The sequence below is a fragment of the Nicrophorus vespilloides genome, unplaced genomic scaffold (genome assembly GCF_001412225.1).
Source record: "Nicrophorus vespilloides isolate i.1.1-1 unplaced genomic scaffold, Nicve_v1.0, whole genome shotgun sequence".
Classification (NCBI taxonomy): domain Eukaryota; kingdom Metazoa; phylum Arthropoda; class Insecta; order Coleoptera; family Silphidae; genus Nicrophorus; species Nicrophorus vespilloides.
Window position 1 is genome coordinate 180,871 of NW_017095604.1, and position 61,195 is coordinate 242,065.

General features: G+C 26.4%; 7 protein-coding genes across 7 annotated transcripts in view; all 7 read right to left on the reverse strand.

Annotated features, from left to right (window-relative positions):
- Positions 1 to 7,305, reverse strand: part of LOC108558283 (putative aminopeptidase W07G4.4) — a 15,955-nt gene extending 8,650 nt beyond the window's left edge. The window contains exons 1-2 of the mRNA XM_017915153.1: positions 6,968 to 7,305; positions 6,520 to 6,904 (exon numbers count right to left, since the gene is read on the reverse strand). Coding sequence (XP_017770642.1) covers positions 6,520 to 6,904; positions 6,968 to 6,984 — 402 coding nt within the window. The 5' untranslated portion in view covers positions 6,985 to 7,305. The remainder of the gene's footprint in view (positions 1 to 6,519; positions 6,905 to 6,967) is intronic.
- A 4,517-nt stretch (positions 7,306 to 11,822) lies between these two features.
- On the reverse strand, positions 11,823 to 12,835 carry LOC108558277. Its single transcript, XM_017915139.1, has 4 exons — positions 12,650 to 12,835; positions 12,446 to 12,593; positions 12,201 to 12,389; positions 11,823 to 12,122 (listed from the first exon to the last, which is right to left on the reverse strand). Exons 1-4 carry the CDS (start codon positions 12,833 to 12,835, stop codon positions 11,875 to 11,877), a joined length of 771 nt encoding a protein of 256 aa, XP_017770628.1. The 3' UTR covers positions 11,823 to 11,874.
- A 4,689-nt stretch (positions 12,836 to 17,524) lies between these two features.
- LOC108558217 lies at positions 17,525 to 18,119 on the reverse strand. The gene is made up of 2 exons (XM_017915056.1): positions 17,885 to 18,119; positions 17,525 to 17,817 (listed from the first exon to the last, which is right to left on the reverse strand). The coding sequence occupies exons 1-2, from the start codon at positions 18,117 to 18,119 to the stop codon at positions 17,525 to 17,527; spliced, it is 528 nt and encodes a 175-aa protein (XP_017770545.1).
- Positions 18,120 to 20,831: 2,712 nt separating this feature from the next.
- On the reverse strand, positions 20,832 to 21,420 carry LOC108558226. Its single transcript, XM_017915067.1, has 2 exons — positions 21,195 to 21,420; positions 20,832 to 21,136 (listed from the first exon to the last, which is right to left on the reverse strand). The coding sequence occupies exons 1-2, from the start codon at positions 21,418 to 21,420 to the stop codon at positions 20,832 to 20,834; spliced, it is 531 nt and encodes a 176-aa protein (XP_017770556.1).
- A 3,055-nt stretch (positions 21,421 to 24,475) lies between these two features.
- On the reverse strand, positions 24,476 to 25,285 carry LOC108558233. The gene is made up of 2 exons (XM_017915080.1): positions 25,106 to 25,285; positions 24,476 to 25,038 (listed from the first exon to the last, which is right to left on the reverse strand). Exons 1-2 carry the CDS (start codon positions 25,283 to 25,285, stop codon positions 24,523 to 24,525), a joined length of 696 nt encoding a protein of 231 aa, XP_017770569.1. The 3' UTR covers positions 24,476 to 24,522.
- Positions 25,286 to 29,742: 4,457 nt separating this feature from the next.
- On the reverse strand, positions 29,743 to 30,672 carry LOC108558243. Its single transcript, XM_017915091.1, has 4 exons — positions 30,439 to 30,672; positions 30,211 to 30,376; positions 29,971 to 30,155; positions 29,743 to 29,913 (listed from the first exon to the last, which is right to left on the reverse strand). The coding sequence occupies exons 1-4, from the start codon at positions 30,670 to 30,672 to the stop codon at positions 29,743 to 29,745; spliced, it is 756 nt and encodes a 251-aa protein (XP_017770580.1).
- Positions 30,673 to 37,570: 6,898 nt separating this feature from the next.
- LOC108558269 lies at positions 37,571 to 60,056 on the reverse strand. The gene is made up of 6 exons (XM_017915128.1): positions 59,403 to 60,056; positions 51,739 to 52,108; positions 51,410 to 51,602; positions 45,971 to 46,240; positions 44,929 to 45,194; positions 37,571 to 37,774 (listed from the first exon to the last, which is right to left on the reverse strand). The coding sequence occupies exons 1-6, from the start codon at positions 59,896 to 59,898 to the stop codon at positions 37,633 to 37,635; spliced, it is 1,737 nt and encodes a 578-aa protein (XP_017770617.1). The 5' UTR covers positions 59,899 to 60,056; the 3' UTR covers positions 37,571 to 37,632.
- Positions 60,057 to 61,195: the final 1,139 nt, after the last annotated feature.

Genomic DNA, 61,195 nt, shown 5'->3' on the forward strand with positions numbered 1-61,195 from the left:
ATTCAAAAAAGAAAATCTATAAATAATTATATTCCTAGTTTTAACTTATTTTTCAGAAAATTCACTGACAGAAATTAAGAAATATAAAGATGTACAAATTCTTGATTTTATGAACATTTTTGTTGTCTAATTTGTATAAAAATTGATATATCTATGAAAAATTATATATTTTTTGAAATTAAACTATTTTCATAGAAATTCCACAGAATTATACTAAGAAATGTACAGAAGACTACTAAATAGTTTTCAATTTACAAATTCCCGATTTTATCAATAATTTCTATATCTAGTTTGTACAAAAAATGCTAAATCTATGAAGTAATTTCTCTTTGAAATTAAACTATTTTCATAGAAATTCCACAGAATTATAGGAAGAAATATAGAGAATACTACTAAATAGTTTTCAATATATAAATTCCTGATTTTATTAATAATTTCTTTATCTAATTTGTACAAAAATCGCTAAATCTATGAAGAATTACATTAATTTGAAATTAAAGTATTTTTATAGAAAATTCACTCAGTAAAGTTTGAAAACTTTCAATGTACAAACATTTTCTTCATCTTTAATTTGTGTATGTGTAACTTTTAAACAATTAAACTAGTTTTCAAGAAAATCCACAGAAATATACATTAAAACTTCAAAAAAAAAAGTAAAAATTAGTGTATACATTTCTCAAAATTTACATCAAATATTGTTTTTAATGAGATAATAAATTAATGATGAAACTGGAATATGAATTAATTCAGGAAAAATACGTTAATTTCCCAAAAGTATGTCAACTTCAGAACAATATTCTCAGCGTTATGCTTATTGAACGTCTTTGGAAAGTAACTTTCTTTGTACGCAAATAATTACAGTGTGTATTCATTCTCATGTAAAACGTAACTAAATCCTTTCACAAGCTTTCAAAGGAAGTAATACTGACAAATCCAGTAAGAAATTATGAAAAAAAAGTATTAAAATTTGAATATTTGAATTAAATTACTAAAACTTTACAATATAGATAAAAAACGTATTGTTTTACGTAACAACAACAAAAACACTTGAAATAACAATGATTATCGTACGTGATTTTGATTTCTATAGATTGTATTGAAATCTTCTGGTTTTTAGATAAATTTGTGAAAAAAATGCGAGATTTTTGATAGTTGGAGAATTAGATAAGATACAGTAATGATTCGGATTCGAATGTCGAAACGTTACGCAACGTAAAATCATAATTACGTAACGCATAAATAAAATGCAACGGTATTAAAATAAAATAAAATTTTAATTTTATTACTTGAAGCGTGAAAAATGAACGAAACCGAAGATTTGAATAAAAATGCAGTTAACACGTGCGACATTGAGGATCTTCAGATATTCGGAATCACGCGGATTTGAAGACAACAACAAAAAAAGAAGAAACGAACGAAATAGAAATGAAACAAACACAAAAGAATAGAAGAAATCTATGCGAACGAGACTGCGTTTTATTTTTGGCATCAAGGCTGCATTGATCATGGAATAATAATAAAGTGAGCGAAGCAATGCGATCCTAATAAAAAGCGAATGAATAGCAGCATTTGAATGCACTTCCGTCTCGAGAAGCAATTAATTTGAAGGAAAATTGTGTTCGCAAGGAGAGTAGTGACGCGCAGGTTTCAATGTCTTTTCATGTTGAGAAGAATGGATTTGATGCGGTGAAAAATGTAATAGTCTGGTCGTTGGTTCTTATCAAAACGGTGATAAGGTTTTTATCGGCATGCGACGAATGTAGTTGGCGTTGTGGCGTGATTGTTATGCGCTGATGGAAATTGTGAATTACGAATGAAATTAAACCGTTTCAAACAAACCATTGTCTTTTAAAGTTCATTCAGTTTCCATGGAAATCCAAGGAGATTACATTTCATTTTGTTAAATCGACTATTATAATCAGTATTAGCTTTAGTTTTTAAGTAAAGAATGCATTTCCAAGGTCATTTATCAACATTATTATTTCTATCTAAATTTAGTAACAAATATTTGGATTTACGAATAACAGAAACTACAAATATAAAATCAAGTTGTTTCAAACAAACAATTATCTTCTAATTGAGTTTCCATGGAAATTCAAGGAGATTAAATATCCGTTGTTAAATCTAATTTATCGACAATTATTAATCAGCATTAGCTTTAGTTTTTAAGTAAAGAATGCATTTCCAAGGTTATTAATGAACATTATTGTTCCTATCTAAATTTAGTAACAAATATTAACTATAACTATTTTCATTGAAAATTTACTGAAATATACTAATAAATATACTAAAAAGTTTTCAATTTACAAATTCTTGACTTAACGAATAATTTCTTTGTTAAATGATGGAAAATGTGAATTACGAATAACAGAAACAAAAAAACATAAAATCAAGTCGTTTCAAAGAAATCTAAGGAGATTACATTTTCTTTGTTAGATTTACTTTGTTGGCAATTATAGACAGTATTAGCTTTAGTTTTTAAGTAAAGAATGCATTTCCAAGATCATTAATGAACATTATTGTTTCTATCTAAATTTAGTAACAAATATTTGGTTTATATCTACAATTTAATAGAAAAATACAAGAAAATTTCAGTAATTTTCAGTAATTAATCTTCTATTAAATTTGCTGCAGTTTTAACACATTTCTTTTTTGATTAATTTCTTTAAGAAAATTGATAAATCTATAGAGAATTATATTCCTTTAAGTTTTAACTAATTTTTCAGAAAATCCACACAGAAAAATTAAGAAATATAAAGAATTCTACTAAGATATTTTCAATGTTCGAAAAACCGTGAAATCGATGAAGAATTATATATTTTTTTTAATTAAACTATTTTCATTGAAAATTTACTGAAATATACTAATAAATATACAGAATAGTACTAAATAGTTTTCAATTTACGAATTCTTGACTTAACGAATAATTTATTTGTTAAATGATGTAAAATGTGAATTACGAATAACAGAGACAAAAAATATAAAATCAAGTCGTTCCAAAAAACAATTGTCATTGAGTTTCCATGGAAATCTAAAGAGATTACATTTCCTTTGTTAGATTTACTTTGTTGGCAATTATAGACAGTATTAGCTTTAGTTTTTAAGTAAAGAATGCATTTCCAAGGTCATTAATCAACATTATTGTTTCTATCTAAATTCAGTAACAAATATTTGATTTATATCTACAATTTAATAGAGAAATACAAGAAAATTTCAGTAATTTTCATTAATTAATCTTCTATTAAATTTAGTGCAGTTTTACACATTTCTTTTTTGATTAATTTCTTTAAAAAAATGATAAATCTATAAAGAATTATAAAATATAAAATTAAGAAATATAAAGAATTCTACTAAGATATTTTCAATGTTCGAAAAATTTCCAAGGTAATTTATTAACATTATAGAAATTTAATATAGAAATGCAAGAAAATTTCAGTAGTTTTAATTAATTACTTAATTTTAATTAAATTGACCTTAAATCTAATTAATACATAATTTAATTAATCTTTAATTTAAAATTATAGCATGAAATTTTAGTGAAATATGCATGTTCAAGGTTAAAATATAATTATTATAAATAGAATAATTACTCATAAATTTCAGTGTAAGAAAATTTTGCAATATGCACGGCCAAGGTCATTGAAACAGAATTCCGTTAAACTAAAAATAAGTTTGTAAACAACTTATAAATATACAATAAAAATGATAATCATCATTCAGAAACAACTTTCTTTGTGAAATGGTCGTAAAATGAGACTCCTTACGTCATTCCATGATGCATGATGCAATAAAACATTAAAAAATAAAATTGTTGCCATTTTTTATCAAATTTTAACTATTTTCTTTAGAATTCATCAATATTCGATTCTAGAAAATCAATACATTTCTTCCCAAATATTATCCTTGCTTAACTATTTTTTTGTTTAAGATCTAATACCCGATTTCCATTAATACACGTGATAATCGTTATAATCAGAATTAAGTACGTGATTGATAAAACTAATGATAAAATCAAGCAATAATCTTTGATAAATAAAACAATCTTTTACAAAAAAAAAACTAGAAATTTTGATAGGAAATCAATTACTTATTTGCGTATTACAAAAATTAAATTGTTATTTGTGTGATTATGAAATTTCATATTACATTTTCAATGATGCAATATTTATTAGATAACGTTAATCCTCGAAACTGTAAATAATTGTTAATCATGTTGCAATTCATTCCACGAACGACAACATTGTAAATTATTCAATACTTTATTAGCACTTATCTCGCACAAACAAGCTTAAATCAATGATTAACGCTCGAATTCACAAACAAACAAAAACAGTTTGCATTCGTTCCCACAAAAAAAATAGAAATAATTTTGCAAAACTTTGTAAAACATTAAATATATAAATGTTATGAAAAGTTAATTAAATTAATTATGTAATCATTTTATATTGTTGTACGTGATTCTCGTTTCTGTTTTCAAGTATTTATAGGAATGTGTATACTTTTTTTTTAACTAAATTACGTTATCATGTTTGAACGAAACCCATGATGTTGCATAAGAAATAGGACACTTGATGATAATAATAGATTTACACGTAAGCAGAATGGAATTTTCTATGAAAACGAATAGATATGACAAAAGTTTATCAGTTTGTTATTCACATAAATTATACATAAAGTAAAATGCAAATATTTTACTTAATTAAATTAATAATTAATTAATTTTTAATATAAATTTGTAAATTATATAAATTACATTTAATAGTATGTTTTTTTTACAAAGAAAACATGAAAATTTGTTTTTAATTTTGTATTTATCATCAATCTTAAAATAGATTTTAATATGTTTAAGTATTTGTATCAATATTGAATTTATTTAATCCGTATTTTGAATGAAATGAACTTTTAAAGTCCAGAGCCATACATTTTTATATGTTTATTTAAATCTATTTATATCATTTTCTTGTTTAATTTACAATTAATTTGTCATGTTGATGATGATGCAATATTGTGTAAACTTTTTTTTATATAATTTGTTTAATTTTTTAATTAATGAACTGTAAATAATTAGCAGATAATAATATTTTTAATTATTTTTTTTTGGTATGCTTAATTATTAAGTTATCAAGTGAAAAAAAAAGTTGATTATTGTTAAATTTGTAAATTTTAACAAATTGTTTCTAATTTTTGAAATATTTATGATTGAAAATCAATTATCATGATTTTCGTTTCATTTATAGTAAATAAATTATCAAGTGATGTATTTGTACGTTCATCATTTATTTCATAATGACGTTAAAATGACAGCTGTTTTATATATTAAACTTTACTTTAAAAAAAAATCTGGTAAATGTATACATTCACTAAATTAAATATCTGTAAGTGAAATATTTCTGTATGAAACTGTAGTTATTTTTTTGAAAGGAAACAAATTGAAGTTATAGAAATGATTAAATTTAATAAGTGATGTAATAACCAATAACAGTGGACATCATTTGTTTCTGGTAATAAATGACGTTTTAATGACAGTAGTTTTGATAAACAGCTGTTTGAAATAACAAAGTTTAATATTTAAATTTACTGGTAAAGGTGTACATTATCTATCATTTTTATTCTGCTTTTTGTTAGTCAATTTTAAAAGTATACAAATTGAAGTTATAGAAATGATTAAATTTAATAAGTGATGTAGTAACCAAATAAGTGATGTAATAACCAATTTGTTTTTGGTAATAAATAACGTTTTAATGACAGTAGTTTTGACAAACAGCTGTTTGAAATAACAAAGTTTAATATTTAAATTTACTGGTAAATGTGTACATTATCTATCATTTTTATTCTGCTGTTTGTTAGTCAATGTTAAAAGTATACAAATTGAAGTTATAAAAATAATTAAATTTAGTAAGTGATGTAGTAACCAATAAAAGTGGACATCATTTGTTTTTGGTAATAAATGACGTTTTAATGACAATAGTTTTGATAAACAGCTGTTTGAAATAACGAAGTTTAATATTTAAATTTAGTGGTAAATGTGTACATTTTCTATCATTTTTATTCTGCCTTTTGTTAGTCAATGTTAAAAGCATACAAATTGAAGTTATAGAAATGATTAATTTTAATAAGTGATGTAATAACCAATAAAAATGGACATCATTTGTTTTCGTAATAAATGACGTTTTTACTGCCATTAGTTTTGACAATCAGCTGTTTCATATAAAGAATTTAATTTTTTAAATTTACTGGTAAATGTATACATTTTCAATCATTTTTATGGTCCTTCTTGTTAGTCAATGTTAAAAGTATACAAATTGAAGTTAAATACTTGTTAAAGTGATGTGGTAGCAAGTGTATTTTGGGAATGACAACAGTTGAGAATCAGCTGTTTGGTATATCGATCCTTCCGCGAAAGTCACGTGACCGTAGGGCAGGTAATAAAAAAAAGACAAAATTGTGCGTCGGAATGCTTTGAAGCCCTTTTGCGAAGGGAGAAGACCGCTCGATAATTGAGAAAGTGAAAGGACTCACCACGTGCAGGGCTTCGAGCGCCCCCAAGAGCGTGACCAATTCAGCATCCTCGTAGTCCGGATGCCCTTGGAGATGGATCAAAGGTTTCTTGACTCCAGCCTTCAAAGCCCTCTTGACACCCTTGTAAGCAGCATCGCGGAAGCTACGAACATCATCGTAGTCCGGATCCAAAGGTCCGGCAGAGGACAGAACGATCCTTCCAGCAGGAAGATCGGAGCTAAGAATGGCCACCTCCGAAGCTAAACTGGGATCGCGTTTCAAGGCTCCAGCTAAAGCGGACTGCAACTTGGAGTGGTGCTCCTTCTGCTGCGGCCAATGAATATGAACTATAGCATCGTACCCAGTCGCAGCCAAATCCTTCTCCTGCTTGATCTCAAAACTGAAACTGTTGACAGGAAAATTTTATGAAACAAACTCAAATAAAGTATGAAAATACTTTTAATCTTACCTCTTGCAATCGCCCATGGTGATGGCGATCCGGTATCCTCCGCTCTACTGAATTATATATCACCACGATCCGTTCAGCGACGAGCAGTAGTGCTCTCCTATCTCCGCGGTTCTGGTGGGAGTTTTGTTTACTGTTTTGTTTAAAGGTCGCCGTTGACAACGAAAACAAAACGCGTTGAGGATGTTGCGATGCATCAAAACATATGGATTTTTTAATGTTGTTTTTGTTTCGCTCAGCTGTTCGCTCCGTCAAAACAACGATCGCATTCAAATTTATGCGGATCGGAGAAGGAAGGACGACTCTGCACACACTGAATAGATGTGAAAGAACGAACGCGCAGAGAGCCGCTTCGCTCTTCGTTCGGAATTTCCATTCGGGACAGATGTCAGCACCTGCCAGACGTTGCCGTTTCCTGTACACTCATCGCACACTTCGCAAACGGAATATTAATAGAATTCATAAAACGATTTGCGCTACAAACATTCAAATAAACTAGGTCTCAATTAAACTGTTTCATCAATTTCAATCATTATACAATATTTGTCATAAGGTGTCTACACACTGTCCATAATCTAGTAATTTTGTATTCTGTAATTTGCTATACTTGACTTATAAAATAATTTTGTACATTTATTCTATATCATTATCATCTTTTACAAATATTAGTCAAAAAAAGGTGCGTACGCACTGTAATGAATCTTTTACTCAACTTATTTATGTTAGTACATTGTTTAAATATTGTTTTTAATAAAAAAAAGTTTGTATATTTGATAAAAATCGTATTCCAACGTTAATATTTATCATAAAGGTGCCTACTCACTGTTACTCCACTGATGCAATTTGGAATACGTAACAAGTTTGATATTGTTGCTAATAATCGTGTTTTGTATATTTGTTGTAAATCTTAATCAAATAATAATACTTGTTATAAAGGTGTCTACTCACTGTACTGTATTTGTTACCCCAATAATGTAAGTTAGTACACGTAACAAGTTTGATATTGTTGTTAATAATCGTTTTTTGCATATTTGATGTAAATCTTAATCCAATAATAATACTTGTTATAAAGGTGCCTACTGACAGTGCTGTATCTGTTACTCCACTGATGGGATTTGGAATATGTAACAAGTTTGATATTGTTGCTAATAATCATTTTTTGTATATTTGTTGTAAATCTTAATCCAATGATAATACTTGTTATAAAGGTGCCTACTCACTGTACTGTATTTGTTACCCCACTAATGTAAGTTGGTACACGTAACAATTTTCATATTGTTGATAATAATCGTTTTTGCATATTTGATGTAAATCTTAATGAAATGATAACATTTGTTATAAAGGTGCCTACTCACTGTGCTGTATCTGTTACTCCACTGATGGGATTTGGAATATGTAACAAGTTTGATATTGTTGCTAATAATCATTTTTTGTATATTTGTTGTAAATCTTAATCCAATGATAATACTTATTATAAAGGTACCTACTCACTGTACTGTATTTGTTACCCCACTAATGTAAGTTAGTACACGTAACAAGTTTGATATTATTGCTAATAATCATGTTTTGTATATTTGTTGTAAATCTTAATCAAATACTTGTTATAAATGTGCCTACTCACAGTACTGTATTTGTTACCTCACTAATGTAAGTTAGTACACGTAACAAATTTGACATTGTTGCTAATAATCGTATTTTGTATATTTGTTGTAAATCTTAATCCAATGATAATACTTATTATAAAGGTACCTACTCACTGTACTGTATTTGTTACCCCACTAATGTAAGTTAGTACACGTAACAAGTTTGACATTATTGCTAATAATCGTTTTTTGTATATTTGTTGTAAATCTTAATCAACTGATTATACTTGTTACAAAGCTGCCTACTCACTGTACTGTATTTGTTACCCCACTAATGTAAGTTAGTACACGTAACAAGTTTGATATTGTTGCTAATAATCGTTTTTTGTATATTTGTTGTAAATATTAATCCAATGATAATAGTTATAAAGGTGCCTACTCACTGTACTGTATTTGTTAGCCGACTAATGTAAGTTAGTACACGTAACAATCTTAATCAAATGACAACATTTGTTATAAAGGTGCCTACTCACTGTATTGCATCTGCTACTTCAGCCATTTATGTTAGTATTATTAAAATAAATATATTACTGTGTCTGCTAATTCAGACATGTAAATCATTATGTAACGACAATACTTGTTATAAAGGTGTATACGCACTATTCTGCATCTGCTACTCCAGCCATTTAGTAAAATAAAGTTAGTATTTTCCCTGTGTTTAATAATTCACTCATGTAAAAACATATTGTTATAAAGCTGTCTACGCACTTTGCCAAATTTATTCCTTCAGTTGTTTCAGTATACATAACAATTTTCATATTGTTTATAATGAGAAAAGTACGTCAAATATACACAATATGGTTTTTCATATATTTGCCGTAACTGTCACATAACTTGACAGTGTGTACCCACCTTTATGTTATTTACTTTATAAATATTTACATTTTTAAGTTGCTTAAAACCACGTCAAAATTAATCGACTCAATTACTTGTCCAAGTTGTCACATCTTGACTATATTTAAAATATTACTAAATTCTTTAAAAATTAATAATTTACACACTTTTACAGCAAACTTTTACTAGAATTCGAATATCCGCAAAACATGTTAAATTATTATAAATTTGTTATTTATAAACTTTAAAAATTAATGTTATTTAAAGATAAAATGAGGAATTTACAAAACAAGTTCGAAGAAAAACGATTAAAATTACGTAAACAATAAATGAAAATGTAAATATTTGTTACCACAAGTATCAAAGATCGTCTCGTCTAAATAATATTTGATAACACGTTTTTTTTCTTTGTTAATTTTAACGAACAAATAATATTGTTTATTTAAAATGGTTCAATTATATGTGGAAAAATAAGTCTTGTTATGTAGACACGAGATTGATAAACGAGGTGACGTTGAACTTGGACGGATGTAGGAAGATCTAAGTAGTTAGTAAACCTACGATTATGTAATGAATTTGTAAAATTAGCGGCAATAAAGGATGTAGTTTATCTTTTCTTTTAATTTACGTTCTGAAGAAAACCAAACGTTTTACTGTAATTATTAGCAGTTAAAACTAGTTGAAATGATTACTAAGCTCTCAACGCACTAACTAGTTTTACACCAGTTCTAATCAGTTCATAAGGGTGCATTTTTTTATTATTCCATATAAAAAATTAAAGTACAAAATCCATCAATTTATTTCTTTTAAGTAATGCAAATATTTTATTAATAATATAAAAAATTAATATTTATTGATAAAAAAAGGTTTTTCTTCAGATTTATCCTAACTGTTTGAGTGATGCAACCAGAATGATAGGAAATCGTCTAGTATTTCGTCTACCGAACATTAGATGGCACCAAAAAATCATTACGTAAAAATCAATAAGACAAAATTTCAATTTAAGGCCATATCTCAGTTAATAATTGAAATTACGTAATAATAATTGTATCAAAATTTTCACAATAAAACACTTCTTCTGATGTTATCATGAAATATTTTCAAATATTTATAGGTAGTATAAAAAAATATAAAATGATTTGTGAAAAATTTAAAAAAACATTGGAAAAATTTAAAAATCTTTATATCTTGATCACTAAATATCATTAAGTAATAGGAGTTATATCAAAAGATGCACAATAAAAGACACATTTTTATGTAAACATAAAATATGTTAAAAGCTATATACTTTTGAGATAATTTGGAAAATCTATTTTTTTTTTTTTAAAAAATCGTGTTTTCAACAATTCTTTAAGAATCATTTAATGAAATAATGATTATTATTACAATATATTTTTTCATAATAATAATACATGGGAATATACAATAATTTAAAAATAATTGAGAAAAAATCATTCAAAAATTGATTATAAATTATTAAAAAAATCTTCATATTTAAGTATTTGCAAAATTATGAAACTTTTGTCACAATTGTTTAAATTTTTTGCGTATTTGAGATCAATTTAGCAATTCTGCAACTAAACTATACTTACTATTTAAAATATTAACAGAAACACAAATATTAAAATTTTTTGTTCATTTTTATTCAATACATTAATATAACTTTTTGCGTTTGATAATTTATTGAAAAATATTGAAATACTTGTAAAATTATGAAACTTTTATCACAATTCATTCTATTCTGTAACTAAACCATAGTTATAATTTAAAATGTTAATAAAAACGCAAATATTTCAATATTTTTTAAGTTTTTGTGTTAATTTTTGAATTGAATAAAAATTTATTTAAATATTGTACTTTTTTTGTTATAATTTAATGAAAATTATTTATAATTAGATTACTTATAACAATATTTGAATAAATGTACAGTAAATTAACAATATTTATAAATTTTTATTAAATTATTATCTTCATTTTTAAGTGTTCAATTTTATTGAGACAGTCAACTGGTTAAACTTTAATAACTTTCTTATTACATGATCGAAATCTATGTATTTAGAATCAAACGAAAGCTGAAACATCTTTCTTTAGATGAAAAGTAAAATTTCTTAAGACACGCTCAATTTCAATGACTTTTGATGTTGAATTAATGGTATTATTAGATGCACAAAGTCATTTGTATTAAAAGAAAAAAGCAAGTGTTAATTAATAAGTCGATATAAATTGTTGAATTTAATGTCATGAGTAAATAGAATGGAATAATGTAGTAGGCAGTGTTTTTTTGGTAAGAAAACAATAGTTTATATTATATTTTCGATAGAAAAAAAAGCATTTATTTAAATAATTTAACAAGTGAAAATAAATAATGTCTTGTGATTGGGTCGAAGTCGAAGGTCGCTTTTGGTTTGGTAGCTTAAACAATTAAGATGCGGTTCAAGGGTGAACAGTGGACGAAGACGCCGATGTTCCTGGATAGTACGAGGAGTAGGCCAAGCTTTGAGAGCTCTCTCCGGAAGAGGATGAGGAAGAACCACCGTTCCAGACGCGAGAGTATGGTCCACCTGACGCTGGTTCCCATCCTGGTTCGTAGGAGCTCATCGGAGCTGAGGTCGATGGTGGTCCGTACATGCTCATCGGTGGTTCGACTGGAGTCATGGACATCGGAATTGGCATTGGCATACCTTCGAGAAAGAAAATGTAAAAAATGTGAATCGAAATCGAGTCCATTGCGTGCGCGGAATCCTTCCGTTTTCACTTACCTGACTTGCCGAACAATTGGTAAGCGACGAATCCGAGAACGATGGCGATCGCCAACTTGCTGAGGACGAGAGCCTTCATGGCTTTAAGACCGATCAATCCGACGAAGATTGGCATGAGGGCCTTCATCTTGAGCTTGAAGAGGAGAAGGATGGGCAACAACAGTTTCTTCTTCAATCCAAGACCACGTTCTGTCAAGAAATTGTTAATTTTAGATTGTTTTTTGGTGGTGATGATTTGGTTTTACCTTCGTTGGGGCCGGTGGTGATGTCCAGACCAGAGTTGGGGTTGTACACCAATTCGGAACCGTCGAAGAAGGTTTGAGGAAGCTGTACTCTGAATTCGTGCGTCTTGAGGACGCGCGCTGCCCTCTTGAAGATGGCCTGATCCACATCCTAAGAGATGATCATCAAATTAGTTGCTGCAATCTTTGTTAATGGTCAAGATTTACCTTGATGCTGCGAGCGTCGGATTGCAAGTTCAGGATGTTATCCAAGTACTCGAGGACGTTCTGCTTGACGCATCCCATCTCCACGCAGTTGGAGAAGACAGAAGATACCAGTTGATCCCCGGACCTGGGGCCGTACTGTTGAGCGGCGGCGAAGCCGACGAGGAGGAGTACTGCAAATCGCCACATATTGATGTTGTTGTGGTTGTTGTTGTTGCTTTGATTGATATTGATGATTGACTGACGATTGTTGTGGGTGGGTGCGGTTTTATAGTCTGATCGAAATGGTGGTGGGTATAGTGTAGTGTCTGTGATGGGCTTATTAATTAACGCCCAAATAGTCGTTTGGATATGGTTCTGGGTCCGCTACGATGTCCGGTTCTTTGTTTTACGAATGCGCGACGCATTGATGGTGAAACCATTTTCGATTTTAAGGAATGACACCGTTCTCCGACGACGTTTTCTTTTTTTTCTTCTTTCTTTTCCTTGCGGACGACGACGTCTTCGTCGTCTTCAACGTTTTTCCTAGTTGGCCCAGTAAGCCACATCGATCGTTTGACTTATTCATTTGTTCGCTTCTGCACTGTCTCCGAACGATTCACTTGTCTTTCCAGTCACAACTTCGCACGCTTCGCAATTAAAATCTTAGCACTTTTCCATAGTATTTTTCATTCCGTTTCGCAAACACCATTCTTCATCAACTTGTCATTTCAATCAGTGAAGAACAATGCTTTTTAAAGTTGATTTCAACTTAGTTCTAACCTTCAAATCGGTCAATCCAAGAAAAAAATTAAGATTTTGAAATAATAAATACTTTTCACAGATGCTTCAAAATAATTTTCTTAAAATAGTTTAAATCTTTTTAAAGTTGCTTCAATAAATCAATTTAAATCTTCAAATCTGCTCATTTTCTTTGAAAAAAATGCAAAAATTTACATATAAATCTTATTTCTAATTACTTACGTAATTATAAAGTTTTTAAATGCTTTTTAAAGATGTTTCATTCAAATAACTTCTGCTAATTTAGTTTAAATCTTATTAAAGTTGCTTCAATAACTTAATTTAAATCTTGAAATCTGCTCATTTTCTTTAAAAAAAATGCAAAAATTTACATATAAATCTTATTTCTAATTACTTACGTAATTATAAAGTTTTTAAATGCTTTTTAAAGATGTTTCATTCAAGTAACTTCTGCTAATTTAGTTAAATCTTTTTAAAGTTGCTTCAATTACTTCATTTAAATCTTGAAATCTGCTCATTTTCTTTGAAAAAAAAAAGCAAAAATTTACATATAAATCTTATTTCTAATTACTTACGTAATTATAAAGTTTTTAAATGCTTTTTAAAGATGTTTCATTCAAGNGAAATCTGCTCATTTTCTTTGAAAAAAATGCAAAAATTTACAAATAAATATTATTTCTAATTATTTACGTAATTATAAAGTTTTTTAAATGTTTTTTGAAGATGTTTCATTCAAGTAACTTCTGCTAATTTAGTATAAATATTTCAATTCGTTAATTTTATTAAAAAAAGCTCTAAAATATAATGAATACTTTCTAATAATAAAAATAATTGTTTTATACATATTTCTCAATTAATTTTCACAGTTGCTTACAAAAACTTGACTTTAACTTAATGAAAATGTTAAATTTCTCAATTTTGTTCAATTCTTGTAAGAAAAACTAATATAGAACAAACTGAAAAGTATTGCAAACAAATTATTAATGTGTATTTCTTAACAGTTGTTAAAAGTTTCTTCAAACTAATAGATTTTAACTAAATTTAAATCTTGACTTTTCACACATACTTTGTCAATGTTCTTTAATACAAATTTATATTACAATTAACTATTAACAAATTGAAAATAATTTAAAAAAAAAAATACATGATTGTTGTTTTATACTTGTTTCTTTAATGTTGTTGAAATTTTCTTGAACCATAAATTGTATTTATTCTAATTATATAAACATAGATGTTATAGATGTTTTTCTTAAATTTCTTCAAGATAATTAACTTTAATTTAGTTATTTTCTTCCAAAAAAACTATAAAAATATACATATATAATAATTCAATTATTGTAACTATAACTAAGTAAAAAGTGCAGGAAAAACACACAAAAATCTTCTTTATACCTATTTTGCTCATATTTTCAAAAATGTTTAGATTTTCAATGAAAACCAAAATACGTGAATATAGAAGAAATATTTTAAATTTAATTAAATCACGATGAGAAGGAATATTTTGATACAGATTTTCAAAAGAAAAAACTAGTTCAATTAGCAAAAAAAAAATTAAAAGTAATATAGAATTATTATAATAAAATATTTATACTAAATAATATATATAATTACTAAAGACTTTCATGCTTTTTCTACGAAAAATTCTCATCAAATCAAATTTTATTTAATATAACTATTCACATACATTTTATTTCGTAAAATATTAATAGTAAAATTTTCATTTTACTTTCATTAAAATATTAAGTATTCAAATTTTTGTAGAGTAAACGTATATAGACAATATCTTAATCAATATATTGTTAATTAAATAACTTACATATTTAAGTAAGATAATAATGGATTTAATTAAATTTTAGAATATTTTTGTTGTTGTTATCAGAATGAAACTTTACTGATACATCAAACATTATATAATTAAAGTTTATAGTCTATACTATATAATTATCAATTGGAATTGGAATAATTATAAAAGAAAACAAAATTGTAGCAAAATTGAATAGTAACGTTTCTTTTATGACAATCTTATTTAATTGAAAGAAATGAGATTACATCTTGTTTAATTAGACTATTACATTATTTTATTATCCAAAGTTAATGAAAGTTATCAAATATAACATTTATTTACACAAAAAGTATTGATTTTTTAAACTATTTATTAAAATTAATATAAATGTGTATGCAAAGGAATTTGTGTGTGTCCAATTAATTATTCTTGTGTATAGATGGATGGATTCGTTAGTGGAACGTTTGGTGTTTGGTATTGCCTTTAATTTTATGTTTATTGTTACACACGCACGAAGACAGTCAATGTAGAACTCGATGCCTTAATATGTACAATGCGGTCCGAGGCGATATACCGTACCGCTTCCGGTTCAAACAAAAATGTCACAAATATTTTCATATCCAATTTAATTATTACATTCTACGATCATCCATAAATCCGTGCGCTCATTATACAACTGTACATTTTTCTAACATTACGTTTCATATCAAAAACGTACATAGAAAAATTGTTCATTGCGTATGCCCTAGAAATTCCAATACAATTTTTATAATCTAATTCCATTATTCAATTTTTCTAGTATCATTGATTTTTTCAGTTAAATTTACTCATGAAATCATCATTACATCCATGTAATACATCATCCATTTCTTACAATTATCAAAATTTTTAAATTTATTTATGTAAAATTTAGTATCTTTCTTCAAATAATTTACTTTTACAAATCATCAAATGGTTTTTTTATAAATTTAACTCATTAATTTAAATAATTGTCTTAAATGTATCAAATTATACAAGTTTATTACTTAATTTGACGATTTTCAGATAAACGGCGGATATATCCGCCCTATGCTTTTTACAAAAGATATACGCCACAACATGATAATACATAACAGATTCGCAACAAAACAGTTGAAAAAGTGACTTATATATGTTTGTCCACGAGGGATTAAATATTTGAATTCAGTAATTCAAATAAATAAGAACTTAATCTTTTTAACAATTTGTTTAAATTTATTCATTCAAAGTTGTATTTATTGATGCATTTTTTTTTCATACAAGATACAATATTTAATTTGAAGACTTTACGGTCGAGCGGCGGATATATCCGCCATTTCCATTACACACATGAACAGTTTCTAATTAAACATTACAATTTAATCACTTTATTAATACATTTTTAAACTATTTCAGTAAATGTGCGAAGTTTCAATAGAATAAATATCAAATCTGTTATCTAAATAATGTTTTTTTCTTGTAAATTCAAATCGTCAAATGTTTTTTTTAAATAAATTTAACTCATAAATCTAAATTATTGTCTTAAATGTATCAAATTATACAAGTTTATTACTTAATTTGATGATTTTCAGATGAACGGCGGATATATCCGCCCTATGCATTTTACAAAAGATAAACGCCACAACATGATAATACGCAACAAAGCAGTTGAAAAATCAAATTAAAAATCTTCGTTCACGAGGGATTAAATATTTTCAACATTATTACTCAATTCAGTAATTCAAATAAATAAAAACTTAGATAATCTTTTTAACAAAGTTGTATTTATTGATGTATTTTTGTTTCATACAAGTTTTCAATTTGAAGATTTTACGGTTGAGCGGCGGATATATCCTCCCTTTCCTTTACATACATGTATTATTATCATTTTACTAATACATTTGTTAACTAAATAATGTTTATTTAATAATGTAATGAAAAAAATGTCAAAAATATTTATTTTCAATAATTTCTCTTGACAAAAACTTTTGTAAATTCTAACTTATTTGAAGTTATTTTGAAGCGAATTTCATCAAGAATTCTTTCAATGTCCAATTTTGTGAAATATTTAAAGAAAGTTTTAGACAAGAAATATATAAAAAAAAGCCATTTTTTAAAGCAAGTTGTAAATTTATGTAATATAATTATATTTTTTATTAACTTTTACAAGAAGAATTGTATGAAACTAGTTCGTTCTTAAAAATATTGATTTGTTAATTTGTATGAGGTTTTTCAGTGAATGGGTTCAAATTTTTCATATAATAAAACATTTATTCATCAATAAATAATAAAAATTAACAACAGGTTTCGCATAATAAATAACAAAAGTTGAGATGAGTTGAGGTAGTTGTTTGAGCTTAGTTGATGTAAGCAGAGTATGCCATTTGCTGGGCGGCAGATTCCTCAGAGATCGACCTCTTCCACGGGGCGGAATGGGAGACTACTGGAGCATGCTCATGAGGAACCTTCTGGCAGAGCTTGTAAACAGCCAGACCGATGGAGATGACGAAGGTAACGAAAGAGAGTTGAAGAGCGTTGAAAGTCTTCAAACTGAGAAGACCGAGAGCCATTGGGATCAAGGTGACAGCCTTCAGCATAACGAAGAGGAAGATCGGGGCGAAGATCTTCTTCAACTTGCTGGATTTGCGAGCTACAAATTAACAAAATTTTTGATTATTTAATTATCAAACTTTGTTTATTAAATACTGAATTGTTACCTTCTCCAGCAGCAGATAATTGCACTTTAAGATCGAGCTCATCTTCCTCCAAATTCCTGGCGTCTAAGGTGACCTTGGAGTCTACGAACGGGATGTCGATGGATACTTCTTGGTGTTGGATGTACTTGGCGATGGTTTCCTCGAAGCTGAGGTCGGTGGATGAAGAGGAGGCTGGTGAAGCTGAAGCGTAGGCGACGGCCAGAGCCACGACGATGAACAATTTGGTTAAAGCCATTGTTTGTTGTCTTTGGTTCGATTGATTGTCGATGACTGATGCCGTTTGTCGGCTGGGCCCGCCTTTTTATGGCACCCAAAATCGAAAGTTCATTTGATAGGTGGTAACGAACAAACCAAAAACAATTTCGGGCGACGAAAATTTTTTCGGTATTCCGAATCGGATTGTTTTTTTTTTTTTTAAATTCGAAGCGCCGCTTTGCGTTGGAATAGGAAGGAAATATATTTTATTCTGCGTACGAACACACACTACTTTTGATTTCGTGCAGTCTGGGCTATTTGGGACAAGTGTAAATATTTCAATTCGGATTCGAACAATGCGGTTTTACTTTACGTTATTAGAACAAACACATTTTTTTGTACCTAAAAATATTTAATTGATTGTATTCAATTTTTTTCCTTTGCATCGAATAATTTACGTACTTTCAAAGAAGAAATCAATTAGGATTTTCATTCACTTTCTCTAAATATAAAATTGAATTGTATAAAGTTTTCACAAAGTTAAGATAAAAATTTATATAAAATCGAAAGTTTTTGTACCTGAACTATAGTTATTTTATTGATAATGAACATTTTTATAAAGAATTCATCGTGATTAAGTTTTGTGTCAAATTTTGTGAAACATTTATGAAAATTAATGTAAAAATTGAGAGTTTTCATATAATTTCATTAAAGTTTTCTTAAAAAATTTGTTAATTTTAAAGCAGTTACTTTTCTATAGTATTGTGTTGTGATTTTTTCATATCAAAGTTGGGAACAATATTTATAAAATTAATATTGTCTATGCTTTTCTATCATTAATTTTAAATTGAATTGTATACATTTTTGTAAATTCTAAAGTTTTTTTTTACATGAAAGGTCGTTATTTTAATGAAGATAAATATGTAAAAACTTCGCATAGTCCGGCTTCAATCAGTCCGGATTTAATAGAACAGAAAATTATATTTTGATACAAAAATGATCATTTTTTGTTCTTTATACTTCATTAATTAAGCTTATTTTATTTTGCTATGTATTTAGTCTTGTTTCAAACAGTCCGGTATATTCCAATTATCCGCACTATGCGAGTAAATTTCTGCATTCTGATATAAAAGGTGAAACTATTATGTAAAAAACAAGATTTATAGTAAATTTCTCTGAACTAATGAAAAATATTTTAAAAAATTTGTAATTTAATTACGTTTTCTTTTTATCATTAATTTCATTTATGATTTGATTTGATTGATTTTCATTTATTTCAAAGAAGAATCAATTATTTGTCAAAGAAAATCAATCAATTTCATTACATTTTCAATGAAAAAAATTTAATTATATAAAAAAACTAGATGTATGAAATGAAAATTTTAATATCAATAAAATAATATAATTAATTACGAATTTACACTAATTTTTCATATGAGTTAAAGTCAATGTTCAATTTAGTAATTTTATATACTAATTAGTGAATATTCCAGAAAAATTACTATCAAAATTACAGCATTTTTTTCTTATGTAATTAGTCCATATTTTCACAAATTATAAAGGGTGTCCCAAAATTAACGCAAGATTTGAATTGGCGTTGGAAACCCCAAAAAAACAATTTGACACTTTATTGCACAAAGGGCGGCAAATTCAAATCTTGCGTTAATTTTGGGTCACCCTTTATAAAAAAAAACAAATATTTGAAATGAAATTTTATTCAAGATAATAATTAATAATTATACATTAATTATATTGATTAAAAAATGTATGTTATGTAATGAAAAATGCAGATTAATATGAATGAAATAAATGCGTGCATTCATTCATTGAATAGTAGAATAAATTAATACAAAAACTACTATTTTCGTGGCGCCTAAAGGAATGCAGCAAAAAAAGTGCTTTCGGAAATACGCACGAAAAAGATGAATGAAAATAAGCAAACACTGAATGAAACGTAGTAATAAAAACGTAGAAAAAGATGTGTATCGAAATTCGGTCTAGACGGAAAGATAAAAACAATAATTTATTCAAAATATCAGCAAAAATAAAGTGCTCACATTATTGCCATGTCTGGAGTATTTTTATTAAATTCGCGCGTAAATTTAAATTATTTCTTTGATTTCTATATAATCAAAGCAAATACGTGTAAATTAATGTATTTATAATGATATTTTTTATAGTATTTATTGCAGCTTAGTTAAAATTTGGATAAGTTCCAAAGATTTTTTTGTAAAATGGAAAAGGATAAATATTATAACTTTTTCATTTCACAAAAAAATCTTTGGAATTTATCCAAATTTTAACTACAATATTTGCTGAATTATTCTACTTTGCTCCAATTTATGTAAACTATATAAATTAAGTATAGATTTGTGTAAAATTTAAAATAAAACATACTTATAATTAGTTTAATTAACTAACGTTTCGTTTTTAGAATAATTAGGTTCTCGTTCCTAAATAATTATTTATGTTCGACAATTTTTAAATTATCTTAAAGAATGTATTAGTGTGCAACAAATCAATTGAATTTGATTGGATTTTTGTGTAAAAAAAACAATAAAATTGTGACAAAATTCTAAAAATCTTAACTAATTATTCTAGACAATCGTATAATTGTGGAATTATCTTAAGGAGTTTGTAGACTTTCAATAAAAAAAATTATTTGCAATAAATAAATTGTATTTTATTTGATAAAAACTATTCAAATAAATTTAATAAATAAATAAATAATGTTATATTTTCATCGATTCAGTCAATTAGCGTAAGCTGAGTAAGCCATCTTCTGTGCTTCCTCCTCTTCATCATCATCCATGGACCTGCTCCTCCACGGTGCAGAATGAGTGATGACTGGTGGAACGTGATCAGCTGCGATCTTCTTGCAGAGCTCGTAAACTCCCAACGAAATCGAGATGATGAACGTGACGAAAGCCAATTGTAAAGCGTTCCACGTCTTCAAACTGAGCAGTCCCAAAGCCAGAGGGATCAAAGTTATGGCTTTCAGGATGACCAAGATGAGAATTGGAGCGAAGATTTTCTTCAATTTTGATGATTTGCGAGCTGTAATTTGTATTAAATGTTAGTTTTTGATTAAAATTTCGTTTTTTGGAAAATTTACCTTCAGCTCCAGTTGAAAGTTTCACTTTAACATCAACTTCATCATCGTCTAAATTCCTCGCTGATAAAGATACTGCAGATCCCACAGCTGGAAGGTCGAAGTTGATCTCTTGGTTTTGGATGTAATGAGCTAAGGTGTCCTCGATGGTGTTGGTTTCTTGGATTGGAGATGCGCAGCTGATGGCTACGAAGAGCACCAAAGTTGCTAATACTTTGATCGGTGACATTTTGTTGTTGATGTTGTTGTTGGACGGTTGAATGGTGAATGATGGTTTCGCATCGGACGGTCGCAGTATTTATTTGAACGGAAATCGAAAGTGCGGCTTTTGCGTTCGTCGTTTCGGAATCCGTCTGTTCCGGTTCGTCTTTTCTATGATAACAAAATGATATTCTAATGAATGCACGTGTTTCGCCATATTTCCAACATACTAATTGGAAAAACTGAACTGGAAAACTACATCGAATGCAGCGCGCACGAACTTGATGAAGGAAAATAAAAGGAAATTCGGTTTAGATTTTCCATTGCTGGAATAATTACAATTAAATAGTTCATTTTATTACAACTTAATAATATTATTCAAACGAAAATCATTAGAATATTTATATTTTTATTAATTTACAATTTTTTAAGTTAATTGATGACTAAAAATTAATAACTTTTATAATTTTATGATGTCTATACATTATATTTAATTACTCGATAACCACGCATTCCAATTACATTATGAAAGATGTAAATTAAAGGAAAAAGTACCATCTTTCTAATAAGCTCATTGTCAGATTTGTTGACATTATTATTCTTCTATAATCAACTGTCAAACTTGAGTAATTAAATGAAAAATGCATTTTTTTTTACAATTTATTTCATTAAAATATATCGATTCTATTATTGATAATTATATACCAATATATCTTTAATTGGTAATTATTTTCATAGAAATAACTTTATTTTAATGTCTTTATGTTTTATTTAATTACTCGATAACCACGTATACTAATTACATCATTCAACATACACATTAAAGGAAAAAGTAATATCTTTCTAAAAAGCCTACAACAAGATTTGTGGCTATTGTTGTTCTTCTATAATCAACTGTTAAACTTGATTAGTTAAATAAATTATACATTTTTTTTTGCACCATTCATTTCAGTATTTTAGTTAAATAAATGGTGAAAAATGTCAATATGTCAAAACAATTTAAATATTTTGATATAAAAATTTTGAAATTAATACTAAATATCAATTAAAAACTAACAATTTTTAGAAGATACAAAAAAAAACTTTTATTATTTTATATGTCTTTATGTATTATTTAATTACTCAATAACCACGTATACTAATTACATCATTCAACATACAAATTAAAAGCAAAAGTAATCTCTTTCCAAAAAGCCTACTTTCAGATTTGTGGCTATTGTCATTCTTCTTTAATCAACTGTCAAACTTGAGTAATTATATGAATAATGCATTTATTTTCGCTAATTATTTAATTAAAACATATTGATTAAAACAGGTAATTACCAATACGTCTTTAATTTCATTATAAGTAGTTTTCTTAATATGCATTTTTTGCTTTAATATTTATTAGGTAGCGTTAATTAATGAATGAGAAATTAATATACGATTTGTTTGTCATGCCTTCACGTATTATTTAATTACTTGATAACTGATTGATTACTTGATTACACATGGTAATTAGATCATCTAAAATGAATATTAAAGAAGAAGTAATTATCATTTCAATGATATTAGGAATATTGTGGATATAATGGTTTTGCTGCAGTTAATTGTCAAACTTGAGTAACAATATTTGTGATTAAAAATTTATATTTAATTTAATTATTGAGGAAGAAATGTTGACTTATTAAAATAATCAATATATTTATGAGATTTTTCCATTTCCAAAAGAAAAATTGTCAAATTTGAAAGTAATGTAATTATTACTTGAGACATATCAATTTTATATATTTTTTTTGTTAACTTATTTCTTTTTAATTGTTAGTACAATAATTGTATTGCAAAATATGCAAATTAAAGATTAGAACTGTCATTATTTTTCGCATTGAGCCTACTGCAAAAATTTGTTTCATTTACTGGTATCAAAATTGAAAATGTAATGTTCTCACGTTTTATCGAATTACTCGATAACAAATGATTCTAATGTGATCATTCTATAAGCTATTTATAAATAAAACTATGGCCTTTTAATAATTATAATTTTTTTGTATTAAAATAAATTCTTTTAAACTAATGTTATTATATCAAAAGGTGTTTTCAGTTGTGCATATTTTGATATAATAATTGTTGTCTAGTATTAGTTAATGATAAAAATATGGCAATTTTATTAATTAACTGATAAACTATCAAACTTTTTATATATTTTATAATTGTATAAGAATAAATCTTCAATTGTGCTTCTTTTAATATAAGAAATGTTGATTAATGTTAATTATTGACTGAGATGTGGCGATTTTATTAAGTTTTTCAATTTTCAATTTTTTTTCTATTAATTGTAAAATTATCAAACTTTTTATATATTTTATAATAGCGCAAGAATAGAACTTAAACTACGCTTCTTTTGATATAAGCACTGTTGATTAATCTTAATCATTGACTGAGATGTGGTGATTTTATTAAGTTTGTTTGTTTTTCAATTTTCAATTTATTTCTATTAATTGTAAAATTATCAAACTTTTTATATATTTTATAATTGCATAAGAATATTAATTGTAAAATGATAAAACTTTTTTTATATTTTATAATAGCGTAAAAATATATCCTCAACTACGCTTCTTTTGATATAAGAACTGTTGAATAATCTTAATTTTTGACTGAAATGTGGCGATTTTATTAAGTTTGTTATAAGTTTTTCAATTTTAAATTTTTTTCTATTAATTGTAAAATTATCAAACTTTTTATATATTTTATAATTGCATAACTATAAGTCTTCAATTACGCTTCTTTTGATATAAGAACTTTTGAGTAATCGTAATTATTGACTGAGATGTGGCGATTTTATTAAGTTTTTTAATTTTATTTTTTTTTCTATTAATTGTAAAACTATTAAACTTTTTTTTATATATTTTATAATTATATAAATATGGGTCTTTAAGAACTGTTAAATAGTCTTAATTAGTGATTGAGATATGACAATTTTTGGTGTGTTTGAAGATGAGTGTTGAGAAATGATAGGATTGTGTAATTAATTTTGCAAAAACAACTTTATTTTAATAATAAATAATAGTGTGTAACGTAATAAATAACAACAAGAGGTTGGGTCGATGTAAGCGTTTCACAGTCGATGATAGTCGATCAGAGGTAGCGAAGTTTACTGCCTGTAAGCGTTGTAAGCCATGTCTTGGGCAGCATCGTCAATGGATCTGGCGGCGTACTGAGCCTCCCACGGGTTGTGAGCGGCGATCTGTGGATGAGCGTTGTCTGCGGCGATCTTCTTGCACAATTGGAACACGGCCAATGATACAGAGACGATGAAAGAGAAGAAAGACAGTTGGAGGGCGTTCCATGCCTTCAATCCAAGGACACCGATGGCGAGTGGGATCAGAGTGATGGCCTTCAGGAGGACGAAGACGAGGATGGGGATGAAGATCTTCTTCAACTTGGATTTGCGGGCTTCTTCGACTCCGGAGAATTTCATCTTAAGGTCGACCTCATCGTTGTCCAAGTTCCTGGCTCCCAAGGTGACTGAGCTGCCGACGATTGGAAGGTTGAAGGTGACGTCGTGGCTTTGGATGTAGTTCTCGACGGATTCTTCCAAAGAGCTGCTGCCTCTGCTGGTGATTTCGTTGGAGCGGCCGTTCCTGGTGATCTCGACATCTTCGGAGAGCTGCGAATTTAAGTTTAAAGTTTAGTTGTAATCCTTGAAAATACTTTGGCGAATCACTGCTTCTTACTTTGTAGTTGTCTTGCTTGAGGATGTTGTCCAAGAAGGACATGGCCCTGTACTTCAGACAAGCCAATGGTTCATCATCGCTGCACATGGCCCTAGCCTGTTCCAACGAGTCGACAACAGCTGGTGAAGCCACGGCTGCGGCCACCAAAGCGAAGAGGATGCAAAGTTTCACTGAAGCCATTGCTGCAATTGCTGTTGTTGCTGCTGTTGTTGTTGTTGTTGTTGTATGAATGGACGATGCACAACTGATGACCAAACGGTACCAGCACCGAGTATTTATTCGATCCCGATCGGAAGTCCGGCCCAAAGCCAATACAGAAACCCGATGCTTGAACAGAATACCAAATCGTTCAAGTCCAAGATTAAGGACGGTCGATTGATATTCAGGACGATCGTAAGCTATTTAGGATCCTGTTGCTTTTCATTCCATTGTCTGTTTTTTTTTATTTCTCTGTGTGTTTTTTAATTTATTTGATCCAAATTTTCTAATATTATAAGTATATACAGTTTCGCGTTCGGCCACATTCCCTCGCCTAAGTTATGCGCGCACACGTATCTACCACACTTTTGACGCCCAAGGAAGAATGAAAGAAGAGAAGAGAAAGAAAGAAACATTACAGACGTACAGTGTCGAAGAAATAACATGCATTTCCTTTAGTCTATTGAATATCGTACTTATTTTTACTCTTTCTTTGAGAACTTAAAGTTAATAGTTCATTTTTTTTACACTAAACTTTCCATTCCATTATCTCCTAATTTCTTTCTACAATATAGTTAAGTTTTTAATTCAGAAACTATATATGTTTACTAATATCTAATCAATAATTTTATTACGTGTCAACTAAATTATTAAATCTGAAGATTTAAGAAACAATCATATTTTTCAATTATTATTATTAAGATATTTAGTAAGATTCGTAGTACTTTTGAAATCTAATTCAGAAATATTTTAGCTTAAGTTATCTCTCCTAATTTCTTTCTACAATATTCTATACAATCGTATTTCCATTCAATGAAATGAAGAAATTATGTAAAGGGTGTCCCAAAATTAACGCAAGATTTGAATTAAATAGAAAACACAGTTTTTAGTCTTCAGATTGTGAGTTTTTGCTAACACTTTACTGCACAAAAGGCGGAAAATTCAAATCTTGCGTTAATTTTGGGACACCCTTTATTTTGTACTGAAATTACTGTAAGTTTTCAGCAAGTTTTCAATTGATGAATTATTTAGCAATTATTAAACTTTCTTCATATTTGATATAAATACATTTCAAATGTATTCAATGTTAACTTGAAAGAAGGTAAAATAAAAGAATATTTGTATTTCCATTCAATAAAATGAAGAAATTACGTTTTTTTGTACTGAAATTACTGTAAGTTTTCAGCAAGTTTACAATTGATGAATTATTTAGCAATTATTAAACTTTCTTCATGAATGATATAAATATATTCTAAATGTATTCAATATTAACTTAAAAGAAGGTAAAATAAAAGAATATTTGTATTTCCATTCAATAAAATGAAGAAATCACGTGTTTTTGTACTGAAATTACTGTAAGTTTTCAGCAAGTTTACAATTGATGAATTATTTAGCAATTCCTAAACTTTCTTCATGATTGATATAAATACATTCTAAATGTATTCAATATTAACTTAAAAAAAGGTAAAATAAAAGAATATTTGTATTTCCATTCAATAAAATAAAGAAATCACGTTTTTTTTGTACTGAAATTACTGTAAGTTTTCAGCAAGTTTACAATTGGTGAGTTATTTAGCAATTGCTAAAATTTCTTCATGAATGATATAAATGGTTTCTAAATGCTGTAGTTTCCAAGCTATTTTGCTTATAAATCTTAAGTTTTTAATTCAGAAAGAATGAAGAAATCACGTTTTTTTGTACTGAAATTACTGTAAGTTTTCAGCAAGTTTACAATTGATGATTTATTTAACAATTATTAATTTTTATTTAATAATTTTATTACATGTCAACTAAATTATTAAATTTGAAGATATAAGAAACAATCATAATTTTCGATTAGAATTATTAAGATATTTAATAAGATACTTAGTACTTTTAAAATCCAATTCATAAATATTTTAGCTTAAGTTTTCTTGTATTTGATTCTAATTTTATTACATAACAATTTGTTTGCAGTTTCATAACAAACAATTTGTAATTGAAACCTTTTTGTTTTCTTCTTATAAATATCTGTTTCTTAACTTTTAGTCTATTTATCAATACAAATTCGATTATATAACAAAGATAAAATATGAATAATTTCTAATTAGTAAATTTAATTGATGTGTTCAATGTTTTCTAACGTTTGACGTCAGTATTCAAAAATGGTTTTTGGGCGCTTTCACGTTTATCCAATGTCCGGATTCGTGCGCTGGTTGCACAGAAACCGTTTTCGTTGACAGTTTTTTTTGTCGTTAGTTCCTGTTTCCTTTCATGATACACGAAACTTACGTTATAATTACTCGTACCTTTAAATTCATAAATATTCATCGTCCATTCAAAATCAGCTGTGTACAAATCAGATGTTTTAGAATACACTTTATAATCATTTATTAACTAATGAAAATTGTGTTTTGTTAAATTTATTAGGTCAATTTGTGTTTCTTCATTTAATATTTATTGTGATATTAGAAAAGAAATAAGTTTTTCAAACTTTTTCTTATTTATTTCTTAACTATTAATATAACAAAGTAATTATAATTTGTCTAATAACTTAAATTAATAATAGGTGAAGTAAAAAGTTCTGAGCTAAACAGTTACATATCTCACGATGTATACATTGCATCTTATCATTCTATACTCTGACTTAAAGGCGAAATAACGCTTTAAAAAAGTTCTTTGACAGTTTTGTATTTAGTGAATCCAGTTGTATGTTAGAGTATTCCAAAATGGACGTAAAAAAAGAGAAAATTCGATACATTCTTTTGCACTAATACGACCAAGGAAAAAAAATATGTGTTGTTTATGGACCCAATACAGTATCGAATGCAACAGCAAAGTGTTGGTTCCAATGCTTCTGTTCTGGTAATATGGACGTCGAAGATGAGACATGCTCTGTTAGGCCAATCGTCGAAATTAGCAAATTGATGCCTGCGATTCTTTGCTGAAACGTAACAAAAACGACCCATTTTTGAAGCGGTTTATTACTGGTGATGAAAAATGGGTCACAACGAGAAAAAACGGCAAAAAAGATCGTAGTCCAACCGCGGTGAGCCCGCCAAAACAATCGACCAAGAAGATTTTGTTGTGTGTGGGATTGGCAAAACACTCAATTCGGACTTATACTGTCAACAATTGACCAGATCGAAGAAGACTCTTGACGAGAAGCGTCCAGAATTGGTCAATAGGAAGGGTGTTATATTCCATCAAGACATTGCCTGGTCGTACACCACTTTAAAGACGCGCCAGAAGCTCCGAAAGCTCGGATGGGTTTTCTTGATGATAAAAAATGGCCTCAAGAGAGGCTCGCAAAAATGAGCTGGTCAAGTTTTTTACCAATTGCGACGAGGACTTCATTAATCGTGGATTTATGAAATTGCCGTCAAAATGTACAAAAGTTATACAACAAAACGACGCATATTTGATCTAAATACGAAAATTCTAACTTTGTTAATTTCATCGTAGAAATAAAGAGAAAAAGAGGCTCAGAACTTTTTAATTCACCTAATATTCAGTTAAAACAATTCAAATAAATATAATAATTATAAATTTTAATACATCAATATATAAAATTAAGTAATTTCAGTAAGAAAAAAAAGTGGATCTTGATCTACTTTGATAAATAATTGAAAATTTTAGAAAATAGAAGTAATTATTGTTTTATTTATATACAAATAATAGAAAATCAATCAATTTTAGGTTCAAATTAGTATTATGAAAGAAGAAAACAAAATAGTAGAAAATTGATGTTCCATTAAATTTTTCATTAAATTAAATTTATTTTCTATATGATTTTTCTAAGAAATTAGCAAAAAATTAAGTATATTGAAACATGAATTTAAAGAGTTTCATCTACATCAATAATCTAAAGTTTGTGAATGTTACTAAATTTTTAAATAAAATGAAGATTATTATACTGAAGCTGAAATGATTTATATAATCTATGAAATAAGAATTGAAAACTAGTAGTAAATTCAGCACAAAAAACTGAAAGAATCATATCTTATTCAATGTAAATACTAATAATCTGAAAAAAAATACAATTTTTGATATATAATAAATGAAATTTATATCATTTATGAAAAAAAGATTTAAAAATTTATTTCTAAAATTATAAATCTTTGAAATGAAGACTAAAAATTGATCATGAATAATAATTTTTATTCATTAATCTTATTACACTTTGTTTTATGTATAAATAAAGTTTTGTTTCTTATAAGAAACATACTTTATTTGTTTCATATTCAATAGGATTGATTGGAATTAAGGAATATTTGATGTTGGATGTTTTTTTTCCAATAGTTTTGTAATTTGTAGATTTGATGCAGTGAATAGGCATAAATAAAATTCAACTCATTTATTCAATAAATAATAAATACAAAAAAAAATAATAACATTAACAATCAACAAGACGGGCTAGGTCGGAATTTGGTTTTTGCGAGATGTTGAAGAAGAGGTTCTTATTGGTTCAGTTGGGCTTTGTAGGCGATCTCTTGAGCGGACATGGCTCTACCGTAGCTGGCGTGATCCCATCCGGTGGTCACAGCTGGATGGTCGACGTGGTGATCGACGTGATGGTCGAAGTGGTGGTCAACGTGGTGTGGGTAGTGGATGACTTCGTAGTTGACAACCTTGAAGATGAACAATGATTAAGATGATTATGGTGATGATGATGATGGAATACGAACCTTTGGCTTGGTGAACTTGAAGATGACCATGGCGGCGGTGAGGACCATGGAGAGGAGACCCAAGGTAAGAGCCTTCCATGTCTTGAGGGCGATCAGAGCCAAAGCGAGAGGAACCAAGACGGCGGTTTTGAACTTCAAACCGAGCAAGAATGGGACGATGACCTTCTTGACAACCTTGGAGCGACCTGCGTGATAATAAACCATTAATATTTGATGATGAAGATGATTTTGATTAAGTACCAGTGGAGGCCAATGGGACTGATAAATCTTCAGGTTGGAATGACCTTGGGACCAAGCTTCCTAATGGACCATCGGCGCGCAACACTTCTGGTACTTTAGCAACCAACTCGTGGTTCTGGATGAAATCCTCGAATTTGTCGAAAACGTCAGCGGATCCACGTTGTTCCTAATCCAAAGAATTATTTAGTCAACATTGTTGTTAATCCTGCAGGATGATTGCGTATTTACCTGGGTGTATTCTGGGTTGTTCTTCCTGACGATGAGGAGATCGTCGGTGATCCTGATCACTTGGTCGTCGGCGACGGCGCTCATCCAGGCTAATGCCTTCGGTTTAACACAGCCCACTGAGAAACCCTTCAAGCAGCTGTTGTAGACGTCCTGGGCAACGTCGACGGCTGATGGGCCCTGTGCAAGGGCGATGCCCAAGAAGCAAGCGAACACAACAACTTTGAAGCTGGCCATTGTATTGTTGTTGAATTGTATGTCTTTACAATTGGAAGTGTTGATTGATAATGATAATTACGGTGCGGTGCGGCCGTTTTATATATGTCCAGCAAACGGAAATAGAAACCAAATGCGTTTATTGGGGTTGGACGTGACGCGAATGGTCATCGAACGTATACGAAACGTATACGACGGTTCTTTCGTTCCTCCAACGTTTCGGTATTATTTTTCGTATGAGAGACCTAAATCCATATATCCAACGATGGATGATAAGAAATCTCTTCGGTTTCGTTAACTTTAACATTCTTTCATTGAAGATTTTGATGGATCAAGTGATTCGAGTATTGAAGCACGAAATGCCTCGTTACCATTTTCACTTTTGTTCACAAAGTCATACACCTCAATTATTCAAACTAAAGCTATTATACCTCAACACTTTATTTCACTGTTTCTTTCAAAGCAATTTTAACGACTTTAATCAGAAATAGAGATTTACTACTATTTTGATATCAAGATAATGAATGTTAATTAATGTGAATCTATGTTTATTATAAGCACATTCATTCATAAATAATGAAATACGAGGAAATTTTTAATGAATTAGAGTATTTTTATTCTACTCAAATTATAATTAAGATGTTAATAATACCAAACTATTATTTCAAAATTATGCATAATAAATTCTTAAAATTACATAATGTTTATATCAAATAGTAAGTATTAACTAAAAATACATAAAATGAAATTTCTTTGAAGAAATTGATAAAAATTAAGAAAATTTAACACATTTTTAAATAAATAGAATAGAGATAAAACGTTTAAGAAATATCTCTAAAATACTAATAAATAATTTACATTTTCTTTTCAATTAAACCAAAAATTTTCATATCTTCATTCCTTTCAATTATAAACTTTTAATTATTATATTAAAAGCATTATTTTTCAACATTATTTATTTCTATAAATCACATTTATTTACCGAAATTTGAATGATTATTGTCAATTATTATTTACTCTAATTTATATAATTATTGCATTTGCTAAAAGTCTTATATTTCTTAATTTTCTGATGTTTATGTAATCAATTTCTTATTATGTATAGTTTTTCTCTTTTTGATGATAATTGCAGTTGTTTTTTTTTCTGTGTTTATTGTAAGAAAAATAAGAAATTATGGCTAAATTATATTTCTGTCAAAAATTTATAGAAAATTATAAATAATATTATGGAAAAACTATAAATATCAAATTAAAATTTAGTTTAGAAAAAGATATTAGAAAAATAATTACTGACAATTACTGAGATTTCCATATTCAAATCAAATTAATATTAAAAAAATTATAATTACTGTAAAAAAATCATATTTCAATAAACTGAAAAAAAAAGTTTAATTTTTAAGATCTTTTGTTCACAATACTGAAACTGTTTTATTTCATAGCTAGAAACTTAATAGTATGTATAAATTCAATTTAATGAAAATAAACATAACTATATTCGTTCATAAATACATAAATATAAGCAAATTATCTATAAATAAGTGAATTTTAATTAATCACAACTAATTATTTCTAAAAAATCATTCATAATGATACAAAATTTGATAATTTGTATATCAAATTAAGATCAATTTGCAAAATATAACATTTTCATAAATTATCATTGAAAACTCTTGATATTTATCAAATATTTCCAAATTTAAATAAATATTATATTAAAAATTTATATTTTCTGGAAAAAAGCATACAATTTTATAAAAAAAAATAATTTCTAACTCATTTTCCAATACATATTTTACCTTAGTATAAAATTGTTTTGTAAAAAAATATACAATTTTATACAAATTTGATTTTTAACTCATTTTCCAATACACATTTTATATTAGTATAAAAATTGATAATTTCATTATATAAACACTGAAGAAAAGTTTCTTTTTTTACATCTTTGTACATAAATAATTCCAAATTTGAAAACTGTAAGGATTTTTGTAATGCTTAGAAAACCATTAATTTTTCTTTGCATTTAAAATTTCATTTTTCAAAACTATTAACATATGAAAATATAACATTTTCATAAATTATCATTGAAAACTTTGAAATTAATAAAAAAAAAATCAAATTTAAATAAATATAGCATTAATAATTTATATTTTATAAAAAAAGCATATAATTTTATTAAAATTGATTTGTAACTCATTTTCTAATACATATGATACCTTAGTATAAAAATTGATAATTTCGTTATATAAACACTGAAGAAAAGTTTACTTTTTTACATCTTTGTACATAAATAACACCAAATTTGAAAACTGTAAGGAGTTTTGTAATAGTTAGAAAATTATTAATTTTCTTTGCATTTCAAATTTCGTTTTTCAAAACTATTCACAAATGAAAATATAACATTTTTATAAATTATCATTGAAAACTTTGAAATTAATCAAATATTTCCATTTTCAATTAAATATAACATTAAAAATTTATATTTTCTGGAAAAAAGCATACAATTTTATTAAAAAAGTGATTTGTAACTCATTTTCCAATACATATTTTACCTTAATTTAAAAATTGATAATTTCATTATATAAACACTGAAGAAAAGTTTACTTTTTTTAGATCTTTGTACATAAATAACATCAAATTTGAAAACTGTAAGGATTTTTGTAATGGTTAGAAAACAATTCATTTTATGTGCATTTCAAATTTCGCTTTTCAAAACTATTCACATAGTTTGAAAATACTTGATATTAATCAAATATTTCAAAAATTTATATTTTCTTGAAAAAAGCTGACAGTTTTATTAAAAAAGTGATTTCTAACTCATTTTCCAATAAATATTTTACCTTAGTATAAAATTGTTTTGTAAAAAAGTATACAATTTTATTAAAATTTGATTTTTAACTCATTTTCTAATACAAAAACTGAAGAAAACTTTAAAATTTTAACATAAATAATACCAAATTTGAAAACTGTAATAATTTTTGTAATGATTAGAAAAGAATTAATTTTCTTTGCATTTCTTAACATTTCAAATTTCGCTTTTCGAAACTATTCACGTATGAAAATTATAAATAGCCCAAATGTAATAATATACGAACTGTCTCGTCTGTTGATTCTGGCTTTCCAATTTGGCTGCGTCGCCCGGAATAAAAATCAATATTAATGAAGCTTCTTTAATCAAGTATAAAGAATTTGACTTTACAGCTACGCTTTTACCTATATTATCACGTTTCAACTACAATTATTTAACATTAACTTCAAAAAAGAATAGTTGAAAAGTTATTACAGAAAAAAAATGGAAGTTTTAATAAAGCTTATTAACATTAACACAATTTAAATTGTAAATTATTGTAACATGACAATGAAATCGAATGGAATTTATTGTGTAACCATAAACAGTATTTGATCCAATAACTTACTTATAATTCACCAAATTTAGAACATGATCGTCCATTTAAACATTCCTTATTTGTTTCAAAGAAAAGCAATAATTTCTTATTTGAATATTGAATTATAAATATAGTTTTATTATATAATATAATGTTTTTTTTTATGAAATATTATTTAGAATTTGCATTGATTTTGAATTTATTGCAATTTTCTTGTAGATGAAAATATTATTAAAAAAAATGGTTTTGTTTAAGTAAAATTAAAATAAACTCAAATTTCTTTTAATTTACTGTTATTACTTAGTAAATTTGTAGTAAATTATATAAAAATTGAACTGTTCATTCTCCTTAATATTTCTGAGTTTATAGTAAAAAAAATAAAAATATATATGTTTTTGTATCGAAAATAATAATTTTAGTTAGTTTATAAAAAAAATATTGAAAACTATGATTTTAAAATTAAAATTTAGTTTATGAAAGATTTTCATAAATTATCATTGAAAACTTTGATTTTAATTAAAAATATAACTGTTTTAATTCATTCATTCATTCGTATTACTACAAGTAAAATTGGAATTGAAAATTCCAAAGAATAATTTCTATGAGCTGCACTGTTAGTTTTTGGTCAACTTTCGCCATCTATTGACAATTATTTAAATTTTGTATGATTAATACATTTAATAGATTCTCTATTTAATTAAGTAATAACAAAAATATCAATAATTTTAATTAATTAATTATTTTTTTGAAAACCTATTCAATTAATTTTCAATTATAATGAATGTACAATATTACATTTTGTATATTTTTAAGAATTTATAACATTTAAACACATTTTTTAATTGTCTCGTGTATAGTTATGGAGTAAAATGATGATTTGTGAAGACACTCGATTTTCCGAGGCTTAAATAAACGTATTTTCAAATTTGACCGTAAATTACCGGAAATCAACAATATTTACAAATATAACAGATGGAACTTTGGAAAGCCTAAACATTTAGTTTTAATTTGTGTATTCATTCATAATTGTGTCATTTATAGTTATTGAGAAAATTGATGATTTGTGAACACATTCTATTTTCCGAGACTTAAATAAACGTATTTTAAACTTTGACCGTAAATTACAGGAAATCAGCAATAGTTATAAATATGTCAAATGACACTTTTTAAAGCCTAAATATTTAGCTTTCATTTGCATGTTCATTCATAATTGTGTCATTTATAGTTATTGAGGAAATTGATGATTTGTGAAAACACTCGATTTTCCGAGACTGAAATAAACTTAAACTTTGACCGTAAATTACAGGAAATAAACAATAATTGCAAATATGACAGATGACACTTTGGAAAGCCTAAACATTTAGCTTTAATTTGCATACTTATTCATAATTGTGTCTTGTATAGTTATTGAGAAAATTGATAAAAATCAAATTGATAAATTTAATTTACAAAAAAAAATCTGAACAATGTTTTAATATGCAGACAAAACAAACAATAAATCTCTACTACTTAAAAGTCATCAATGAAAATGCAAAATATGTAGACTGAATTGACAATTGTGACTTTCACCAATTCGAACATCAAATCACGTGAAACCAAGTCATAATTTAATATTTTCATCATGTCTTCATTACAATTTTCATATATATAATTCAATGAAATTGAAATAAATGTAAATAATCTACAAATTCTTGAAAAATTTTATTATTTAATTTGTTAAGAAATTTTTAATATAAAAGTGATGAAGAAATATTTATTAGAAATATTCAATTATTTGTGAACTCTTGAAATACATTTACTTATAGTAAAAAATATTAACTTATTTGTTGTTTTATTTAGAAAAATTCATAACTTTCTTTGATCGTTAATTATTTAATTTATTTCAATGCAATTTCTCTAATTACTATAAAAATAACATTAATATTATAAAAAAGCACAAATTTAGTGAAAAAAATAGTTTTTTTTTGTTGTTTCTTGATTTCTTTCAAAGTAATTTTTTGAATTACTATAAAAATAAGATAAAAATTATAAAAGAAACACACACAAATTAACACGTAATAAAAATCAAGTAAATTTTTCAATTATATCACAAACTTTTTTTTATTTTCTACACACGTACACAAAAAAAAGAAAAACAATATCATGTACAAATAAATAATAAATAAATAAATAATTATTCGAGCTTAGAATTAAAATAAACAAAGAAATGAGACAAAACAAAAAAAGTACACACAAATATTGCAATAACAAAACTAAACAACTAAAAAAAAGCTACAACTAATATACTTAATGCCAATTAGACAAAACCTACGAAATGCATATTTTTATACACAATTTTTTATCTTTCTTTCTATATATTTCTTTTTTTAATTGTATTAAACGTAAAATTCAGGTAAAAATTATTAGATTTTTACCTGACTTCATTAAACATAAAATAACTAGAAAAAACTCAAACGCCACCGGATTCGGGCGGCTGCAAAAGAACACAAAACAAACGTAAACATTAAATAAATAATAATTATTATAAATTAATACACATACAAAAAAAAATAATCAAAAACATTGTTGAGCGATGTTCTCTAATAATTAGTGACTATGTTTCAAATACCTAAGACTATTTCATTAAAATCTAATGGAAAGAGCAAAGAAACATAAGTACTTTTAGTGAGAATAGAAAGATGTTATTTTACTTTTTGGTTTATTTTTGTTAATATTTTTTATATAAGAAATCGTAGCTTTTTTCATAAAAATCTTGATAAATTTGCGAATAGAGAAGACTAAAATTTTTAAATTGATATTTATATAACTTTTATATAAGAAATCGTAGCTTTTTCTCAAAAGACTTGAGAAATTTGTGAATATGAAAAGTTTCTGTTTTTTCTTTCAAATTGGCATTTACATAGGTAGAAGAGCTTTGATGAATGATTTTATCTTAAATAGAAGAAAACCGAAGGTTTCTCTAACATTCCTACTATTATAAATTAAAATAAATAACTTAATAATTACAGAAATAAATAAATAAATTAAGTAATAAATAAATACACAAACAAATAATTAAACTCACTTAAGTAAGTCGCTTATTTATACACTAAATTACTTAAACTTACTCACACTTCGAAAGAAACAGATCTAAACAGTTTCAAACTTGATAATTGTTGAATCTACAAGTATTATGTGAAGAAATCAATGAAATATTGAAATTTATATTGTAACAAAAAAATTGAATTCTTTCATTTTGAGTCTACTTATTTATGTGAAGAGGTGAAATGTCTACAATTTCAATTTATTTAGTGATGAGTGAAAGAATAAGTAAATGTTAGATAAGAAAAAAAAAATTTTTTTTCAATAAAAATTTTACATGATTTTTTGAAAAGTTTTCAAACTGAATTTAGATCTTTAAATCAAGAGTGTTTAAGTATACAGTACCAAAATTCTGGTCAATAAATAAATAAATAGTAGAAAAGGAAATTTGAGAAGTTTGAATGGAGAGATGTGAGTGAAGAGCATTGAATAAATAATGACTTTTGGTTGGTTTCTCCTGAAATCCTGAATTCTCTTGTTCTTCCTTTCATTATTGAGCTATATTCCTTCCTTCTTATCACTCTGTGACTATCGCACATGTTGGATACAGCCTCATACAATCTCGTTTATCCTGTCCATCCCTTGCTGCTTGGACGTACTTGTAAAACCTGATCACTGCGGAATTACTAGACGTTGGTTTTTGTAGTTCACTTGCTTCCCTAAAATATAAAAGAATTTCATTAATAAAGAGCATATTAATATTGAAATAGATACAAAAATTGCTAATAAGAACCATGATGTAATATAACAATTAAATAAATTTTATATTTTTCAATTTTTGTCTTAAAACTGTTGTTAATTTTGTAGATATTTAACGTGAAAAGTATTATAATTGTTAAAAATTTATGTGAATAATTGGAAAATCATATAAGAAATCATGATGTAATATAATAATTATATATAATTGATATTTTCATGTATTAACTTCAAAATATAGTTCGTTTTGTAAAAATGCAACGTAAATATTTGAGTAACTGTAAATTCATATAAGAAATCAACAAAATCTGTTTAATTTTGAACAAAAATATCAATATTACTGGTTAATTTATCCAAATTCATTAATGAACAATAATCACCAAACTGTCAAATTTGAATAATTAAGAAATCTTATAAGAATCATGATGTAATAAAATTATTTTTTATTTTTTATATTTTCCTGTATTTTCTTAAAAATTTGGTTAATTTTGTAAAATTGTTTATGTGAATCATGAAAAATTTATAAATTTTTATTCAAAATTGTTCATTTTATATGAATTTTTGTAAAATTACATAAGATTGTTTATATTTTAGTGTACTTTATTCCAAATTTAGTTCATTTTATAAAAATACAATGTAAATATTTGAAATTCATATAAGAAATCATCAAAATCTAGTTAATTTTGTAAAATTTCTACATGAAAAGTTATTTTTTTTTTAAATTATATATAAATCAAATTTTTATAAAAAAAAACATAAGAAATCATTATGAAATTACATCAAAGTATTCTATCAAATTTAATTAAAATTTCCTAAGAATATACACATCAATATTGTCATAAAACGTATTTATATTACAATGAGTTTATTATCTGCAATAAGTTAAATTAACGTTTATTACATAATTAACATAATAATGAATCAAATATTAATGGCGTAGTAAAAATTGTAATAAAAAACAACAACATTTTACAACCATTTTCGCTGAGGTCAAAGACTGCAGTGCATTAAAGAAAATTTACATTTTCTGTAGTGATTTGTTAAACAAGATTACCGCGCCTGACTTTCTAAAATGTATGAGTTTAAATGGCTTTCTTATATAAAACAATCATTGAAGAAAGTAGTCTTAATACTATTATCATCTGTATTTCACTTACAAATTAGTCATACATATAATTGATTACATTTATTTTTTTTGTATTTTTTTCAAAATCTGGTTTATTTTATAAAATTTTATGTGAATAATTGTAAAATTATTTTTGTTTTGTATTTTCTTTAAAATTGGATTACTTTTGTATAAATTCAACGTAAAATGTTGTAGAATTGTTAATTTTATATTTTCTTGTCTTTTCTTCAAAATCTAGATAATTTTGTAAAAATTCAAAGTGGAAAGTTGTAAAATTGTTAATTTCATGTGAATAATTGTAAAATTATATAAGAAATCATGATGTATTATAACAATTTTACCTGTTTTTATGATTTATTGTATATTTTTCAAAATATAGATAATTTTGTAAATATTTTGTGAAAAGTTGTAAAATTTTATATGAATAATTGTAAAATTGTATTAGAAATCATGATGTAATAAATTCTATCAGTTTTTATTTTTTTTTTAATTTTCTTCAAAATTTGATTAGTTTTGTTTAAATTCAACGTAAAAAGTTGTAAAATTGTTAATTTTATATTTTCCTGTCTTTTCTTCAAAATCTGGTTAATTTTGTAAGAATTCAATGTGGAAAGTTGTAAAATTGTTAATTTCATGTGAATAATTGTAAAATTATATAAGAAATCATGATGTCTTATAACAATTTTTCCTGTTTTTATGATTTATTGTATATTTTTCAAAATATAGTTAATTTTGTAAAATTTTTGTGAAAAGTTGTAAAATTTTATATGAATAATTGTAAAATTGTATTATAAATCATGATGTAATATTATAATTCTATCAGTTCTTATTTTTTGTATTTTCTATAAAATTTGATTAGTTTTGTATAAATTCAGATTGTAGAAGTTGTAGAATTATTAATTTTATATTTTTCTGACTTTTCTTCAAAATCTGGTTAATTTTTGTAAAAATTCAACTTGGAAAGTTGTAAATTGTTAATTTCATGTGAATAATTGTAAAATTATATAAGAAATCATGACGTATTTTACCTGTTTTTATGATTTATTGAATATTTTTCAAAATATTGTTCATTTTGTAATTTTTTTGAGAAGTTGAAAAATCTTATGTGAATAATTGTAAAATCGTATTAGAAATCATTATGTAATATTATAATTCTATCAGTTCTTATTTTTTTGTATATTCTTCAAAATTTAATTAGTTATGTATAAATTCAACGTAAAATGTTGTAGAATTGTTAATTTTATATTTTCCTGTCTTTTCTTCAAAGTCTAGTAAATTTTGTAAGAATTTAACGTGGAAAGTTGTAAAATTGTTAATTTCATGAATAAATGTAAAATTATATAAGAAATCATGACGTATATAACAATTTTACCTGTTTCTATGATTTATTGTATATTCTTCAAAAATTTGGTTAATTTTGTGAAGATTCAATATAAAAAGTTGTAAAATTATTAATTTTATGACAATAAAAATTTCCTTAACAATTTTGATTTAATAATATCTTAAAAATATATAAAAATAAAATTTTCTTGATTAGTTATTAAATTAACAATAAAATATTTCAAAAATTACAAGAAAAATCCTTTTTTTTTAATATTATTTCGTTATTACACAAATTTTCGTATGAATTTTTTTGGCTTAAATATTAATGTCACTTTAATTACAATTAAGTTAATGCAAGTTTAATGACCGTTCATTCATAAACTAATTTCTCTTTTGTTTCATACTAAGCTTTTATGATCTTATCGTGTAATAAATCCAGCTTAGTATTATGTTTTTGGGGCAGAAATAATCTCTTGATTGCGATGCTAAATCTCAGATTCGGTTTGGTGCAGGTCAAGAGGCTATTAGAGATGAATGCGGTTTCTTAGAAAAGGTAAGATTTATGATTAAACAATGTTGATGAGAAGGATGAGAAAGAATTCCAAATAGTTTATGGTCGCACATGCACACACGATTACCGTACGAGCAATATTTGACATGGTAACATGACCTATTTAATTACAAAAGGAAAAGAGCAGAAGTGTTGTTCTTTCTTTCTTACGGTACGGTACGTCACGGCTCGTACGGAAAACGGATGGACGCATCGAATTGATCACCATAAATGGGCATTCATTCAATTCAATTATTTACATAATCTTTTTTTTTACAATTCAATCATTCAATTTTATTATTTCCTTACTGTTTAATGTTTTTCAACCATTTAAAATCACTTGAACTTTCATTGATTAAATAACAGTCGTCAATGTATATCTCCCATTCAAATCATATTCATAACAAACATTGTTTAACTATTATAGTAAATTATCAAAAAATAATCATTACAATTACAATTTTGACTATATGAAAATTATCATAATTCTCATCAGTTTTCTTCAATTTTTTGTATTAAAAATTATTAATTTGTAAGTGAAGCAATGCACAATAATTTCCCATTAAAATAGTTGTCATGACAAACTTTACTATTGAAAACTGTCAAATGTCAAAAAAAAAACACTCATTATAATTACAAATTCTTCAATTTTCTTCAAATTTTTGTATTAAAAGTTAATAATTTCTTACTAAAGCAATGACCAATATTTTTCCATTCAAATAATATTCATGACAAACATTGCTTAACTATTGAAAACTGTCAAATGTCAAAAACAAACACTCAAAATAATTATTATATATAAATTGATATAATTCTCCTCAATATTCTTCAACATTAACATTTAATGAACAATAATTCTACTCATTAATATATCGAAATTTACTAATGAATAATTATAAACCATTTAAATACAATTAATTAAACAAATTGCGTAACTATCATAAACTGTCAAATGTCAAAAAACTATAGTAAACTATCAATTGTCAAAATAAAACTATAGAAAACTGTCAAATGTCAAAAAACACTATATAATTATTATATAAAAATTGATATAATTCTCCTCAATTTTCTTCAACATTAACATTTAATGAACAATAATTCTACTCATTAATATATCCAAATTTACTAATAAACCATTTAAATACAATTAATTAAGCAAATTGCGTAACTGTCAAATGTCAAAATAAAAACTATAGAAACTGTCAAATGTCAAAAAAAACAATACCAAACTGTCAAATGTCATCACTCCATATACTTAGCAATGTCAAAATAAGACTATAGTAAACTGTCAAATGTCAAAAAAAACTATACAAACTTTCAAATGTAAAAAAAACAATAGCAAACTATCAAATGTCAAAAAATCACTCCATATACTTAGTAATGTCAAAAAAAGACTATAGTAAATTGTCAAATGTCAAAGAAAACTATAGCAAACTTTAAAATGTAAAAAAATCACCCCATATAATTACAAATTTTAATTGTGCAAAGAAAAAACTCAGTTTTGCAATTAGTTTAATTGAAAATTAAGAAAATTTCTATATGGTAATTATGTAATTATATTAATTAGATTTATTACTGGTAAGTATTGGTAATTTTAGCTAAACGCAGATTTCTAGTCATAAAGTTCTAAAGTGTACTTCATGAATGAAATAAAATAATACAAAACGTTAATTGTTTGTTAAATTATTTTAAAAAAACCTGTATTTTTTAGTATACTTTAGATTCCAAAGAATAATATAATATAACTGTAATCAAATAATAAATTTTGTGTACTTATAACTGTTTTCGAATAATAATAATAAATCTACATGTTTAATTATAATTAAAAGCTAACAATTCGTGTTTATTATATAAAGTATTAAAGAAAACAGTAAAATTTGTTATTGCAATTTTATAAAAATTATTTTTTTCTTTTCTGTCACTATTCAGTAAATATTCAACTAGAAAAGTGTATTTAGTGTGAACTGAACCATATGATTTAGATGTCCGTTTTTTTGCTGTAGTTTTTGTTTGTTGTTTGTAGTTTTATGTGAACATTTTCATGCTTTGCAAGCAGACAAACAAATCGTTAAAATCCAAAGAGAAATTTCCTTTTGCACCGAGTTAATTAAATAATAACACAAACTTCATTATTTCTTTAAATAGAATTAAAATTAACAAAATAAAATTAAAAAATTGTAACATTATCAAAAATAATTTAATGAGAATTTTTTCATTAAAAAACTTGTAAATATTTTTGAAGTTGTTTTAGTAATTTTTACTTAAATCTTGTGCTATTTCTTGGTGAATGTCACGCTTCAGCTGCTTGAATTGTTTGCACAAACCTTTCTATTGAAATTTGCAGCAATAAACTAAAAACCTGTATAAATATTTGATTGATCGCAGTAAAGTAGCTTTATTTGCAAACAAATTTCTCGTAATTTTTTTATTAAATTTTCTCAAATAATTGATATCATAATAAGTAAATACATTTTGGTAGTTTCTGTTATATAAATGTTAAATAACAATAAACATAACCTCAATATTAATAAAATGGCGATGAAATAAAATAGTAACGTTTCTTTTATGACAACTTATAATTAACGAGTGAAACGTTTCAAATTAGTCTAAATTCCTTTATAATTTGTTTAACATCAATATTGCACGTTGTTTTTATGTAACTGAGCCTTCTCACGCTTTAAAGAAATACACAAATCATTACTTATTCACTAAGAATATATTTGAAGAAGTCTAAGAAAAAATAAAGATAAATAAAAAGTTGTGTATTTTTTCTGTTTTTTAACACCTACTGTCTAATATAATAGCATATGCTATAAGTAAAACTAGTTTTACTAGATTATAATAAGATGACCTAATTTAAGTTGAAATCTGTTACAAAATATTCGTCAGTTAATTTTAACTAATTAAAAATTGAAAAATAATTATAAGATATTGAAAATGTAAGGAAATACCAGTTAAAATGGGAATACCCACACAAAATTGAATCTTTTGTTGTTTCATCTCGTTATGAAATTAATATTTGTGTCCCAGATTCAGTAATAAAATCCATCCGCATAAAATGGAACGACACAGATCGTAAAAAACTTAGAGAAATTATTCGTTTCTTGATGTTTAAAGATTTGTACAAAAAATTAGCTGAGCAGTTTCACTTCTTCTCCGCAATTTTGTTTATTTGCTTATCAATTTCACTTCTTCAATTTTATTTCTATCTGATTTGGCCAACTTTTATACTTGTTTTATTTAAAAAAATATTCATCATAAATCATTAAAAAAAATTATTAAAAATTTCTATATTTTTAATAAAATTAAAGCAAAATATTTTTATCACAATTATTACCATTTTTCATTATTCTGAGATTATCACGTTTTTTCGCAATACTTTACAAGTACTTGTTTACAAGTACTTAAATTACATAAAAAGTGCAAGTATTTGAGATCAGCTATGATAGTCACAAATACACATTTTATATATACTACTTTATTGTACTTAATACTACTTGATGATACTGACTAATACTTGATACTATTTGATACTTCTTACTACTACTTGATACTATTTGATACTACTTGACACTACTTGCTATTCTTTGATACTACATGATACTACTTGATACTCCATGCAACTACTTGATACTATTTGATACTACTTGCTATTCTTTACTACTACATGATAGTACTTGACACTACTTGGTACTACTTGATAATTGACAAACATTTATCAATTTCGCATTACTTTACAAGTACTTGTTTACAAGTTTAAATTACATAAAGAGTGCAATTATTTGAGATCAGATGATAGTCACAAATACACATTTTATATATACTACTTTATTGTACTTAATACTACTTGATAATACTGAATAATACTTGATACTATTTGATACTACTTACTACTACTGGATTCTACTTGATACTCCTTGCAACTACTTGATACTATTTGATACTACTTGCTACTCTTTACTACTACATGATACTACTTGACACTACATGGCACTACTTGATAATTGTCAAACATTTATCAATGTTTCAATTAAAATAAACTAGTCAATAAAATTATAAATAATTTAACTAATTTGTTAAATTTCTTAACTTAAAGATAAATAAATTTGTTACTTTACCTGCTTAATTCAGCGCTGATCAAATTGCTGTGTGGACTAAATTTGGATGGATTTTTGTACATGCTGCAGACCAATCTTTCCCTGCAAGCCTCGTCGTGGAATCCTAACTCAATCAAAACTTTGTCTATCTTCTCCAAAATTGGACTGTAGAACGCATCGAATACCGGTTTTGGTGGAATCGGAGCCTGATAAACTGGACTATTTATGGGTTGTGTCCTATGTACATCGTTCATCTGAGTTTGATACATTTGTCCTTGTGGTATAGACTGTAAAATCATTTACAATTTATACCAAAAATATTAGCAAAATTCCTAGTTAATTATAGTTTAAAATTAGCTATTATAATATTTTTCAGTCATTTATAAATTTAGTTACTAATTATTATGAAATAGACTAAAAACAAATCAATTTTTATACCTAAATATTGTTATTAATTTATAGTTAGTAACTTCCAAATTTAGTTAGTAAACAATTTCCAAATTGTGTTACTAAGTTCCTTATTAATTACCTCCAAATTTAGTTACTAATTTTACTGAAAAATGAAAGAAAAACGTTTCATTTTGTATAAAGCGTTTTCTAAACATAATTACTAAACCAATTGTTAATTTCTTGTAAATTTAGTAAATAAATGTACTAAAAATGCATACATTTTTAATGAAATGAATTTTTTTTTAATTAATTTATATTTGGTTCCTATATTTAATTTCAAATAAAAAAAAGTTGTATCAAAGTGAAAGTAAGTTGATCTCTCTGGATTCCTGCGTGAAAGACGAAAGATTCGTTGAAGCGTAAAAATAACGTTGTAAATAAACATTAATTTACGCTTCAAGCTACAACGTCTTTAAATTAGTCTTGAACTTGAATTTGTACTATAATTATCTTCTACATTCTTTAATTATTAAAAACTTAAAGAGAGTTGAACTACTTAAATTGAGAAATTAGTATTGAATTCATACAAAAAACAACAGTTGTAACATCTTTTCAAACAAAACTAATTTCGAATTAAAAATCATGATAATAAGTAATGTTTATGTAATTTTACCTGAAGCATAGGTTGTGGTAGATATGAATTTTGTTGATGCATATGCGAGGCTGGAACTGCGTGCACGATGTGTGGTTGCACAATTTGTGGGTGAATCATGTTTGGATTTTGGTAGTTGGCTGTGGCCACTGCGATCTTCGACGATTGTTTTGCAACGATCGATTGGATCTTGAGTTTCTCCTGCAACTTCATCGCGTTTTTGATCTGATCCTGCAGCTTCTTGTTCTCCGATTCAACACGTTTCTGTTCATCCTGAAGACGAGCCTTCAACTGCAAAAAAAAAACACAAAATTTGTTATAAAACCTATTACAAATTGTATTAGAAAATCTACTTTATAGATTATCAGGCAATTTTATGAATTTAATATACAATTTTATGTATTGTTTCATAAACTATTAAATTAAGAAAATTAACATTATCTACATACTTTTTTTAAATTATTGGAAATATTAAATAAAATCCAAATTATAGAAAAAATTCTATTAACTTTACTTAATTAATCGTTTTTTATCTAATTTATATATGGATTTTTTTTGTATATGGAAAGAAAGAAGAGAAATCACTTTTCCAACACCTTTTTGCTTAGTTATGTAATAGCTTGAAAGTCGCTTAGGACATTGAAAGAACCCCAATAAGGTTTCATTGAGTTTCTACTATTATTTTATACCTTGTTAAGTCAAACACTTTTCTTTATAATAGAATATAAGAAACAAACAAGTATATACTTATAAAACAAATGAAATTTTGTTGTTTTTACTCAACTTTTATTACTTTCCTAATGATGATTTTTTTAAAGAAAATTTTCATTTTTTGTAATATATAACTAACGTATTATCAATTAATTAACAAACTGGAATCCGACTAAAAATGTAATTTTAATTTTTCTTTCAATCCATTAATTAATGGGAAATTTTTTGTTGTTTTAATTAGGAAATTAATATTTTCTTCCATTATTTATTAATAAATTATTGTAAATTAATAATTATAAGAAAATTTAATGTAATTACTTTTAATTTCAATATAAAATTTGTTTCTTTTTATAATTTTTATTATAAAAATAATCAAATTTATTTCTAAATATTTTTATTTTATTTTCTCCAAAAACTTACGAAATCATTGGAAAAACATTAAGATAATTAAATATAGAATATTAAGAATTTAAATAATAAATCAAGTTTAAATTGTATATAATCCTATAAATATGAGACTAATAGTTGATTATGTAATCAATAATATCCATTTGTGTATTAAGATTTTATTGTAATAATTGCTTCAAATTTGCTTAAGATTTTTTAGCAAAATTTGATATCATTTGTAGATAATCCAATAATTATGAGATTAATACTAGATTATGTACTCAATAATATCTATTTTTGTATCAAGATGTTATGGTAATAATTGCTTCAGTTCAAAAGATAATCTATTATAGTATTATATAAATAAATTGCTGCTGTTTTTATATTAACATTTTTAGTAACATTTGCTTTAATTTTTAGATAATCCTTTATTCTACTTAATCTTACTACTACTTGCTAATCCTTATTACTTTGATACTACTTGACACTACTTGATACTACTTCATACTCCTTGATACTTCTTACTACTACTGGACAGTACTTGGTACTACTTGATAATTGCCAAAGTTTAAAATATTTAGTAACATTTGTTTTAATTTGCAGATAATTATGAGATTAATAGTTGATTATGTAATCAATAATATCCATTTTTGTAGGAAGATTTAATAGTAATAATTGCTTCAAAGTTGCTTAAGATTTTTTTAGTAAAAAATTGATACTCCTTGCTACTACTTGATACTCCTTATTACTTACTACTTCAAACTACTTGATATTACTTAATATTACTTGATACTACTTGATGCTACTTGATGCTACTTGATGATACTTGATGCTACTTGATGCTACTTGATACTACTTGATACTACTTGATACTCCTTAATACAACTTGCTACTACTTGATACTATATGATACTACTTCCTACTCCTTGATACTACTTGATAATACTTGATCCTACATGATACTCCTAAATACAACTTGCTACTACTTGATACCATTTGATACTACTTCCTACTCCTTGATACTACTTGCTACTACTTGATACTACTTGCTACTACTTGATACTAATTGATACTACTTCCTACTCCTTGATACTCCTTACTATTACTTGACACTACTTGGTACTACCTGATAATTGCCAAAGTTTAAAATATTTAGTATCATTTGTTTTAATTTGCAGATAATCCTATAATTATGAGATAAATAGTTGATTATATAATCAATAATATCCATTTTTGTATGAATGATTTTATGTTAAGATTTTTTAGTAATATTAGCTTTAATTTGTAAATAATCCAATAATTATAATCGTTGTTTGTATTAAGATTTTTTACAGTAATAATCGTTTCAATTTAAAGATAATCTATCATCAATTTAAACTGTAATTTGTTGAATAATGAGACATAATTACATAATAAGTTTATGCATCATTATGCAGAGAAGATCATTGTGCAGATGCCAATTGATGACTGTTAAATGTAGTTAGTGGAACAATGGGAAAATAATAATAAACTGATCGTAGACCTGGTTTTGAAACGTGAGTATTGAAATGGCAAATGGACGTGACAACACAAATCGAAGGCGTGCGTGTTCCAAATGGATGGAAATAGTAATGAATGAGTTTAGGGTTAAATGTTGCACGTAAGAACCGCACGCATTTGACGCCACATAACGACTTAATAGAAGAAAATTGCATTCAATAACGACGAAGACATGCGAAACCGTTTACTAGTTTTTTTTATGCCACACATTCATATGACATAAAGCAATTACGAATACAAAAAAAAAGTAAACGAAGAAGACATACATTTAATAAAATAGAAACGCACGTTTTTTCATTTTGCACTTAGTTTAATTATATTAAGTTTACTAATTAAATTTATTTGTAATTTTCATGTAATTTTATACTAAAGTATACATTTCCTAAAGATATTCTATTAATTAGTTAATTGATAAATAAATTAATAATCAATTTCTAATGAAAATGAATATTTTTAATTAAATAAAGAAACACTAAGTTTTGATTGTTTTAAATGTTTGAATACGTACTAGAAAATGCTTCGCGGAATCTGAACTAGTTGCGGTCTTGGGACGCGGCCGGAATTCGAAAATCGTTCGTTAATGATTTTAATATCGGTGCAAAGCAGAGATGAGTAAATAGCTGTTCAGACAAAGAACGTTTCGAAGAGCTCATGATTTCAATGGTTTTTTTTTCTGTTAATATTTGAATTGCGCGCGTTATTTGCATTGGTTGTATATGGGAGTTAAGTGTATTTACTCTTTCTTTCGCACATTCTTCTGAAGGCGAGAAAACGCGGAGGAAGGATGGATTTGAATAAATAATTCGTATTAGAAAAATATGTAGGTTAGAGACAACCGCTTTCTTGCCGGCTTCGTATACATTTACATTCTCCTTCCTTCCTCGTTCGATGAATCCGTTCCGAATCGTCAGACGAATTCGCAAACTTGATCCGATTCGTAAAGAAATTCGATTATAAAAATATCCTGCTTTCCATTTGCATCCAAAAAATACAATAATAATAATAAAAAAATATTTTTTGTATATCTTCAAAGGAAACGAAATAATTCATTATAATTTTGAAAATATTTCAATAAAAATGATCATAATTTCAGAAGTTTCAGCAAAAACCATAAAAATTTGAACATTATCAACAATTACAAGAACAACAACAAGAAAGAAACAATAAGAAATTGAATGTATTTTATAAATTTCTTAAGAAAATTATCGTAATTTTGTAAAATTCTATTTACAAAATCTTTGAAAATTTATGAAAATAAGTTCAGAATTTATGATTTTTCATAAATTTTAAACATTTCAAAATAATGAAAAATTCATAAACTGTGAAATTATAAAACGTTAGTTACAATAAAATTGAAAATATTTCAATGGAAATAAATCAAAAAGGAACAAGAAAAATTTGAATTTTTTTTAGCAATTTCTAAGGAAACAAAATATTCATTGAAAAAGTTATGAAAAAGTACTGAATTTTCAATAAAATTGAAGCATTTCTAAATAATAAACAAAAATCATGAAATTATAAAATGCTAATTATAAAATAAAAACAAAAGAAATACATATTTTTTAATTTAAAATGCATTTTCTATATATGTTTTTATAGGAATATTTCAATTTATAAACTTTTAAAATGATTTACATAATATAAAAGTTAATTAATTTGTGTATAATTTACTCATGTTTTCGTCTTAATTTGGATTTTTTTATATAAATAATTGATTATTTTATATTCAAAAACCTAATTAACAAATCTACGAAATTTAAATAAATCATCATTTTTAGGTCAAATTTATCTGTAATTAACATAATGTCACTAATAATTAAACCCATATTTGACCTTTTCGATAATATCGCACAAATCAAATTTGCTTCCACATTTTTTCGTATTATTAATGTGAATGTTAATTTATAAGGAAATCGTGTCGTGAATTTTTGCTAATGGACACGAAGCAACTCAAGATTTTAGAAAGTCAACTCAAGATTTTTCGGAACATGCACTCATTAAGTGCGAAACTCGCGTGAATCTCCGAATTACAATTAATTATATCCATGCCAAAAGTAATGAAATTTTACAGTTACAAGAGATTTATTAATGACTTTCAGGTTTTTTTTTTTCGATACTTCAAATAAAAAAAAAGTAATTAAATTATAATTTAGAAAATATAATAACTATAAAATTCATTGATTGATTTTAAACAAAGTCTTTTTGCTTGAAAATGTATGCAAAAAATGAATTATATCAAGTAAATTTTGTTCTTTATATTTTAAATTTGAATAAGTTTATCTTAATTTTGTGATTCAAACTATAGTTTTCTATAAAATAATTATATCAACTCTATAAGATTAGTAAATTGGAAAGTATGAATAATTTATTGAAATATTAAGTCTAATTGCTGCTAATTAAAGAAATTGAACATCTTGCATATAAGTAACATAGTTTCAATTGGAAGTTAATGCAAATTTAGTATTTAACAAATAAATTCAAGTAATTTTTGTACTTTATCAAAAATCGTTATAAAATTTTCATTTTGATTTAGTAATTTCAATAAATCCATTTATTTCTGTATTTTGTAAATGATTTCCTTAAATAATTCGATTGATATTAATGAGGAAAAGATTGGTGTCAACTTTGTTTCGATTTTTTTTTTGTAATTGGAAAGTTTCGTGAAGACTTTTTGGAAACCGAAATTTTTCCATCGACTTCGACGTTTCATCGAAAACAATTCGATTCCCTTTGAGTTTACTTTCTCTTCTGCGTCTTAAGAGAAAGATAGTGAAAGAAATGAAAGAAAGAGAAGAGAGTTGTACTGAATTCTCGAACACTTACCATAGCTTCTTTTTCGGCTTTGAGCACCATGTTTTCGATTTCGGTGGGTGTCAACGGTCCAGCTTTCTGTTTACCCTGAATCGAAGGCGGCTGCGGTCTTATCTGACCCCGATGACCTGGACCACCGTAGTGACCTTGACCCGCATCCTCGTGCGGTTTGTTCACATCGTAGTCCTTCCTGTGCGTCGAGAAACTGCAAACAAAATACATTACTTTTTTTAAACACTTTCTAACTTCGCACCTACGACGAAAATATTTGTACGTTTTTCGCGGTTCCAGGTCAATGGGTCAACCATTTCTTTCTTTTTTTGTTTATTCATATTACTCACTCTGGGCCGAACGAAGCGCCGTCGCTATAGTAACCGAAATCTTCAGATTGATGTTGATGCTTCTCCTCCCAACCTGGTGGCGGATGGTCAAGTTCGATTCCTCCGTGAAGACTCGGTCCGTGCGGAAGATGATGAAGATGCGATATTTGGTGATGATGATGATGGAATTTCGTTGGTGAATAGTATGGACACAGCTTGAACAAGTGTCCTAATACTGGGAAGAGGAAGAGCAGAACTTTGAGTAACAGTTTCTTGGCGGCTGCAACTCCCATGACCATAGGGAGGAAGAACATGAATTTAACGCTGATCAACTTGATTACTAAGAGGATTGCCATTAAAGCCATCACCAATTTTCCGCTGATGAATTTCTCTGCAAATAAACAATCAAAAAAATAATAAGTTTTTGATCCAAACCAAAAATTAATGGATGTAAATTTACATGATTAAACAAAATCTGTTTTCTATTATTATTCATGAAATTCACCACCAAATATGTATTGATTTATGCCAAAGGTCAATTTCTTCCGTTATTCAATGGAGAGTATTGAGAACGCCTCAATTTTCCATAAGCAGAATCGATTTGTGATTTAAATTGTAATTTATTATTGACAGTTTTTTTTTCTGTTACAAAGTTTTCACTTGATTTAAACCAATAAATTACTTGCAAAAAAAATTCAAATGAAATATTCATTAACAATAATTATAATAATTCATTAATTTAATGATGCCGAATCAAATTATAATTTATTAATAATTTACAGTTCTTTTTTCTAAATTATTATTCTTTAGTTTTCTTTATAATATGTTCTATTTTTTGTGCATTTAAAAATATTGATTTAACGTTTTACCAGCTAATTCATTATGACGTTGATCGGGCGTTTTCGTGCCCATATAAGGATTGTAACGGATTGATCGATACGCAAAGGTCGGGTGTTTCCGTGAAAATGTGGGTAGTCTTCTTAAATTATCGTGTCATAGATCGGGTGTTTTCGTAAGCAAATAATATGATTATTTGGTTGCAGTGGTACAAAACGCACTCATTTTCGGGCGTTTTCGTGCTCATTTAATGATTGTAACGGATTCATCTCGACCCAAAGATCGGGTGTTTCCGTAAAAAAACTACTCAAATAATTTATTTTTTTAGTAAATTTCAAACAAAACGCACAATTTTTCGTGATTAAATTGGATTGATTTATATAATCGTAATAATAATTGAAATGATGTAGATTTCAATAACTAAACTTTTATAATTATATGGTTTGTGGATTTTATCTAATGAATGTTTGAAATTTGACAATACTTGTTAAAAACCAAAAGAGAAATGTGTTTAGTTTTTCAACATTTTTTTAGAAAAACAATAAACGTATATTAACATTTGATATAACCATATTTATACTGAAATTACAAAGATTTGAATGACTATACTTATATAATTATACGTTTTGTGGATTTTATGTAATGAATGTTTGAAATTTGATAATACTTGTAAAAAATCAAGAGAAAAATGTGTTTACTTTTCAACATTTTTTAGAAAAACAATAAACATGTATTAACATTTTACACAATCATATTAATACTGAAATTATGTGGATTTGAATAACTACAGTTTTGTAATTATACGTTTTGTGGATTTTATGTAATGAATGTTTGAAATTTGACAATACTTGCAAAAAATCAAGAGAAAAATGTGTTTACTTTTAAACATTTTTTAGAAAAACAATAAACTTGTATTAACATTTTACATTATTATATTAACACTGAAATTATGTGGATTTGAATAACTATAGTTTTGTAATTATACATTTTGTGGATTTTATGTAATGAATGTTTGAAATTTGACAATACTTGTTAAAAACCAAGAGAAAAATGTTTAGTTTTTCAACAATTTTCATTGTAAGTTTACGAACTTTTATTAATATTTGAAATAATTAAATTATTGTCTTCATTGTCTCGTAGATCTGGTGTTTCTGTAACCATATAAAGTGATTATTTGAGAATCGCAGGATTAGTTGACTCATCAATTTGTCTTGTCGTAGATCGGGAATTTTCGTAACTATATCAGATGATTTTTGTTATAGATCAGGAGTGGACAAACTGTGGCTCGCGAGCCGCATGCGGCTCTTCAAGAGTCTTGTTGTGTCTAGTTGAGCAAGAGTGTAAAACGTTAGAGAATCGAAGGTGCAGCTGACTCATCGCTGCGTAGATTCGTCGATTTGTCGTGTCGTAGATCGGGCATTTTCGTAACAATATCAGGTGATTTTTGTTATCGATTATACAGGTGTGCAAAATGTTTGAGATTCGCAGGTGCAGTTGACTCATTTCTACTTAGATTCGTCACTTTGTCGTGTCGTAGATCGGGCATTTTCGTACCTATATCAGGTGATTTTTGTTAACGATTATACAAATGTGCAAAACGTTTGAGATTCGCAGGTGCAGTTGAGTCATCACTGCGAATGTTCGTCACTTTGTCGTGTCGTAGTTCGGGCGTTTTCGTAACAATATCAGGTGATTTTTGTTATTGATTATGCAGGTGTGCATTTTAACGCTTGAACGTCGCATTTGAAGATGACTCATCGATTCAGCAGGTGTTCAAAACTCACAAAACACTTGTTTTCATGACCATATAAGGATTAAGCTTGACTTTTGAGAACCGCTGATTCTTTGTGACGTAGACAATCTACAATATTTTAACCATATAAGGTAATGTTCCAATAATCTCCCATTTTTTTTTTATAATAATTGATCATCAAAATTTATAAATATTAAAAAGAAAACAAATATATTTTTATTACTTAAAAATAATCGAAAGAAAAATAAAATGTAGAAAATTTATAAAAAACGAATAGATTATAACACCTAACTGAATAAGTTCGTATGATGACATATCGAAATACCAACCTTTAGACGAAGCTTGTCAAAATTTCATGGCAATCTGACAAAAGTTGGAAAAGTGTTGATTTAGTTTACTTTAGAACTGATAATCAAAAGTTAAAGTATTCTTACTAAACATTTTTTTATGTCGTATAATTTTATTCACAATCTGTTTATCAATGTGAACATTGAGTAAATTTAAGATCGCGGTTGATAATAGATGGATAATCTTTCCTGGTGGATAGTTACCATTATGATGATTATGAACATTGATAATTACATAAATCTATATACTAAATCTAATGGTTTGCAACGCTTCAGCCTGTTTGTGGTTTCACTGTTGTCGAGTAAGCCAATAGCCAGAACATTAATTAGTAAGTGACTCCAGTTTATCTTGGGATCTACTACTAAATGTTGCTATTGTATCCTCGACCATATCTATATGAAGATCTTCGTGTATTTGTTTATTCCTGATGAATCATGGAGCCCTAATAATATTTCTTAGGCATTTTGATTGGAACCTTTGTATAATTTGTATGTTCGATTTACTGGTTGCACCCCTTACTAAACATAGCTTAAAACAAAATAGAAGAATATAAGTAACAATATAAAGGTTACTTAATCTGAACTTTATGTAATTAAAACGTAATGAGAAGAAATATTACTAAAGTTCCGGTTTGTAAAAGGTGAGTGGAAGTGCGTAGAAAGTTGTTTACCAAAGCCAATGTACGCATTATCATAAATTTCTTTGTTGCTGCGTCCATAAGTAAGTAACAAAATCCTAGTCACAATGTGTTAATTAAATAGAACGCTAAGTTGACATTAAATACTACAACACGTATAAAACTTGTCATATTTAGGTTATTTATATAATAGCTAAATTAATGTGTTAATTTAAATGCAACTAACATGAAATTATTTGTATTTTTGTGACAATTTTTTAAAAATCTACAATAATTTTTAACAAAATACAACTGAAATTTTTCGATAATAAGTTGTAAATTTGTATAATTTGAATAAGTTTATTAAAAATTTTATACTTTTGTCTTTATGATTATTCATGTAATTTTATGGTCATAAAAATAATATTACTTTATTATTGTTAATATCAATTTAATATATGAATAAAAACGACTTCAAGGGTTAAAAAAGTCTATTTGTATTTTTGTAACAATTTTTTAAAAGTCTAAAATAATTTTTAATAAATTGTAACTTAAATTTTTCGATAATAAGTTGTAAATTTATATAGTTTGAATAAGTTTATTAATAATTTCATACATTTGTCTTTATGATTATTCATGTAATTTTATGGTGATATAAATAAAACTACTTTATTATTGTTAATATCAATTTAATATATGAATAAAAACGACTTCAAGGGTTAAAAAACGCATTATAAAAAAAATGTAAGTAAATAAATCCATTATAATAATAAACCAGTTACATTCCTTTTTTTCGTGGCGAATAAACCGCAAATATTGCATCAGAATCATAAAACATGATGGGACAAAATTATCGTTACAAAATCAACTGGTTTATTATTATAAATATAATTTTTTTTCTGTTGTTGCTTTGAGTTTTGGAATTTTTAAATTGTTGCAGAACAGGTGACAATAAACGTTAACATTTGTTCACTGTTATGAGAGTTTATCTGAATCAACGAAACGGAAGACGATGTCATTTTCAATATTATAATAAACAGTTTCCATCTGATTACATAACACAACAACAATAAAAAATTGTATAATAAAACTGTTTTCTCTGAAACAATGAAGCTTATCGTCTTATAATTGAGTGGTTTGTACTTAAGATGTGTTGTTGTTTCTTTTCCTTGTTTTTACTGTTTTCGAAGAAGAGATTTAACTGAGATTTTTTGTATATTGCAGTTAGTAAAAGTTCTTTGACTTTTCTCAAAAAAATTTTCGTAAGTTTTTATAAAACATTAAAAGTTGTTAATTTTTTGGAGAAATCAATTCATAATTAAAGAAAAAAATAGATTAGTTCAAATGTCAACATTATGTTTAAGTAAAAAAATAGTTTTGTTAACTTCACCAAAATAGAAAAAGAATTTGTGTATCTCTTGATATAAGAATAATTTAATTTTAATTTTAATATAGAATTATGTCGCTATATGCTAATTGAATTATTTGTAGTATAGAAACATTAGTATTTTGTGACAACTTTACTAAATCTTTGAGAATGTTTCAATTTATAAAATCATCAATTTTTGATAATAAACTCAATTTTGATAATATTTTTTTTAAAAATAAGTTATGAAATCTATAGAAAATCTAATTTTATTTGAGAATTTTTGAAACTATTTAATTAAAGTAGAATTGAGAAATGATTCTAAGTTAATTGGATATTAAATAATTTGTAGTAAATAATTCATTTCTATAAATGTATGTTTATGAAAACATACGTGTAGAAAGTTTAGTTTTATAATGTTAATGTAACAATTCATACATATTTATAACTTAACCTTCATTCATTGAACGTACAAATCAATACGAATTTGCTACCTAATTAAGTGGAGAAGAAGAAAAAAGGTGCAAATTGAAGTTTTTTTTAAGAAATTTTAGAAAATTTATTCGTAGTGAAATTTTTTTTAATCATTTTGATATGGAAATAATAAAAGCAAATTGAGAAAAAACAAAAAAAATCTAAATGATGAAATTTTATTTTATTTGAAACAGATGCATTATTGATATTAATAGAAATATTTTTGAATATTATTTTTTAAATCTTGTTTCTTTTTCTGTTTCTAATTGATAATAATTGAATTGCATTATAAAATAAGAAAAGATTTGAAAAATATGAAAAAAATCTAATTAATGAAATTATAAATTTAATTTTTTAATTGGGAAGAAAAAAAATGTTTACAGATGAAAAATTGATATATTATTTTAGTAATAATATTGCAATTTTGGTATACATTTTAGAATGTCTTGTATTTGTAATGAATAATATTGAATTACAAAACAAAATAAGCAAAGATTTGAAAAATATGAACAAATTCAAATAATTATTTAATCAAAAGATGACAAATATATGTAATTATTATGTTGTAATGTTAATTACAAAAATTGAAAATTGAAAAATTGAATAAAAAAATCAATATTGAAATTCCTTGGGAAATTATAAATTTCAGTTGTTAATTGGGAAGAAATATTTGTTTACAGATGAAAAATAATAAATTAATGATAATAATTGAAATATTTTTTGTTCAAATCTTGTAATTTTGTATGTTTTAATTAATAATAATTGAATTGCATAGCAAAATAAGCAAAGATTAAAAAAATATGAAGAAATTCAAATAATTGCGAAATTATTTAATAAAGATGACAAATATATGTAATTATAATATTGTAATGTTAATTTCTATAAGAAAATTAAAAAAAAAATCAATAATGAATTTGCTTGGGAAATTATAAATTTCAGTTGTTAATTGGAAAGAAAAAATTGTTTACTGATGAAAAATAATAAATTAATGATAATAATTAAAATATTTTTGAGTATTTATTTTCTTCAAATCTTGTAATTTTGTATGTTTTAATTAATAATAATTGAATTACTTAACAAAATAAGCAAAGATTTGAAAAATATGAAAAAATTCAAATAATTGCGAAATTATTTAATAAAGATGAAAAGTATATGTAGTTATAATATTGTATTGTTAATTTCTAGAAGAAAATTTGAAAAAAAAAATCAATAATGAAATTCCTTGGAAAATTATAAATTTCAGTTGTTAATGGGGAAGAAAAATTTGTTTACTGACGAAAAATAATATATTAATGATAATAATTGAAATATTTTTGTTCAAATCTTGTAATTTTGTATGTTTTTTAACTAATAATAATTGAATCGCGTAACAAAATAAGCAAATATTAGAAAAATATGAAGAAAATCAATTAGATTCTTATAATGATGAAAAATATATATAATTTTAATGTTGAAAAGAAAATTTGTAATAAAAAAACTCAATAATGAAATTCCTTGGAAAAATATAAATTTGATTTGATAATTGAGAAACAACAATTGAAAACAAATAATTTTTTGTTAATATTTGCAATGTTTTTGTTATTTTTTATCAATCTTGAAATTTATTATGTTTTTAATGTATAATATTCAATTTTATAATAAAAGATTTGGAAAATATAAAGAAATTTCAATAATTGCCAAATTAGTATGAATTTCAAGTTGAATATAAAATAAACATATTTAAAAATTGCATTGTTTTTGCAATATCTGAAATAATCAACAAATATTAAAAGAAAATTCTTGAATTATTTACAAAATTATTGAATTTTTTATATAATTGTACTAATTTTGTAACATTTCAAACATGTTTATAATTCGTAACATTAAAAATACGGTTAGAAGTATTCAAATCTACGAAATAGTAATTAAGTGTAGATGCGAGTCACACTAACCCAAAAAACCAGTTCCATTAATGAATCCTTAAAAAATGAAGAAATTCAAGTCAAGTCAACTCATTAATTTGCTGCATTCCAAATTGCAATATTATTTGGTACAAATGATATCAAAGTAGAATGAGTTATGTTTTTATTTGTTATTAAATAATTCCGCATGGAACAACACGGCACGAAACACGTGATCTTCGTGACACTTCCAGAAAATGAGATAATCAATAATAAAAAAAAAAAAAATAAGAGAAGATTTGGGATGCGACGCGCGCGAATAACAGTAAATTAAATACAAAACTAGGTAATAGAAATCTGCTCTAGTAACACGTGGTTTTGCTTGAAGTAGTAGTAATAACAACAACTTACTGATCTTCTTGAAGAATCTGGGATCGCTCACTTCGTTCGCGCTCCTCGGTTCAAAGTCGACCTTGAGAAGGGCGCCGCTTCCTTCCGATGATCTCGGTGATATCCTCATGATGCCACCGCCGAAGAAGTCGGGAAGGTTCAACTCCATGTCATGCGTGAAGGCGAACTCGAAGGCTTTGTTGCGAAGACCGTTGGAGACGTCTTCTATGGGAGTAGATCTACCTGTCTCTTCGTGTTCTTCATCTTCCGTTTCCGGGTCGTATTTCTGGTCGTTTTTGGAGAGCTTGAGGAAACTCGCGATTGATACGTCTTTGGTGCCTAGAGCGTCGTCGAAGTATTTGTACACGTTCTTCTGCACGCATTCCATCGTCGGTTTCTTGCAATCCTCGATCAGGTTACGCCACAAACTGGTCCCATTGGTTGAAGCGTCCTCTTGTACCGACGCGCACCAGGTCGTAGCTACAAGAAGCGCGAAGATTAACCACTTCGAAGGCATCTCTTTGGTATTTCGTTCTCTTATACTTGTTACTTTCTTTCTTTTCGTATGCGGTTTGTTGTCGCTTCTTGTTCTTAACGTTTTGGAAGACACTCGCGCACTAAACTGGACCGAGCGGTTAATCAGGGCATAGTCGATGGAAGAGGAAGAGACGTGCCTGCTCTTTGGCCGGCCGACACCACGTGAATAAGAGGAGCGACCCGTGCACATGGGCACTTATCATTTCTCGACACACTTTCTTGAGACTCCCTCCTCCCATGATTACGACACACTCGCAACAAAATTTGTTATACGAAACGCACGTAAACGATGAAGAACGAAGACGAATCATCACATCTTCAGATTCTTTTCTTCTTCATCTCATCTCATCTTCAATCCCTGAAATACATTATTCACATTTAGAATTACTTGCGTTTCCTTTCTTCCAAAGCTTACATAAAAACTAGTCTATTATCAAATTAATCATGAAGTAAACAATCTTCAATTTCACCTTTTCCCTCATCTTACTTATAGAACGAAATTATACCTATTTCAGTATTTCTCAAAAGATTTAATAAAAAGTGAAATTCTTGAATCAAGAATTAAATATAATACCACAGTGCCTCGCATAGTACGGTTAATTGATATTCCAGACTGTTTGAAACCGGATTAATCGAGAACTTTAAAGATTCTTTAATTATTTCCAAAAAATATTAAGAAAAACAACGATAAATATTTGACTATAATCAAGAAGTAAACATAATACAGCAATGCTTCGTATAGTACGGTTAATCGATATTCCAGACTGTTTGAAACCAGACTAATCGAGGACTTTATAGATTCTTTACTTTTTTAACACATTTCATCTTTAAAACCCGAAATACATGGTTCACATTTTGAATTACATGCATTTCCTTTCTTCCAAAATATATATAAAAAAAACTACTATAAACATTTGGTAATAAAAGATTAAGAACAACAACGATAAATATTTGACTATAATCAAGAAGTAAACATAATACAGCAATGCCACGCATAGTGCGGTTAATCGATATTCCACACTGTTTGAAACCGGACTAATCGAGAACTTTATAGATTCTTTACTTTTTAAATTGATTACATCTTGAAAATACGAAATTAATGATTTACATTTTGAATCACATACATTTCCTTTCTTCTCAAGACACATATATAAAAACTAGTATAAACAATCTTCATTCTCATATTTTTTGTTGATCTTACGTGAACATGTCTCTATGCCTCACATAGTACGGGTAATCGATATTCCATACACTTTGAAACCGGATTAATAAATTTT

Excerpts from the sequence above, each read along its gene's own strand:
- LOC108558277 (XM_017915139.1), bottom strand. The coding sequence starts at position 12,835 with ATGTGGCGATTTGCAGTACTCCTCCTCGTCGGCTTCGCCGCCGCTCAA. Across the intron at positions 12,594-12,649 it reads CCGACGCTCGCAGCATCAAG|GATGTGGATCAGGCCATCTT; the intron begins GTAAATCTTGAC and ends ATCATCTCTTAG. Across the intron at positions 12,123-12,200 it reads CCAATTGTTCGGCAAGTCAG|GTATGCCAATGCCAATTCCG; the intron begins GTAAGTGAAAAC and ends TCTTTCTCGAAG.
- LOC108558217 (XM_017915056.1), bottom strand. The coding sequence starts at position 18,119 with ATGGCTTTAACCAAATTGTTCATCGTCGTGGCTCTGGCCGTCGCCTAC. Across the intron at positions 17,818-17,884 it reads ATTATCTGCTGCTGGAGAAG|CTCGCAAATCCAGCAAGTTG; the intron begins GTAACAATTCAG and ends GTTAATTTGTAG.
- LOC108558226 (XM_017915067.1), bottom strand. The coding sequence starts at position 21,420 with ATGTCACCGATCAAAGTATTAGCAACTTTGGTGCTCTTCGTAGCCATC. Across the intron at positions 21,137-21,194 it reads ACTTTCAACTGGAGCTGAAG|CTCGCAAATCATCAAAATTG; the intron begins GTAAATTTTCCA and ends TACAAATTACAG.
- LOC108558233 (XM_017915080.1), bottom strand. The coding sequence starts at position 25,285 with ATGGCTTCAGTGAAACTTTGCATCCTCTTCGCTTTGGTGGCCGCAGCC. Across the intron at positions 25,039-25,105 it reads TCAAGCAAGACAACTACAAA|CTCTCCGAAGATGTCGAGAT; the intron begins GTAAGAAGCAGT and ends TTAAATTCGCAG.
- LOC108558243 (XM_017915091.1), bottom strand. The coding sequence starts at position 30,672 with ATGGCCAGCTTCAAAGTTGTTGTGTTCGCTTGCTTCTTGGGCATCGCC. Across the intron at positions 30,377-30,438 it reads ACAACCCAGAATACACCCAG|GAACAACGTGGATCCGCTGA; the intron begins GTAAATACGCAA and ends TCTTTGGATTAG. Across the intron at positions 29,914-29,970 it reads TCAAGTTCACCAAGCCAAAG|GTTGTCAACTACGAAGTCAT; the intron begins GTTCGTATTCCA and ends TTCATCTTCAAG.
- LOC108558269 (XM_017915128.1), bottom strand. The coding sequence starts at position 59,898 with ATGCCTTCGAAGTGGTTAATCTTCGCGCTTCTTGTAGCTACGACCTGG. Across the intron at positions 52,109-59,402 it reads CAGATTCTTCAAGAAGATCA|AGAAATTCATCAGCGGAAAA; the intron begins GTAAGTTGTTGT and ends GTTTATTTGCAG. Across the intron at positions 51,603-51,738 it reads GGCGCTTCGTTCGGCCCAGA|TTTCTCGACGCACAGGAAGG; the intron begins GTGAGTAATATG and ends TTTTGTTTGCAG.